Source organism: Callorhinchus milii, unplaced genomic scaffold (genome assembly GCF_018977255.1).
Source record: "Callorhinchus milii isolate IMCB2004 unplaced genomic scaffold, IMCB_Cmil_1.0 Scaffold3, whole genome shotgun sequence".
NCBI classification, from domain to species: domain Eukaryota; kingdom Metazoa; phylum Chordata; class Chondrichthyes; order Chimaeriformes; family Callorhinchidae; genus Callorhinchus; species Callorhinchus milii.
Genome location: NW_024704744.1, coordinates 54799055 through 54871143, shown reverse-complemented (window position 1 = coordinate 54871143; position 72089 = coordinate 54799055). Strand labels below are relative to the sequence as shown.

The 72089-nt window shown below is 40.6% G+C and overlaps 1 protein-coding gene across 1 annotated transcript; it reads left to right on the top strand.

Annotated features, from left to right (window-relative positions):
- Window positions 1–14020: 14020 nt before the first annotated feature.
- LOC103178967 (regulator of microtubule dynamics protein 2) lies at window positions 14021–63578 on the top strand. Its single transcript, XM_007893986.2, has 10 exons — window positions 14021–14521; window positions 39271–39484; window positions 42716–42818; window positions 43684–43744; window positions 56264–56339; window positions 57140–57217; window positions 59910–60008; window positions 60689–60742; window positions 60860–60940; window positions 62765–63578. Exons 1-10 carry the CDS (start codon window positions 14034–14036, stop codon window positions 62813–62815), a joined length of 1305 nt encoding a protein of 434 aa, XP_007892177.2. The 5' UTR covers window positions 14021–14033; the 3' UTR covers window positions 62816–63578.
- The last annotated feature ends 8511 nt before the right edge of the window (window positions 63579–72089 follow it).

Genomic DNA, 72089 nt, shown 5'->3' with positions numbered 1-72089 from the left:
ATAAGTAGGATATGTGGAGCACTTGAAGCCCACAAGTGGATATGGTTTTGAAAGGCTGGTAAAGTCTTATTCGGGCACAGTCTATATGGAGCAAGAAAAGTGAACATAACTGCTTGGAAAAATTTGAGGAGATCTGTATAGACAACAGTGGCAGAACTCAAAGTGTTTCTTTAATAAAGGTGCTGAAAAGTGATTTAACAAATGAATCCACACACATTTAGGCAACGGGTTCCATTAAAGAAACTGACAATCTGTCAGAGTGTTAGCAGGACATGGGTTCACCGTCGAATAAGTTGCTAATTTTAGTTAAGGAGTCCCAGACAGTTGCTTAGCGGAGGTGCCTTACTTCATCAATAGAGACCTAACATCTGAGCGTGAGCTAATTGGGGCAGCTGTTATGTACCACACAGCCTATACACACAAGAGTGGCATATGACCGTGGCAGAATCTTAGATTGTGTGTGTTTGTAATCATTTAGGGAATTTTACAGAGACCATGTAGAGACATTAAGGAAAATATAAAGAGCAAAAGATCAGTATTACAAACAATAATGCCTTGTTACTCAACCAGATTTAAGGAATTATAGTCGCCCTCTGTTGAGCTTAACGTAATCTCCTTTCTGGTTACAACAGCCAAGTTCACAATACAGGAGCTTTCCTATCACTGTTGTTGACTCCTATGTAAACAAATAAAGGGATTATATAATCTCAGCATGAATACAACCTTGTTCCCAAATTACGTGCTCAAAGCATTTTTTAATCAAATCACTTGAAAACCTCTAAGAACTGTCATTGCTTCTGGCAATTCGAGTTCTGGCAAAGATATCTTCTATGAATCAAGTTTTTTGTTCTTGGAATAACTGCATAAGTGAGTTCCTAAAAAAAAATCAAAAAGTAACAAAACAAAGCCAACAGAGTTTTACCCTGCCCTACGTTCTACTTAGTAAAAGCAGAGGACACAGCCTGCGATTGAAGGGGATGTAAATTCAGAATAAATCTACAGAAACACTCTTTCAGTGAACGAATAGTGAACCTGTGGAACAGAGTCCCTCGGGAGACAGTTGAAGCAGGAAGTGTTGATTCCTTCAAACACAGATTAGAACATAAGAAATGCTAGATGAAAAAAGACCAAGGGCCATCTAGTTCACCTTCCACCTTCCTGGCGGTCGCATGCGCATATGTCCCAAACTATCTATGTACTATATCCCATAATGTTATTTCCTAAAAGAAAACTATCTAATCTGTGGTTGAAAGATTCAACACTTCCTGCTTCAACCGTCTTCCTCGGGAGCCTGTTTCACAGGTTCACTATTCGCTCACTGAAATAGTGTTTGTATAGATTTGTTCTGAATTTACCCCCCTTCAATCGCAGGCCTTGTCCTCTGGTTCTATCATTCTGGAACAAGTTGAAACAGCCTGTCATGATATATATTGTCTAGCCCCGTTAGAATCTTAGAGACAGCAATCATGTCGCCTCTCAATCTTCTCTTTTCCAGTGTAAAAATGTCCAATTTACTTAGTTGCTCCTCATAGTCCAGTCCTTCCATTCCCTCAATTATTTTGGTTGCCCTCCTCTGTCTTCTCGATTTCTCCAATATCCTTTATGTACTGCGTCGGCCAGAATTGTACACAGTACTCTAAGTATGGTCTTACCAATTATTTATACAGATTAGATAGTTTTCTTTTAGGAAATAACATTATGGGATATAGTACATAGGTAGTTCTAGACCTTGGTCTTTTTTTCATCTAGCATTTTTTATGTTCTTATTTGGGACTTTTTACTAAAAAAATGAACTTCAACTGGAGAGCTGTTGTTAAATGATAGTTGTAACTTTTTTATTAGTAGGACATTCACGAACATTAAGAGAAAGTAGGCCAACTCAACTCACTGAGCCTTTTCTAACCTGTTTAGACGATTGTGAGGGGACCTGAGAGAGGTGTTTAAAAATATGAAAAGATTCGATAAGGTGGACCCAAAGTAGACTTGTGGGTGAGACGAAAAGAGGGAATAAATATAGGCCACTAACAGATCTAAAGGGGAGTTTAGGAGGAATTTCTTCACACAGAGTGTGGTGAGAATGTGGAACACTGCCGAAGATGTGATTGAAGCAGAAAGTATCAACACATTTAAGAGAAACACTCAATGCCTACATGAAAGAGAAAGAAAGAGGTTATTGGGGGGCATTAAGTAGGAGGGATTAGGGTGGGTTGCAGCTCATGTGGTGGATAAGCACTGGCAAGGACTAGTTAGGTCCAACAATCTGTTTTGGTGCTGTAGATTCTATGTCATTCTATGCAATTTTTTCAAATTTAATTTCCCTGATTTATTCTATATTCCTTAATATCCTTCCCAAATATTTACCCATTTATTTTTAAGCATTCCCCTCAATTCCACAACTATTGGATTTTGTAACTATAACTATGAAACACCTTATTTGTTCTTGAAAAACTGCATGAGTGAGAAGTTAGAAAAGATAATCAGAAAAATAATAAAACAAAATACAAAAGAGTTTTGTCTGCATGTTCAGGTGGACATTAAAAATCCCATGGCACTAATCAAAAGAGAAGGGAGTTTATCCTGATGTCCTGTCCGACAATCGTACAACTTGTCATTCACTCCATGGCTGGATGACGTTATTATTCACAAATTGACTGCCATGTTTGGCCATAAAATACACAGTCACACAACTTTTCAGGGAAGCAGCTTTAGCAAAGACGAGCATTGTCATTATAAACGTCTGTGAGAGAAGTTGGCTACCCCTGGCAGAATTTATTTATTATTTATGTACAATGTAATAATAATTCTTGCATTTGATATAATGCCTGTTACATCTCAAAGTGCTTTACAAAGTTTACAATAATTTTCACCTCCACAGTTTATGGTAATCAGCAAACATTGATATATTGTCCTCTGTTCCTATTTCCAACTCATTAATATGCTGTGTAACATAAAAAGCTGGTGTCCCAGACCAACCTCGCTTCACTGTGCAACATGCTGCATTGTGGAGCGAAAAAATTTGGGTTCACACTTTGTGACTTTCTATATAGTGACTCCAGATAAGAGATGTGTTACCACAGGGTCATTGAGTTAAGACCAGGTGCCTTTTGTTGAAGGCAGGAAAACACAGGTTATGTCATTCAAACCTGTTTGACATCCGGAGCCTTGAGAACCACATCTGTTCAGATAAATTAGAGGGTAAATGTCTGTCATAAAATAAATATATATGTTAAAATCAGACATGTTGGAGTTAACTGAGACACTGACATAATCAGACGATGCGTTTGCACTGCTCACATCTGGTTCCCACAGTTTATGATGTAATTTGAACTTCCTTCTTTGTGTAACTAACAATTAATTCATTTTCACAACCTTTTAGTACATCTCTTTGTAATTAAATTAAAGGTCAACCCAAAAGGTATACAGGGACCTGAAACTCAGTGTTCCGCAGACAAAACAATGAATAAATTTACATATGAATTGAAGTTGCGTATTTATAGAGATACAATTTACATATTTAAAAGCATGGTTCTTTGACATCTGGGAACGTAACTTAAATTCAAACCTAGTTACTAGGTACAGGTGATTCTTTTTCCTTGGCAGTCGAAAGGGTCTGAAACAAATCTTTTATTTCATTCCAGAGTGTCAGGCTTTGCAGGTCCCATATCTCAGAGACATATTCAGGATGTTTATCAGTCTCCTGCAGAAGCACTTTTGAGAACAGAGATGGGAATTTACACAGAAAATGAGTCTCAATTTCAAGAAAATTATTGCAAATGTTTGTTAAATTTGCCTACAAAAACAGTCACTGAACTGGAAAGTAATTCCTTGTGAAGTACTTCTGGATATTTTGTCATTATAGACCATATAATGACTGATGCAGGTAGGATGGTTGGAATAGTGAATTAGTATGTGACCTTGGTTTAACGTCTTGCTATCCAAAAGGTTGCACCTCCGAAAGTGCAATATCCACTCCTTGTGTTTCGGAGGAGGTGCCACATGTTCATAAAAGAAATGAGGCAGTAGTTGTATCATACTGTGCACTTGTAATAAACTGAGGAGACCAATGTCAGGCTTCAGGTAGTACAAACACTTTAGATTTCTATAGTGATTGACAAGCGCATTGGACCACCATCCTTCACCTGCACATAGTGAATTAAACAAGTCAGAACGTATCATTGGATCTTATCTTTTAATGAATTCATCCACAGACCTATTACGTTTCACAAGAAGGGTGTTCCTCAATGAGATTTGTATCATGCATCGCATAGTATTGGCAATGACCTGCTACATTGAAGTTCATGGATAGATGAAAATGAATTATCACCTATCTGGTGTCAAGAACTTTATGGTTACTGGGATTTAAGTAAAATGAATATTTTGAAATGCATATCCCATTTACATTCACTAAATGGTGGTAGATAGGGGCAAAACAATAACCCTTGTTACCTATGTTATGAACATAAAATGTGAAAACAGTGTTATATGTGAAAATGCACATACTTATGTAAACACATCTCTTCATTCATAGAGCATCTTATTTCACCTCTCAAAGCAAAACCCTTTGTTCTTATTAACTCGTGCAGTGTGAGGCTTACAAAAGCATATGCAATAATTTGCTTCATTCCAGAAAATCACTGTACTGTTGCCCCAAATATGTATATTAAGAGAAAGTAGATCTTAAAATATAACAACCTCATTAGGAATTGGATGCACATTTCTGTAAGAGAGCAACTTTGAATAATATCCATTAATATTACAATATATGCATGTTGCTTTCACATAAAACATTTTCTGATGTAAATCATAGTGAGGTTAGTTTCTGTTTATTTTAGATCATACAGTATCTAATAAGGTCAAGAATACCAGTAATTAACAACAGCTTCAATAGATAAATCTGAGATTCTATCCTTTACTATTTGGACTTCCCCGAGCCATTTATTCACCTACATTTGAGCATTTTTCTAAATTAACGTTGAATTTTATTTAAAGCAAGTTTTCTGTTGTGAAATTAACAACAAATATTGTGACTCTCACATAAGCAATATTAATCCTTACTTTTGATGTAGCGCCTTTCATGTTGGAAGGACCTCTCAAAGCTACTGCACAGGATTCACGGTAAAGTGTAATGACTGTATTTTTACCTTTCCCATCATCTCCACTTTGTATCTGCTAATGTTTTCACCTCCGAAGTTCCTCAGGGTTCTATCCTTGTTCCTCTCATCTTTAATATTTACATGCTACCGCTCAGTGAGATCATCGACAAGCATGGGGTTAACTTCCACGTGTATTTTGATGACACCCAACTCTATCTCTTTGCCTCCACCCTCAATTCCAGGCCCACTGCTGTCCTGATGGCTTGGCTGTCAGACATCAAGTCCTGGATGAGAGCCAACTTTCCCCAGTTGTATGTCGACAAGGCAGAGGCCCTCCAGCTTGTCTCCCATCAGCGCCTCCTCACCTCAGGCGCTGAGAGCATCACTATTCATGGATGCACTCTCCACCTCACCGAGACATTATGAAACCCACATCCGTGCCTTGACCCATTCAGCTTTCCCCCACGTTCATAACATTGCCTACCTCTGCCACTACTTCTCCCCTCAGGCCACCAATACCTTTATCCATGCTTTCATCATGTCCAGGCTTGACTAAGCTAACTCCCTGCTTACCAGACTTCCCAACCTTTCTGTCATAAACTACAGATTATTCAAATTCTGCAGCTCATGTCCTCTCCTATACCAAGCTCCATGAACCTAACACCCCCATCCTCACTTTTAAAACCCTCCATAGTCTTGTTCCTTCCTATCTCCAAAACCTTACCAGGCTGCCTGCTCCCTCCGCTCAGTGAGCACTGGTCTGCTCCATGTCCCCTGCCATGTCTACCACACCATCAGTGGGTGGGCTTTCTACCCCAACTCTCTGGAACTCCATCCCGGAGCCCCTCTGCCTCTCCCATTCCCTTGTGGAGTCCTGTAGCTTAGTGGTTAGAGCACTCGCCTCGCAAGCGAGAGAACCTGGGTTCGATTCCCAGGCAGGGTTAAATCTTGGGCAAGTTTCCTTACTCCTCACACCTCTGTTTACCTAGCAGTAAGTAGGAACCTGTTGTTAGTCGATTTGCAGATCGCTTCTACGGGGGTAATAATCCCTTCAAAAATAAATAAATAATAGTAATAATTTGGCCACTCAATCCACGACTGTTTGTGGAACACTGCCGTACACAATTGGCTGCCGTGTTTCACTCACAAAATATACAGTAAATTCACTTTATAGTAAGTTCTGTGAAGGGCTTTGAGACATCTTGAAGATGTGATAAGGGGTTATATCAAATGCAAGGATTATTATTATTGCCTCCTTTAAGGCCCATCTCAAGATTTTCCTTTTTGACCATGCTTCCCCTTTGACTCCCCTTGCCCTCCACGCCACTTGATTCCAACTCCCAGCTCAGGTGCAAACCATTGACTGTTCTCTCAGTGTACAAACCACTATATAAATGCAATTTATTGTTGTTATATTTTTGTAAACTGCATTTACCTGAGCATTTAAATAACTGAAGAGTACTAGAACCATAGAAGTGAATGAATAATTGGAAGTGTGGACAAAGAAGAGCCACAGTGGATCTTTCAGTTATTATCACTGTTGCAAGAGATACTGTACAATGAACTGTGCTCTCGAATTAGTGCTGTTATCAGTTATTCCTTCGCAATTATTCTCTATCGATAACATGTTCTGCATAACATTCATTGTGCTCATGGCATGTAGATTATCTTATCAAATATACACGTTCAGCATTCTTACATTTATAAATATATACTTGTTGCTGGGTGGCCTGGGTCTTCAAGTTCTGTTGAACCAAACTAACACATAATCTTTTTAGATTATTTGAAAGGCATTATATAAATGAGTTTTGTTGTTGTTAGTATCAACCAATTTCATGGTTTTGCTTTAATAGAAAAATCACAGTATTCATAGATTATGGTAAATATAGTACAATGTACATTTATATAGTGCCTTTTGCATTGGATGGATGTCTTATTACTGGAATGGGAGTCTACATGGAAATTGTTTTGACTCATGATGATCTTGCTGCTCTACATTATAAGTAGTAACAACCCAGAGGAATCAGCTTCCATTTTGAGCTTTTGCTTCCATGATCTAGCTCAGAATTTCACATGCGGACCCTTGGTTTTGCATTTGTCACATCAAAAAGCGTTGTAGCCTCTCTAAATGTCATTGCTTGTTCAGTGCTGTTTTGTGCTATGGTACTCTTGCCTGTTTCACAATGTTAAAACCGATTTAGCTCCATTTTCTTATGGCTGACCAAGAGACAAAGATTTTTCATCCTACAAAATTGATTGAAACAAAGCACCAGTCATGACAAAACAATGCTCTGCCTTAAAAATTCAGGCTGAATTTAAGAAATGTTTTGAAAAGTTACATTAACAAAGTAAATCTAAACCTAGGTGGAATTTCTCCCCAGCTTTGTGATGTATACTAAATCTTGGGAAAACCTAGCGAAGACATTGGTCAAACGTCAAATATTTTAATTGAATTAGCTGTGAGTAAAGGTAATCCCTACAATTGTCACAAGCGTATCATTCCCTGACAAACCATCAAAGTATCAAACTCATGTCCTTAAGATTCTGCTCATAGCTGATTGAGGCAGAATTAAAATTGTTCATTGAGCTTGCAGTTATGTATTGATATAATGGGCATGACACAACACTTGCATAAACCTGGAAACCGACAATTTAATATTGAAGTAAGCAAAGATATTACACATAACCTGCACTCAGTGCCACAAGGTGCCCTTGGAAACCAAGCTATGGCAATTCAGAATTGCTGCTCTATTTAAGGAGCATGTACGCACTGGGCTGCCTTCGACAGCAGAGCATTAGTGACCTCCTGAGTGCAGATTGTCATGATTGATTGACAGATCCCTGATTAATCCTTGAGTAGATCTTAAAAAGAAGCAGAAGTTCATGACTGGTGTCATCTTCACATCTGCTGTTAAAACTGCTGCAGTTACAGGTGGTGATTGTAAATAATGCTACAACTCTCCCATTCAGAACAATCACAATTTGTCTGTTAATCTCAACGTGTCTCAGCACTATATTTATTTATAAAGCCAGATAAATGTTGCTAGAATCTTCTCACTAACTAATACCCCACTTTTCTCTTCCACTCACTGCACTATTGTACCATTAGCTGTTACTGCATTGAGAAGAGAGAAAAAAATGTGTTTGAGCAGCCACTGCTTAACTCTACTTAATTTATTCTTAATACCTGCAGATGGTTGAATTTATTAAAAAAACGTAACTAAGTCTACAGCACTTTGTACCTAATATTTCTTTATTTGTTAATGATGTACTAGGATGCTAACTAGTCCAGAGTAACACAGACTGATTGCATTGCCCCACTCCTCTCAGTTCTCAATCTCAAAATCATTGTTACAGAAAAATGGTGATCAGAGACAGGCAACTTGCTGCACAGAAAAAGGACAATTGAATTGACATCTCTTAAATCTCAATGATGGATGGTTCTGTTTTTCAGAAGTTGCCAAGAATGACTTAAGAGGAGCTGTTCTCTAAATACAATCTGGAGACATTTAGAACCTACAAACAAGCTGTGATTTTTTTAAAACAATAAAGATACTTAAATGTTAGAGCAGGAATTTGCATGTACTGGGCTTGGCATCAATAGTTCGCTAGGTTAATAGCTGGAAATGAAAGATCTTAACTATGATGAGAGGCTGCGTAGACTGGCATTGTATTCCTTTGAGCAGGTTAAGGGGTAATTTGATTGGGGTATTTCAGATACTGAAAGGAATTGACTGGTTAAATCGTGGACAAATCTTCCCTCTTGTAGAGGGATTAGAGGGATCCGTTATCGGGATCAGGCACAGCCTTAAAATCAGAACAAAGAGGGTTACAACTGAGGGTTAGAATGTTCCGCCCCAGAAAAAGGTGTAATTAATAGGAATGCAGTATTTAAACAAGAAATAAGCTGATACTTGGGTAGCAGAGGTATGAAGAGGGTATTGTGGAAGGGTAGGGTATTGGGATTCAAAGCATTGCCGCTTGAAATCAGGTAACTGTACAAAGAATGATATACAAACTTCAGACCTTCCAAGTCATAAGGGCAATGTCATATTATTCAGTGCATTTATCCACTGAGATGAAGATATTTATAGTACGACAAAAAGAATATTTGAGAGTACAATCCAGGCTTTAACTCAAGACCTGTTGTCATGCTAAATAATGGCATCCAAACCCATGTAGCATGTTGCTGCCTTGTTTATTATCTGTTTCACTTATTTTACTTTTGCCATAGAGATGTTTAAATACAGAATCGCTTATTTATGGAAACTAGTGAACATTTACCTTGAGTCTGTTTTGATACATCTAGAAAATTCAAGGCTGTGGTTTTATCAAGGCAGAGCAAGTGACCTTTCATTGGGACAATTTGCCATGAACAATATTTCCCAGCTGCACTTCAAGGTTTCATGTTTTTTTCTAAAAAATGTACCTTACATGTTGTGGAGTCCTGTAGCTCAGTGGTTAGAGCACTCGCTTTGCAAGCGAGAGACCTGAGTTCAATTCCAGGCAGGGCGAACCCTTGGGCAAGTTTCCTTACTCCACACGCCTAATAATAATCCCTCCAAAACCAAAAACAATAATAAATTGGTCACTTTCAATCTACGACTGTTTGTGGGACATTGCTGTGCGCAATTGGCTGCCGCGTTCGCCCACAAATATACAGTCAATTCACTTTACAGTGTGTGTTCTGTGAAGCGCTTTGGGATGTCCTCCCGACGTGAAAAGCGCTATATCAAATGCAAGGATTATTATTATTATTATTAAAGTTGGAAAAAATAACTATCATTTTAGGAACATTATAATCCGTCTCTGCACTTTTGCATGAGCTGGGCAAGTAGTGTCCTAGTTTCAGCTGTAGTTTACTTTAAAATAATAATAATAATCCTTACATTTGATATAGCCTTTCACATCTGGTAGATGATGGTAAATGCAGCAAGGGTCCAGGACAAATAGCTAACAAGCAACATTCCACGTTCCTCAAAACATACAAGGTTAACACGGAGAAACACTTCTGATGAGGGAATGGCTATATGAACGAGGCGTAGCTACTACCAATTCAGTAACTCAAGAGAGAATCGGGGTCATTAGTGTAAAAATCAGTGATGAGTCTGATGAAGAAATAGAGTATTTAGCGTATAGAGATTCGTACAGGCAAAGCCTTCGAACTGAAGAAATTAAAATGTTAAAATTGGCCCAAAGAGGCAATTCTAACTGCAGTAGCAGAAGTAGAGGGTGCTTTGTTACAGCTGAGGGAATGCACGCGGTTCACCGACCCAAATAAGGAAAGCAAATTAAAACGTAGTACAACAACAACAAATTACACTTGTATAGCGCCCATCACGTCGGAAAGACATTCCCAGTGTGCTGGACAATCAGGGGATTGGGACCTGAGCTAGGAGTTGGGGTCAGAAGGGGAGGAGGCCAGTGGGAGTGGGGGGTGGCCAAAGGCACGGTCGAAAAGGAAAGTCTTCAAACGGGACTTGAAAGAGGCAAGAGAGGGGGTGAGGCGAAGGGTTTGCGGGATAGAGTTCCAGAGTGTGGGGGCAGAGATACTGAATGCCCGACCACCAATGATGGGGTGGGAAGTGCAGGGGGACCTGGAGCAGGCCGGTGTCCACCAAGCGGAGGGAGCAGACAGGCTGATATGGGGTTATGAGATCAGAGAGGTAGGGGGAAGCAAGACCATGGAGGGCCTTGAAGGTAAGAACGAGGCTTTTGGACTCGATTCTCTGAGGAATGGGGAGCTAGTGAAGCCGGGCAAGAATGGGGGTGATAGGTTCCCAGAGCCTAGTCCAGGAAAGGACACAAGCTGCAGAGTTCTGAATAATCTGCAGTTTGTGGAGGGAAGAGTTGGAAGTCCAATGAGTAGGCAGTTGGCATAATCAGGCCGGGACGTAATGAAAGCATGGATCAGGGTCTCAGTGGCCTGCGGTGGGAGACAGTGGTGGAGGCGGGCAATGTTGTGAAAGTGAGGAAAGGCAAAACGGGTCATGGCACGAATGTGGGATTTAAAGGATAGCTGAGGGTTGAAAAGGATACCGAGGTTTCGGATTGGCTCAGTGAGATGAAGAGTGCAGCCATAAATGGTAATAATGTCAGCGGCTGAGCTGAGGAGGCACTGCCGGGAGGGCCTCTGTCTTGCCAACATTGAGCTGGAGGAAGTTGGCTCTCATCCAGCATTTGATGTCAGACGACAATTAGCCATGACATCAATGGTCCTGAAGTCGAGGGTGGAGGCGGCGAGATAGAGGTGGGTGTCATCCGCATACATGTGGAAATTGACCCCATGCCTGGGGTTGATATTGCCGACCAGAAGCATGTATAGATTGAAGAGGAGGGGACCGAGGACAGAGCCCCGAGGGACACCACAAGTGACAATGCTAGAGGAGAAGCCATTGGTGGCCACAAAGTGCAGATGGTGGGAAAGGTAGGATTGGAACCAAGCAAGAACAGAACCATTGAGGTGGAGATGAGAGGAGAGGCTGGGGAGAATAGAGTGGTCAACAGTATATTGAAAGCAGAGAGGTCGAGAAGGACAAGGACACAGAGAGCCCTGATCGCAGGTGAACAGAATGTCATATGTCACTTTGACCAGGGCTCTCTGTGTTGTGAGCAACACAAAACCCAGATTGGAGGGGTTCATGGAGGGAATGCTGGGAGAGGAAAGAGCGAGGCTAGGAAGCCACAACTTGTTCCATTACCTTTGATAGTAAAGGAAGGTTTGAAATGGGGTTTGAAATGGGGCGGTAGCTCTCACCTCCTCCACCTACCCGACCTCCCCCTGAAACTCTCCGAACCCGTACACAACTTAGGCCTCAGGTTCGACCCCCAATTATCCTTCCTCCCCCACATCCGATCCCTCACCAGCACTGCCTTCTACCGCCTCCAACACATCGCCCATCTCCGCCAATACCTCTCCCCAAAAGCCGCTGAAACCTGCTCCATGCCTTGGTCACCTCTCGGCTGGACTACTCCAACGCCCTCCTCGCTGGTTTCCCATCCACTACCATCCATAAAATCCAAATCATTCAAAACTCTGCCGCCCGCATTCTCACCCGCACGAAACTTGGCTCCCCGATCACCGCAGTCCTTTCCAGACTGCACTGGCTGCCTATCCCAGAGAGGATCGATTTCAAGATCCTCATGCTTGTATTCAAGTCCCTGCACTCCTCTCCTCTCCTACCTCTCTGACCTCCTCTCCTCAAAACAGAACCCATTGCTTTCGTTCCTCCGGGTCTGGCCTCCTCCTCGTCCCCCGAGAACTCCGCTTCACCCTCGGCGCCGTGCCTTCAGCCACTATGCCCCGAGGCTCTGGAACTGCCTTCCTCAGGCCCTTCATTTCGCTCCCTCCCTTCCAATTTTCAGGTCGCTATTGAAGACCTTTCTTTTCAACCACGTCTTTGGTCACCTTCCTCCCTCTCCCCCTGGCTCGGCCCCGGGATCCGTTATTGTAAAGCACTCTGAGACGCCGTCCGGCGTGGAGGGCGCTATATAAATCCAAGTTGTTGTTGTTGTAGTTGGAGAACAGAGATGGGTCAAGGGAACGTTTAGGGGTTGGGGTGATGACGGCTCTCTTTAGGGGGATGGGTACAGTGGCAGGGGACAGTTAGTAGGGCGATTGAGGAGTTAAGGGAGATAAAATAGTGATCTAAAGTGTCTTTGTCAGTGATGGTGACATCAGAGATGGTACAGAGACAGTAAGGCCCCAGGTGATCACTAGTGGGTGGCCATGGATGTGAGTGGTGGAGTTGATGTGAAGGGAGAGGTTGTGAGAGGAAGGAGGAGAAGTCAACAGATGTGGAGCAAGAGGGGTGAAGTGGAGGTTAAAGTCGCCCAAGATGATGAGGCTTTTAGAACAGACATAGAGGGAAGGCAGGAGGGTGGAGATGTCAGAGAGGAAAGTGGAGAAGGGTTTGGGGGGAATGATAGATGAGGATTTTTAAGGAGAGATTGGAGGGATTGTAGAGAGTGAAGTGCTCAAATGAGGAGAAGGATCCAGAGGAGTAAGAGGATAGACTCAGTGAGGACCTGGAGATGAGGCCCACACCACCCTTGGTGGAAAATGAATCACTTGGTGGGATCAACATTTCCAAATGTGGCTGTTGCTCTTTGTATCTTCTGAACACGTAGCAGTCTGTAAAGATGAAGATTCATTCTCAAAGAATGAGTCTTATCAAAAGTTCACTCAGATCTACAAATGATCCAGGATAGGTTGAATGCATTCAAGGATTATTACTATTATTATTCGCAATCGTGTCTAACGAGCATGATTTGACATGTATACTAAGTTTTGATCATGTAGTTAACAAGTTTGCAACTATGAAGTCACGCAAAAAAAGTATTTTAAAAAGGTATTCTTGCGTATTTTGTGTGCATCATTCAAAAGCCCCCCCAAATGTTGTTGATCCCCCCTTATCCCTTAATCTGGTCTTGGCCTTCTTCATCCCAGACCAAATTTGTGACCTCGTGAAGTTTTGCCCACAAAGTATATTCTGTGAAGCGCTTTGAGACGTCTCAACGACACGATAAGGTGCTATACGAAATGCAAGTATTATTATTATCATTATTACCAGGTGCCGCGTTTCTCTAAAAAATTACAGAGCCCCCGCACTTTGCAGTAAAATCCCGCTGACGTGAAAGGTGCTATATCAGTGTCAGGATTATTGTTATTTTTACCTCCCTCCCCCCCAAAACTCCTCTTAACTCCGCCAACCCCGCGCCCCGCCCCGCCCCCGTGTTACCGCTGGGGTTCCGCGGGCACTAGGACCCAGAGGCTGGAGGGCGGGGTGTGTGACAGAAGAGCCTCTTTAAAGGGATCGGCCACCTCCCGCCCTCCCCTTTAACGCGGCCGAGCAGCCTTTTCGCCGGCGGCGGCTCTCCTCGCCTGTCCGGTGCCTGACTCCCGGGGCAGGGCCGGGGGTGGGGGGGGGGACAGCGGCCATGGCGCAGCTGGAGGGCCGGTTGGTGGGGCTCAGCTTGTTGGCGGGAGCGGGTGTGGGGGCGGCGGCCGGCCTCACGCTGGCGGTGCTCTGGTACCGGAGGGAGAGGCGCCGCGGCGGCTCCGAGCTTCACAACGACCGGAAGGCGGCCCCGGGCTGGAACTCGGGCCCCGCCGCCAGGCCCGAGAAGCAGCTCCAGCGCCAGGCCGAGATCCTGGCCAAGCTGGAGGCGCTGCTGGGCGGCGTGGAGGAGGTGAAGGGCGAGGTGCTGGGCCTGAGGGCCGCCCTGGCCGGTCTGCGCGGCCTCGAGAGCTCCCGAGCCAGGCGGCCCGGCCCGGCCCGCGGCACCAGGGGCCACGGCTCCAGCCCCAGCCGCGAGCTGCCGGCTGCCAGGAAGAGGCGGAGGAGGAGCGAGGCCGAGGATGGAGGCAGAGCCGCAGCAGGTGCCAGTCGGTCGGTCAGCTCCGAGGAGGCGGAGAGTGAGGGAGGGTGAGGTCTCATCGCTCTCTTCTGTCATTCCTGTGTATATGTGTGTGTGTATGTGTGTGTATGTATGTATATATATGTGTGTGTGTATATGTGTGTGTATATGTGTGTGTGTGTGTGTGTGTGTATATATGTGTGTGTGTATATATGTGTGTGTGTATATATGTGTGTGTATGTATATATATGTATGTGTGTGTGTGTATGTGTGTGTGTGTGTGTGTGTGTGTGTGTGTGTGTGTGTGTGTGTGTGTGTGTGTGTGTGTGTGGGTGTATGTGTGTATGTGTATATATATATGTGTATGTGTGTGTGTATATATGTATGTGTGTATATGTGTCTTTCTGTCTGTTCAATTAAGTGTGTGCAATATTTTAAATGGGATTGGGAAAAGTAACCCCCCACACACGCACACACACCTCATATCAACCATGTCAGCACTTCCAAGCGCTCCTGGACGCTATTCCGCCTGAAATGGGCTCTATACATGCAAGTTGTTGTCGTCGCCGCCGCCGCCGTAGGCGATGCAAACGCCAGTCACCTTTACACAGCGCCTTTCGCGTCGGGGGGGGGGGGCGTCCCGAGGCGCTTCACGTCCCTGAGCTGGTTAGAACAAGAGACCGTAGGTTAAGCGTTCTAAAGTAGCTCGGCCTCGTACATTCCCGATTTCCGTGGACAGTCGCCGGATGAGGTATTGTGTCCCTGGGGCCAAATTTGCGCCGTTTTGAGTTGGGCAACAAGGTGCGCAAGAACAATAAAACACTGCAACGGATACGCTCATCAGAGAAATACAGCCATTAATACAACAAGCTTCTCCAGTATTGCCAGCATCAGGGATGGTGGTGAGTTAAATTTTTTGCACATGTATCCTAGATTTGGTTTACAAAATGTGGTCATGCTATGGATGTCAAGGCCAGCACACTGACTCATTTGAAAAGCAGCTTGCTGCAGGGTTGGGGGATGAAGGATGGGTATTTTGGAAGGATGAAATTGGATGGGCCGAAGGGCCTTATCCTTGTGATCCCAATCTTGTGATCTTAGTGCAGCGATCTGGGCTATTTTTGTCAAATAGTGAAATAACATACAGATTTCCTCCCTCCGCCCACACACACACACTCCTCATAAGTCAGCACATTCTTGGTAAACTTGAGTATCGACTCAGTACAGTTGCTATTGTGCCTCAGCAAAATATCCTAACTCTGATGAGAAATGCTTAGAAATGGTTAAGACCACCCCCTGGAATTACCTTGAATGATTTAAAGGATGTCGTCTTGTTTTACTGTTTGGCTGGGGTACACCTGACATTTACAGATTTGACAGCTATTTGTTTATTCCGTAGTGGTTCACACGTATACATTATTTAATAGGGGGTGATGGGGTTGGTGCGTGAAGTACAGCATCAATTATCTAGAGTCTTCAATACACATCAAAGGTGCTTATGACATAAGGTACTGTTGCTCTCAGGGTCCTGATTGTTGCTGTAAAGTGATGCCCTGTCAGAAAGAAAACCTCATGCTAGCTTTATTGTTGCATACAACACTAAATCCTCTTATTCCAAATCACTGTAATTCATGTCTCACTGAAAAGGAAAACCCATATGTTTTGAGAATTTATAGGGGATGGAAACTGAGCATTACATTCACTTGGGATTCAGGCAAATTTTAAAGGACCTGGAAAACTGCTGCAATCCTAAGATGCCATTGACTTCTTAGATGCACCTGTGTGCCCTGGATATGGTTCACACAGTTCGTTCAGTAACGTATCCACAACCAGCAGGTCTGGAGGCTCATTTGAGCACTTCCTCAAAGTGCATTAAATAAGTGAGGAGATGTGCATGTTCATCACCTGCCATAGAGTTTTTATTGTCGAAATAACTTATATGTATACAGTGCTTTACACATAATAAATGGCTCAATGTGCCTTCAGAGTACAATTGATTTAGAATTAAATGGATGTTAAAAACATAAGAAATGCTAGACGAAAAAAGACCAAGGTCCATCTAGTTCACCTTCCACCTTCCTGGCGGTCGCATGCACTTATGTCCCAAACTACCTATGTACAACATCCCATTACGTTATTCCCTAAAACAGAACTATCTAATCTATGTTTGAAAGAACCAACACTTCCTGCCTCAACCGTCTCCCTAGGGAGCCAGTTCACAGGTTCGCTATTCGTTCACAGGTATTATTGTATGTTCAGTCACCCAAAACTATCCAGGTGTTATTGTATGTTCAATTCGATCAACCAAAAGTATCCAGGTATTGTTATACGTTGACTGTTGTTTAAATCGTAGTCTTGGTCTTTCTTCCTTGGATGCTGGAATATGGTTCACAACGCCAATATGGTTCCCCAATTCTTTCTTCTAATTCTCTTTCCGTCTTGCTCTCCATTTATACAGTTGGTTAGGTGACCTATCACCTGTTCTCTTTTGCAAGATGGTTCCTTTGTGGAACACAAATACAACTCCAGCTGTAGACCATTTTTCCATGAGAAAATGACTGATAAGGACTGAAAACAGTTTGTTTATAAACAGTCTTGTTTCTTCTGTGAAGCTAATCACAACCAGCTCCTATCATATGAGATTGATCATATGTCTCAAAAATAGTTTGTGGTATTATTTAACACATTAATTACAGAATCTTACAGAGGCAGGGTTAAAAGAAGGTGAGGAAGAGAAGAAAGAAATGGCCCCTTTGTGCCCACCTGACTCATAAGGCAGACAGGACCTGATTTTAGTATGGTTTTAATATTGGAAGAATAATCTTGAATTGCTTCGCAGGTGAATTTGGTGCATTCAAAGTGACAATACAAAAATTGTATCCAGTAGGTCCTCAGATGCTTGTGGTTTTGGTTATACAGTGGGTGCCAAATGCAAATCGTTTAAATTTTCAGAGAACAGGAATAAAAGTCACTTGTTAATTTCTAAGTAATGCAGCAAATACTAATGGCAGAATGTTTGTTCATCCGTTTAAAATGTTTCTTGTAAGAGACGGATGAAAGAGAACATACTGTTACAGTTAAAATGTCAAATCCTATGCTGGTAAAAGTAACACAAATAGTTCTGTACAAAATTTGTGATTTGGTTGTTATCTGAACACAAGGCTGAACACAGCCTTTGTATGAAAGGCTACTTAACAACAATTGGAAGTCAGTTTTATAAATTTATAATTTAATAATTTACTAACAATATTAACAGCATCTCTCTGATACCATTGTTCTTAAAATCTGTACATGTGGTAGTAACACAAATAATTATTCAAAACGCCATATATAGTTAAAGTAGGTATAATACAATTTGATCCTAAAGTGCCAGACTGCACTCATCTATAAAAAGCCTCTCATAGTTGTCATTAACATAAAAAATATTAAATTCAATGACAAACTGGATGCTTAAAGATGAATTGATTGGGAAGTGGATGATAATAATAATTTGTATTTGGCGAAATGCCTCAAAGCGCTTCACAGGATACACTGTAAAGTGGTATGACTGTATTATGTGGGTGAAATTCATTGCTGTATTTTGAAGCATGGAAATCACCTGGAATTGGTCAAAAGCAATGAGTTGTAAGGAGACTTAAGTTTGTTATTTTGCAATATCAGTTCAGTATTGGCATTTCTAAGTCATTTAAATGTAGAGAATATTAAATGAGTTGTAAATGGCATGGATTAATGGAGATGAACCCTACAGATTGGATCTTTGTAGTTGGCATGGCATCTCTGTGGGTAGTGTAGTACAAATTTAAATAATGAAACTTCATACAATGAAATGTTTGACAGGACCAAAATCCTGCCTGAGACACTGGTGGCCATGCAGTCAGATGTTACACCCTAACCTCTGGAACTCCCTGCGTCTTGCCTTCTCTATCTGATTTTAAGTCCTGCCTTAAAACTGACTTTTCGATCAAGCCTGTGGTCACATATCTCCTCTTCCCCCACTCACTTGCTCAGTATCTGACCCTGTCTTTATGCTCTGAGACATTGTCCTATATGAAGGATCCTGTATAAATGCAAGTTGCTGTTTTTTTCTTGTGAAGAGATGTGATAAAGGCCTTTTGAGTTTGCCCCATTGCAGAGCATCTCATCTCCAATTTAAGTTCTCAGGGCCTCAGATTATTTAACACCACAAATTCACGATGCAGAACAAAGTCAAAAAAAGGACTAGATTTCAATTTGTGTAGATTTGCTGATAAACTTTGTGTGACATGGTGTGTCTTTTCCACAACTGATTGTTGACATATTTACAATAATTATGAATATTTCATTAGTTGTCATCTTCTTAGTTTCCAAGTTCTGTTCATCTTTGAGCCTTCTTTCAGCTTTTACACTTTTTGTTTTATTGACTATTGTTCCTCAAAGCTTTCTTGCTTTTCTTAAATTTCATAAAGACTGCTCTATCACCTTTTCTGCATCCTTGCTGTGTTGTAAACACTGTTTTCAAATTAATAACTCATTCTCTTTCAGGATCTCAAAACTCTGCAATTCCTAAGTCTTTCCTTCCTCCTACAATTGGCTGTTTTGTAAGCTTAGGATCATCTAACAACTACATCTACACTTGCCTTGTTCTCTTGCCTGCTTTCTTCAGTTACTGACCTTGACCCTTTGCCTGTTTCTCAATTTAAAATGGGAGAATTGAGTGTAATCTGTCACTTACTCAGATTGAACTGCAACATTTCAATCAACACGTTACATTCAAGTGCTTTATTGGCTTCACTGCAGCAGCTGAAATGAAATGGCTTTATGCATTGGAACTTGTAGGTGGATGCCGAAGGAATGTTGATCCAGCATATGGAATGGAAAAGGGAAATCGTTGCTTTTTATTTACCAGGAAAGCACAAATGAGAATTAAAACCATAATTTAGCCATCAAAGACATGATGAAACAATAATACTGTGCTTTATTTTCCAGTGCAGAATATACATTCCAATGACTATTTGAGAAGCATGGGTCCTTGATGCAGAGGTTGCATGTGTTATGTGTTGATTTATGTGATTGCAGTTTCAAAGTTGGGAAACCTGCTTTGCTAATGTTTTGACAGATAATAAATTGTACAAAGTCAATAGTTAAATACTTAAATCCATTTAAACTTAATTACATTATCCAGTTTGACGCATCATTCCCTAATCCATGTGTGTATAAAAGTAGCAGCTGAACCAGTACGTTTTGTGAGCCATCAATCTTATAATGTTTGTATTTTTTGTGTGTTCTCAGCAACCTTGTATCTACCCCAGAAAATAAACATGGAATATCCACCTGCCAATCGTGTAGCATTATTTGTAATGTATGTTTGCTTATGTCAAAATTTTCAGAGTAGTTTTGAGCAAAGAACTCATTTTTGCATCCCATGTATTTGCTCAGCAAGATTAACAAAGTTCATGCCATGGTGTCATGAACTGAGAGTACTGTATGGCAGTTCTAGAGCATACAGTAGTTAACAGATTTTATCTACTTTCCCTGGTTAATGGACACTTTAATTCAACGTGAGTTTAATTGTCTTTGATTTGGAGTGCCTTTTCTGAAACTTTCCTCCCCCCGCACAACCTCCCCAACCTCCCCCCCCCCCGGTTCACGGGAGAGGTGTGACACCCATGGGTGGCTAGAACCTCTTTACCTATCTTTACCTCTTTAAGGCAAGCTGATCCCTGAGGATGATCACAGACAGTCCTCCTAGCATTCCCAACCCGCGACCTCCCGACTTGCCCCACTCCCAATTCAGTAGCCACCTTCGGTCTCACATGCTACTAATCAGGATGTCTTCATCTCTGATTGGCCTATGGACCTGTCAGTCAAGGCAACAACAACTTGTATAGCGTTTATATAGCGCCCTTCACGCTGGGTAGCGTCCCAGAGCCCTTTTACGGCTATATAGCACACTTTGCCATAGTTTTTTCCATATCATTTTGAAGGAAAGATTTTTTTTTGCTGCCACTATCACTAGTTTGTATTGTCATAATCTAAAATGATGCATCTTTCCCCTTACTTAAAAAAATGTTACTAACTAATTGTCACAAGTCCTAATAATATCTATACAATGTATCCTAAACCACCTGAGAAATACATTACACTTGAATTTGGTGCATTTTAGTGCCTATTAATGTCAACATCTCAGATGCTTCATGGGAAATTGCTGTTGTGTAGTGACTATTTGTAGGTAAACCTGGGAGCCAATTTGTGCACAGTGAGGTCCCATGAGTAATGCTGGAGGATTGGGAGAAACTCCCTCTTTGTAGTTTCATGGGATCTTTAACATCAGGGTGAACAAAACAAATGACGAAATGGTCAAATGCTCCAATATGATGCTATTTGACAATGAATAGCTAGAGTATTTATTTCCTGTAAGTTAACTAATGTTTGTAAACCTAGACTGGAAGTGCATTCCACAATACCTGTGAAGCACTTTTCTGACTACATCAATATTCATAATGTAGATATTGTTATTGTTTGTGACATATGATAAGTAATTTCTCTTAAATGCAAGAACTATTATAAAAAGCTACAATATTTTATCACTCATCCACAGGGATTATACGTGACAATCAGTGAATAAAATATTTGCAAATCGCTGTTGTATGACTTTGGGTCCTGACGTCTCTGTATACTGTGAATAATGTGTTGCATACAGGACTTGTACAATTCAGCCACTCTGTAGGATGTATAATTGTAGTATAGCTTCTGTTTGTATACTGATTCAAATAAATCATTTACAAGCTTGGTTCGCATGAAGACTGTTCGGCCCATTTGATCTCATATTTGCAGAATACCCATCCTACTGTCCTTCCAATTGCAGGATTAAGCTGTTGCCTAGTTAACCCACTCCAGTCATTAATAATGTTCTGAGTAAAGAAATATTCCCCGGTGCCTGTTTTGACTTTGCCCTTGAAACTGAACCTGTGCCCTCTAGTTCTCCTGCTGTAGCAATTTGAAAGCATAGTTTTGAATTTATTTTGTGAATCCCATTTAAATCTTTTAGACTGTGCCTCTATAAGGTCTTTCCTCACGATCTCTTTTCAAGCTTGAAGAGCATTGGCTTGTCTAATTGTTGTTCATACCTCATTCCTCTATTCCTGGGAGGCGTTACCAGTTAAATTGCTTTTAATTAATATTCTGCTGAATGAAATCAACCTAGACTTAACACATTTCATCATTTTAATCCAATTTGATCAGGTTAATTCCTCATTATTCCCCCTAACTCTCTGGAATCTCCTTCCAATATCCCTTCTGTCTTATGCCCTCTCTCCCTGTTTTTGAAAACCCACCTTAAAAAAATTCTCTTTGATCATGCTTATACATTCATTTTATCTTTTCCCCTTCATCCCTCAAATATCACACTTTTCTTAGGTTTCCTCATGATTTCTGTAAACCACTTTGAGACATTATCCTATGTGAAAGGTGTAAATTGTTGTTGAGTGCACCATTTGTTTGCAAATAATTGCTTTCTACTAGCTAACTTACTACAGTACTGTTAAAGTGTCTTCCAGCTAATGTTCAGTTCATGATGGTGCGTTTGACACAGTAATAACAAATAATGATAATCCTCGCACCCCAAGATTTGCACACACATTGATAAGAAGTAGATGTGCTGTTTTCGCCAAATATCCGAATGCTCAAGAGTAATCCTGGTTTATGTTTGGCAACTCCAGTGACTGTATCCTAAATTTGTAGACATTACATTATAATTGAACTTAATTTTTAAGAATTTCACTAAAACTTGCTTTTGTGTTTTTTATTGAACTGACTATTATATGACATATGGTAGGTAACATTTGCTGCTTAAAAATGCAATCTCTGGATTGCTTTTTGCTCTATTTCTCTTAAAAATACAAAATAAAGCAGAGTGATTGTTACATTTGGGGAGCTAACACCAACAAACACACATGATGGACTGAATGGTCTCCTGTGCCGTAAACATTCTATGTTTGTAGTCGGGGTCATTTGAAAATCAATTGTTTTAATATGTGAAATTCACTGGCAATTTTTTGCTTCTGAATGTGTTTTATCATCAGCGATATAAGCTGATAACCATCTTGTGTAACCAATCCCTCCCTCCTCTCCCTCCCCCCGCCTCGCACACACACACACGCCACAAACTCACGCAGTTATTCTCTTGAGTTCAGATAGCCAGTTCAGCTAGCTGGTTCACTTCTGCAGTAGCAATTCAAATATTGTCTTTAGCTTGCAGGGTTAAAAGGAGCTTGCAGGGTTGGGAAGAATCCTTGCCTACAGTGCCCTTCCAAGTTCTACCAATGAGCCAGGTTAGATGGCCTGGCATCAGCAGTGCTCTGGAGTACTATGCATCCTTAAACCAGGCACAAGACTATTGAAAATGCCACATTTTGATTTTACATTGCCAAGCATACCATCTTAGAGACAGTTCAGTTTCAAGGAGACCTTGATTCAATCCCCAACATCCTCTCTCCTCATAGCACTACCCGCTGTCTCCACTCCACTGACTCCAGCCTCCTCCTTATCACTTGAATCTTCTGCTCCACCATCAGTGGCCGTGCCTTCAGCCACTATGCCCCAAAGCTATGGAACTCCCTCAATCCCTTCGCCTTGCCCCCTTTTTCCCCATTTTCAGGGTGCACCTGAAGACCTTCCTCTTTGACTGTGCCTATGGTAACCTTCCCCCTCCCCCTGGCCTTAGCATTGGACTCAGCCATTGCTAAGCTCTCTGGGACGCCACCTGGCGTGGAGGGAGCTATATATATATATATGCATGTTGTTGTTGTTGTTTGGAACTAATCAAATTGACCACAAGCATAACTAATCCATCAAGATATCTACAGAAGGAAAGAGAACTATTAGGCAAATGCAGCCCTAAAAACCTTACTGGAGCTAGCTAGTACTGTTGCAAAGATCGTTTAGCCACTACCGCCCTATCTCAAACCTGCCCTTCCTTGCCAAAGCTCTGGAATGCGTTGTTGCCAACCAACTTTGCGCACACCTCTCCCTCCACAACTTACTCAAACCCCTCCAGTCCGGTTTCCGCCGTGCCCACAGTACAGAGACAGCGCTCATGAAAGTCACAAACGATACCTTCTCTATCTGTGACCAGGGCTCCCTCTGCCTCCTCATTCTGCTGGACCTCTCCGCCGCGTTCGACACAGTCAATCATGCCATCCTCCTCTACTGCCTTTCCTCCATCATCCACCTAAGTGGGACCGCACTCACTTGGTTCGAGTCCTACCTTACACACCGCCAGCAATACATTTCTGCAAATTGCTTTTCTTCTCACTTCCACCCGGTACTTTTGGGGTACCCTAAGGATCCATCCTTGGCCCCTTGTCTCATCTATATGCCCAGACACGGGGTTAACTTCAACATGTTTGCGGATGACACTCAACGTTACTTTTCCACCTCCAGCTGTGAACCCCACTCCCCTGATGTTCTGTCAGCTTGTCTGTCAGACATCAGAAGCTGGATGAGTACAAATTTCCTGCAGTTAAACGTCAACAAGAAAGAAGCCATACTCTTTGACTCCCGCCCACGTCTTCTGTCCCACAGTTCTGGCCTCCTCAACCTACCCAACCTATCCTTAAAACTCTCTGAACCCGTGCACAACTTAGGCATCAGGTTCAATCCCCAGTTATCCGTCCTCCCACACATCTGGTCCCTGACCAGAACCGCTTTCTTCCACTTCCGCCATATTGCCCGTCTCTGACAATACCTCACCCCAAAAACTGCCGAAACCCTTGTGGATGACTTTGTCACCTCTCGGCTGGTCTACTCTAACGCCCTCCTCGCCGGTCTCCCCCCTCCACTGTTCACATAATTCAGCTCATTCAAAACTCGCCGCCCGTATTCTCACCCGCACCAAACTCCGCACCCCAATTACCCCATTCTTTGCCAAACTCCACTGGCTCCCTGTCACAGAGCGGATCGACTTCAAGATCCTCACTCTAGTGTTTAAATCCCTCCATTCCTTGGCACTCCCCTATCTCTCTAACCTCCTCTCTTCCACAGTAGTATTCACTGCCTCTGCTCCACTGGGTCTCGCCTCCTCCATGTCCCCCAAATCCTCCGCTCCACCATCGGCGGCCGTGCCTTCAGCCACTACGCTCCGAAACTTTGGAACTCTCCCTCAACCGCTTTGCCTTGCCCCCTCCTTCCCCATCTTCAGGTCGCGCCTGAAGGCTTTCCTCTTCGACCGTGCCTACCCCTGGCTCGGCCTCAGGCTCCACCATTGTTAAGCGCTCTGAGACATCGTCTGGCGTGGAGGGTGCTATATAAATGCAAGTTGTTGTTGTTTACAATTGCTCATTAGCATTCCCCCCAAAAATTCTATGGCTGAAGTCCCCTTATCAGTTGGTCAGAGGGGCTCCTCTGAGTGGGTACCATGTTGGACAAGTCTGGTGTTCTGCAACAGACCTAAGAGCATGTCTGGGTTCCAGAGGGAGCATTATGCAGAGCAGCATGAGATCCAAACAGGCAATGGCAGAGATTTATTTGATTGGAGGGTGGAAGAACTTCCGGGACGTGTTGAGCAGATTGAAGGCTTTAAAGATCTAGTCCACTCTACTTTCCAGAATTGGGTAAGCAGAGCACCTTCCTGCGGAGAGAGAGTATGAATTTATACCAGACGTACATGTTGTGCATTTATGGGGTTCTATCTGTTTTGGATACACTTAAGCACCTGGCTGACCCCAAAACATATCTACTCTTATACGTTCCTATTGCTCGGCATGCAGTAGCCTGACAATGGGACTTGAGTTCGTAGTCTCAGCTGTTAACACCAGTTCAATACTATGTTGTCAGAGATGCTGTCATGATGGTAACTGCCTGTTAACCATTTTGAGTTGAATATAAGGAACTGTAAAATTGCGCGTTCTTTTTCTCTGTCAGTGTAGTTTACTTGGCATTCTGTGGATTGATTTGCATTTACAGTAAGATTCTTTTTTGCACACTAAATAATCCTAGCATGTAAGATGTAATATTTTTTGAAACATATGTTTTTCATTAATTGGGGTTTATTGTACTACCTACATTTCTTTTATTTTATGCCAATTTCAAACAGAAGCCACAAGTCAAAAGATCTTGTTTTTGGTCTGCGATTAGTTATCTTGTGGTTTTGTTTTAATTTCTGGTATAAATGTTATCCCAATAGCAAAATGAGCCTGGAGTATGATGATGCATGCATGTTTATGTGACAGGGCCAGGAAGCTAGAAAGAAACCTTGTGTGCTGTTTGAATATTTTCTTCAGAGGTCAATACTTGGACTTCATCTCCTTGTGGAAATAAAATACCTTGTGACTGATCAGCACTTTCTTGCATCTTTCATCCACCTAATTCACTGAAAGCAATGCACAACAATCATTTAGGGCAAGCAGTTTTCCTTCTACACTTTAGCTGAATAAGCAGATTAAAGGTTCATCAGTAGGACAGATACATTTCTTCTAATTTTGGAAGAGAGGGGCTGAACACCTTTTGGCATGATGCTGCCATACTCTCATTTGTTGTTTAAAACATTTTGAATCATTTCAAACTTCAGTAATTAGAGCATCTGATTTTCGGTTGTAACTGATAAAATACACTTTAATTTTTAAAAAAATGAAAATGGTGTTTATCCAATAAATACCAGAAAAACGACAAAAATAGTTACTAAATTCTAAGGTAAACTGCTCGCTCTTGGCAGCACCTTACTGTGCCAAGTGTGCATGTGTTACTCTCGCTCTCCACCTTTCCTCCGAGTGCACACGCGTGTCTGGTGAAGCATTTGTGAGAGCAGGGGGCACTGCGCAATCGTGAGAGAGTCTCTCTCCCTACTGTTAATTACAGGCGCGTTTGAAGGATGCAGCGCTTTCCCAGCACTGTGAGAATATACATGCATTAGCAGAGGATGGTTTTGATCCATCGACCTCTGGGTTATGGGTCCAACACGCTTCCACTCCGCCACTCCCAACACTGTATCAGAGGTCAAAGGACCACCTATTAATCCACATTACTTAAATGCTATTAGGGACATTTCAACGTCTCTTTTAGTTTTCACTATCCAGCAGTGCGTTGTGAACCTGACGTTTGATTTAGACAGTTTAGATAGCCTTTGAAGGCCTAGTTCAAGTTTGTCTTTCTGACTACAATAAACATAGGTGAGTGAATTACCAAATTTGGATAACTTGTCAGTAATTCCACTAATTGCATTCACTTGTCTTTTGGCTTCTTCAAAAACTGCACAAATTCTGCTATTCACAAGGAAAATTTCAAGTATACTGTTTTGCAATTGGGCATTACTCAGCCAGCTTAGTTGTCTCAAAGAAATCTGGTAGATGTGCAAGATATGAGATGTTGATTTTAAAACTATACATGCTCTTTATAATTCTGTAACTGGGCTCTTTAGCATCTCACACAGTGGTCTTGATGTTACGCTAGCCGGCCTCTCATAATAGGTTTGTTCCTTGATTCCCTTTGGATTGTCGGAGTAACATTCACTAACCTCTAATATCTAAAGAGCTACTAAAATATATATATATAAATTAAGCACTTATTTCTTCCTTCAGTTCCAACAGAGCTATATCTATGTTGCTATCAAGTTTGTTTTCCAGCAAAAATTGTGATAAACATCCAAAGTTAACATGAAGGTGATCTTTGAAACTCCTTTTTAACGTGCAGTTAAGTCATGGGGAGGGAAGGAGGATGATTAAAGGCACAGTCAAAGAGGAGGGTCTTGAGACGGGTCTGAAGAAGGCAAGGGAGGGGGCGAGTCGGAAGGACTTCCAGACGGTGGGGGTAGAGTGGCTGAAGGCCCGCCTGCCAATGGTTGGGCGGGGAAGGCAGGAACACGAAGCAAGCCGGAGCCCGTTGAACGGAGGGTACGGGCAGGTTGATAGAGGATTAGGAGGTCATAGAGGTAGGAGGGGAGCAAGGCCATGATGGGTTTGGAAGTTGAGGACCAGGATCTTGAACTGAATCCTCTGTGTGATGGGAAGCCAGTGGAGTCAGGCAAAGACGGTGACCCTGCCTGGTGCAGGAGAGGACATGGACTGCAGAGTTCTGGATGATTTGCAGCCTATGGAGGGAAGGAGGAGTTGGGGAGGCCGACAAGCAGGGAGTTTGCATAGTCGAGCCTGATGTTACGAATACGTGTATGAGGGTCTCAGTGTGAGATAGTGGCAGAGCGATGTTGCGGAGGTGGGGGAAGACAGAGCAGGTCATGGCACGGATGTGAGGTAGAAAGGATAGTTGAGAGTCAAAGTTCCAGACTGGCTCAGTGAAGTGTGCATCCGTGGATGGTGATGCTGTCAGTGCCTGAGGTGTGGACGCTGACGGGAGCCAGTCAGGAGGGACTCAGGTCTTGTTGATGTTCAAATGTAGAAAGTTAGCTCTCATCCAGGACTTGACGTCTGACAGACATTCTGTCAGGACAGCAGTGGTCCTGGAGTCGAAGGTGGAGGCAGAGAGGTAGAGTTGATTGTCATCCGCATACATGTGGAAGTTGACCCCATGTCTGCGGATGATGTCGCCAAGAGGGACCCTTTTTGTTTGGATTCCCCCCCATTACCATGGTAAACTCAACATAATGTAAAATGACAAATCTTATGATTTAATTCTGAAAACACTGCTAATTGCTTTGATAATATTGGAATTAAAATGGAAAACCACAAAGGATAACTGGATTCATTCTTGCACCCTGCAATTAACATCATGCAAGCTTGTTCACGTCCTCATCCTGTTTACAAAGTGGACCGTTTCAGATATACTGAAGAGACCATTTGATTGCTTTTTTCCTTAAGTTAGATTGGAAACCTGCCAGAATGTAATAAAATTTATCAAAGCACATTGTTGCCATTTCTGGCTATGTTAAATTGAGATTCCTTCCGGCAACCTACCGGCAACTCCCTCAGAACATTTACAAAACAGACCAGCACTTTGATGGTTTGGGGCTGGAAACACACCTGCCTCCTGGTAGTATGCAGCTTGCAGAATAGGCCTTCCTGACTGAAAGATTAGGGATGAAAGATATCATAATAATAATAATTATTATTATGATTATCCTTGCATTTGATACAGCGCCTTATCACGAGATGTCTCAAAGCGCTTCACAGAAGATAATGTAAAGTGAATTGATTTTTGATAATTAAAATGTTTAATTAGTTTAATTATTTTAATAATTAAAATAATTAGAGAAATTAAGCTTGATGCAAGCTCAAATATGTTGGCGCTATAACTGAGGTTTTACTGATGTTGGGAATATAGCAAATGTGCTTTCCGGGTGGGGGGGGATCATTGTACAGTGTATTTGCACAATTAACTATACTTGTTAAAGCTTTCGAGATGTACATAAATAAGTACAAAAGCAATTGTTACACAATTTCCTCATGAGAAGTGAAATATAGTGCGTCAGCACTACAAGCAAAGGTTAATAATTGGCTGGTATTGAATTTGATTTAAAAATATACAGACTAATCATTCTGACCTGGATGTGAATCTTGTTTCAAAATGTTCATATCCAGCTTTGCTTGATGATTGATGATTGTTGGATCTTGAACAAGCCAGTAGATGAAACACCTGATTATTTAGCACCTATCACAATGTAAAATAAATTCCATCAGACCTGTGCCATTGGTGACAGTTGTCAAGAAGCCAACAATCAAAATTGTTTAGTGATAATGGACAATGGAAAGCAAGCAGCAATGGGGATCATGGAGCGAAACAGCTGAATATTTTGAATACATTTCTGCAATATTATCATTAAAATGGGCACTGATTTACACTCTTTTTTAAAATTCTTGCGCCTTTCCATTTGTCCCAATGGGAGTCTGGAGTTTTATTTAGTAATACAATCTGTGTGGCTGTTCTGCTGGGTTCAGTTAGGTGCTTAACATGTTTAATGGTGAGAGACTCATTTACCTTATTTTTCCCCCTATATTTCTGTCACCTACATCTTATTTTAAATTGATGTAGCCACTTTATTTTAGTTCAGATCTGAGTTTCTAATGTAACTTAATTTTCACTCCACCAGAAGGCATGCTTGCACAAAGTGCAAATATCTCTCCCCCCACACTCCGTCCAGGTTTTTCCCTTTCCCCTGATCGGCTCGCGCCAGCGCTTCTGCACCTCGGGCGCTGGCAGCATCAACCAACAACAACAAGATTCCATTTATAAAGTGCCTTTCACGTCAGGAGGACGTCCCAAGGCGCTGGGTAGCCTCCACGGCTACAAACTCAACCTCACTAAGCCAGGCAGGAACCTGGGTGTCTTGTTTGACACCCGAACTGTCCTTTCTCCCCCACATCCGCGCCATGACCGGCATGACTTTCTTCTGATGTGTTGATATTCATCCTCATAATTAGGGTTTATAACCACTGCATCAATAGAATTCATTCTTGTTGTCGAAGAAGATGGGAACGTACAAGAGCGGAAAAGACTTTTGGAATCTGAGAGTGGCAGGTCGCAAAGCAAAAAAAAAATTACATTCTTCTGGGTGTCATTATGGCTCAGTTAGTAGCATTTATGCCTCTGAGTCAGAAGGTTTGTGGGTTCAAGCTCCACATTGGGACTTGAACTTATAGTCGAAGATGGCACTTCAATACAGTGCCAGGGGTGCACTGCATAGTTGGATTTGCTATGCTTTGGATAAGATGTTAAACCGAGGTCCAATCTGCCTGTACAGATGGATGTTAAAGATCCCATGATTATTACTCAATAAAGAGAAGTGTCCTGGCCAACAATTCTCCAAATAAAATTGGTCATTCACTTCATGACTGGGAAATTGGTGTAAAAAATTGTCTGCTGTGTTTGCCTACAAATATAGTCACTGAACTTGACAGTAAATGGTATGAAGCACTTTGAGATATTTCGGTGACATGATAAGGTCTATACCAAATGTAAGTATTATTATTACTTTTTTTGATATATTTTCAACTCCACATGAAAAGAGTAGATGTTTGCTACCGAATACATTGACTTTGCTTTGTAGTAAATCCTGTGAAACTCTGTAAGGTGGTGCAGGGTAGATTCACCAGAATGATAATAATAATCCTAGCATTTGATATAGCGCCTTTTCATGTCTTTGAGATTTCTCAAAGCACTTCACAGAATACAGTGTGAAGTGAATTGATTGTATATTTTTTGGCAAAACACAGCAGCCAATTGCGTACAGCAGTGTCCCACAAACAGTCGAGGATTGAAGTGACCAATTTTTTTTTGAAAGAATTATTACCCCTGGAAAGTGATCCGCCAACCGACTAATAACCGGGTTCCTAGTTACTGCTAGGTAAACAGAAGCGTGTGAAGTAAGGAAACTTAAGGAAGTGTAAGGTTTCTCCCTTCCGGGAATTGAAGCTAGGTCTCTTGTTTTGAGGTGAGAGTGATCTAACAACTGAGCTACAGGACTCCACAAGGCTTAAAGGGTTAGATTATGAGGACAAGTTGCATAAACTATGCCCTTGAGTTTAGAAGGTTGAGGGGTGATCTGATTGAGGTTTTTAAAATAATAAAGGGATTCAATAGGGTAGATGCAAAGAAACTATTTCTTCTGGTGGAGGAATCCAGAACAAGGGGGCATAATTTTAAAATTGAAGTTAGGCCATTTAGAAGTTAAATTAGGAAGCAGTTTTTCACCCAAAGGGTAGTGAAAATCTAGAATTCACTCCCCCAAAATGCTGTGCATGCTGAATCCATTATCATTTTCAAGACTGAGGTGGATAGTTATTTGTTAAATCAGGGTATCAAGGGATATGGGGCAAAGGCGGGTAATTGGAGTTGAGGTACAGACTAGCCATGATCTTATAGAATGGCAGAACAGTCTTGAGGGTTTCAACAGTTACATGCATAAAAAGATGGGCCCTAGCATTATCCTATCGCAATGTAACATACAGTTTTGAAACTCGATGAAATATTAACCAATGTCTTTGTTATTACTTGCAAATTTCTTGCATTCTGATGTTTGAACTGCAGCCAGTTGGGAGAAGGACAAAGTAACATTCATTGATCTCCTGGAATTGTTCCAAAGAACTTATGCCCGTGGTAAATTTAGACAAGTTCTATTTTGTCAACAAACTTTTTGTTAATGGGGAGGGTGAAAACCTACTTCATTTCAAATGTAATTTATTTTAAGCAGTGACATTTTTATTCTGAACATTCATGCTCTTCATGCATATATCTTATGATGCGATGATTGCTTAAATTAAATCACAAGTGCCTCAACTTATAGTAATTTTACTCAAATCATTGCATCAACTGCAGATTATTAATTGTACTGATGTGAACTTGAATGCAAGAACGCTTTAGCTGCATAGCTGTGGTACTGGTATAATGTTTATTATATTGGGTCATTGAGACCCTCATTCACGCTTTTATCACATCCGTGATAGACTACACCATGCTCTGCTCACCGGACTCCCCAGCTCTTCCTTACACAAGTTCCTGACTATCCAGAGCTCTTCAGCCCCTGTCCTCTCCCTCAGCAGACTCCTTGAGCCTATCACTCTCATGAGACAACAATAATAACAAATTGCATTCATATTGTGCCTTATATGTCGGAAGGACATCCAAAGTTCCTGAACAGGTGAGCATGCTGAAGAAGAAGGCGGGACGTGGCCGAAGGTACATGTCAAAGAGGGCAGATTAGCTGAAGGCTCATCCAGCAATCATGAAATACAGCCAGGGAGTAGGACAGGAGCAGATCAGGGGGTCCTTATTGGGTGTTAAGTTAACTGCCTATGTACAAATTAACCATGTGCCCATAATTATTTGATTTAACCAATGAAGTATTATTGTGGAGTCCTGTAGCTCAGTGGTTAGAGCGCTCGCCTCGCAAGCGAGAGACCTGGGTTTGATTCCCAGCAAGGTGAAAAGTTTCCTTATTCCACACGCCTGTTTATTTAGCAGTAAATAGGAACCCGGCTGTTAGTCGATTGGCGGTTCACTTTTCCGGGGTTAATAATTCTTTTTTAAAAAATTAGTCACTCAGTCCATGACTGTTTGTGGGACACTGCTGTGCGCAATTGGCTGCTGCGTTTCGCCCACAAAATATACAGTCAATTCACTTTACAGTGTATTCTGTGAAGCGCTTTGAGATGTCTCGAAGATGTGATAAGGCGCTATATCAAATGCAAGGATCGGTATTATTAATAATCCTTATATTTTGCCTTTCACATCAGGAGGATGTCGCCAAGCCCTTCCAGGATCTACTATTAAGTGAAGCGACTGTGTTTTGTGGGTGAACGAGAACACAGAGGCCTCTGGTCTGTTGGAGGGTCGTGCCATGCCCTGCCACCCTGTTGTGTCACAGTATACGGTGGGAGGCAGGGCGGGAATCCACAGCACTGCCCTCCAATAGACAAGAGGCTTTGGCGATGTATCTCAGCACGCAAGCCCACTTCCACTGAGCGCCCGCACCACTCACATAGGGCCTCTGTGATGAACAATGCCATCTTATAGCACCAATTATCTGATCAATTTTACGTTATTTTAGTAGATATAAGAATTCCTAGAATGTGACTAGTTACATGTTAAGTGGAGTGACAAGTAAAGCGGAATGCCTTATTAACATTTTGTATGAGAAGTGGCCAAGTGTGAGTGTGTGTGCACTTGCGCTAGGGCTAACACTTGAACTTCAACAAGTCCCATTTTCCTTTAACATTTCATGTGTACTCATTCATTGCAGTTTTGATACAATACATTTAACATCGCGAATGGATTACTGACCTGATAGAGAAGGTTAATGTTGTAATGCAATCCATCCATCAATGTGTGATCCTCAAGTGTGATTTTGCCTCCATTTCAACAAGTGTCCTATTTCTATACCTAGAAGAAGCAACCATAACCATAATTTTTGCTAAATTTGAAAAATTATTTCCTCATCATCCAAGTTTTTTATATAATGGATGTTGTGAATTGGTGAATTGGGTCTTGTCTATAAATTTGAATGCTATCTTGTCATGTCAATGATTACAGAATGTCAGTCTTAATCGGCTTATTATTTGACTGCAGGCTCTGTTTTTGGTATGGAGTTGAGCTGGAAACTGCATATGCTTCAATGTGTGTGCTCAATTACTGACTTGGGATACCACAAAGCTTAAAAACTTAATTATTTTTTAACTCAAATCTGAAGTGAATATTGCTCCTTACAGTCCCTTCGCCTCGCTTCCTCCCTTGCCTCCTTCAAGGGCAGTCTCAAGACCCTCCTCTTCGATCGTGCCTTCAGTCGCCCTCCCACCTCTCTGCCTTCCCTCAATCCTACCCCACCCCACCCCCATGCTCAGGTCCTGACCCTGACTGTACAGCACCTTGGGACGTCCTCCCAATGTGAAAGACGCTCTATAAATGTAATTTTGTTGTCGTTTTTAGTAACTAAAGAATTAAACTTAATTTTATAAATGTGATTACTAGAGAAGTTCAGAATTACATAGAACACTGAATTACAGAAACAGAATATATAGCAAAACTAATCCATGGTGATGTTTAATCTCCATATGAGTTTCCATCTTTCCCATACCCTTCTCTCTCATGTAGCCATTAAAAAAGGCTCTTTAGCCCATTTAATTTCATTGATCTAGAATATCTAAATTACCATCTTTCCATTACGGTATCAAGCTGTTTTAAAAAGCAGTCCAGCATCCTGACCCCCTATCACCCTTACTGTTACTTGGCTCAGTTGTTAACACAAATAAATCGTCATTGTAGCATTTTGTGGGAAGGGTGAGCATGACACCAATACGTATTTCATAGTTGAAATGGTTCACTTAAATCTGAATTTCCAAGCTGCTTTCAAAAATGCTGTTCACTTTTTAATCTCCAGTTAGAATCTCATTTCCTAAGTAAGACTTTTATTTATAGTATTCAACGTTACAGGTAACTTGGAACAGTTGCTCATCTGCTGTTGTAAATTGCAGTAAATTAAGCTTACCTTTAATCCTTTGACAACTGAAGGAAGATTTGAATGCTAATTTTTTTAGCATACACTCATTGTCTGAATTACATTAATTTTCCATGCATTGCTGTAATCTTTGTGTCTTTTTATAAACTGGAATTGAAATGTGCAGAAAATCATTAGCCCAAAACAGCAGCAATTGGTGCAACAATGAATTACATTTCTTTTAAAATATCTTGGTTGAATTACGAAGTTTCAAGTGAATTATTTGACAAGTTTGGAATTTTTTTTAAAGTAAAATGCAGTTGTGAATCCTCCAGTGCAACTTCAAATATCTGCTCTTTCTGCGGTATACTTCAATATTCACATTTGACCATAAGACTTAGGAGCAGGAGTAGGCCATTTGGCCCCTCAAGCCTGCCCCGCCATTTAATATCATGGCTGAACTTCTAACCTAATTCCATTTAACCGCCCTATTCCCATATCCCTTAATCCATCTATCATTTAGAAATCTATCAACCTCAGTCTTGAATACGTTCAAGGACTGAGCATCCACAGCCTTCTGGGGTAGAGAATTCCACAAATGAAGATATGTTTCCTCAACTCAGTTCGAAAAGGCTGACCCTTAATCTTGAGACTATGACCTCTAGTTTTAGATTCTCCAACCAGGGAAACAGTCTCACAGCATCTACATTGTCAAGATCCTTAAGAATCTTATAGGTTTCTATAAGATCACCTCTAATTCTTCTATATTCTAGAGAATATAAGCCTAGTTTACTCAACCTATCCTCATAGGTCAACCCCCTCATTCCAGGAACAAACCTAGTGAATCTACTCTGCACCCCCTCTAAGGCAACATGTATTTTCTTAAATAAGGAGACCAAAACTGCACACAATATTCTAGGTGCGTCTCACCAAGGCCTTATACAACTGCAGCAAAACTTCCCTTCTCTTGTACTCTAACCCTTTTGCAACGATCGCTAACATGGCATTAGCTTTCCTAGTTCCTTGGTGTACCTGCATACTAAGTTTTTGTGATTGGTGTACAAGGACATCCAAATCCCTCTGAACACTAACACTACCTAATCTCTTCCCCCTCTAAAAAATAATCCGCTTTTCTATTTTTACTATCTAGGTGAATAACTTCACACTTCCTCACATTACATCAAGCTTTTGATTTTTTGGCCACACTTGCCTTCAGTAATATCTTTCATTAGCACATTGGGCTTGTTTCCAGTTTTACTGTTATGTCCTCAGTGAAATTGTTTTCAGATTTATGAGAGAGAGAGAGAGAGAGAGAGAATTCCACTTGCAACAAAGGTATTGTAATTTTGTTCCAAGTTTTGTTTTGCCAGCCCACCACAGCGTGAGACAAATCATGAGGAAATGATTGTTTCAAATCTTAGTTGAGTGTGAAACTGAGTCAAAGTTCTGACGAAAGGTCAACGACCTGAAACGTTAACTCACTATCCTCTCTCCATAGATGTTGCCTGACCTGCTGCGTGTTCCCAGTGACTTCTGTGTTGTTATTGTTGGTTCAATTTGCGGTGTTTGCAAATGTGGATTTACATTATACTGAGTAACAATTTATCATTGCTGCACATTTTTCATCTGCTTGGCCATTCCCATTCCCTGGTTTTATTTTTACAGTACTTAGGGGTGTTTCGCCATTAATTTATTTTAGAACTATTTTGCTGCAGTCATAGAAGGGCGGTTGAATGGGTATTTTGGAATAATGAAAACCTGTGCACCAAAGGTCCTTCATCCAAACCTCTTTGTGCATTCCTACAACCTAGTTTAATTTTTTGCAGACTTGATGGTGTGCAGTATTGTCCAACATATGTTCCCATTGCTGATCAGGATGTTACCTGAGAAACAAAGGAATTCAGTTTATTTAAATGGGAATTAGCCAACCACCACCACAAAAACACTGTGTCATCAGTTTGATACAGAGAGAGATCACTTAACCAAGACTTTTTGCTGCAGGCAGAATACTGAAATTGGAATGATTCAGTGGATTAAGTATCAATGTAGTACTGTATTTGTCTCAGTGACCTCTGTAAATTCCACTCTTCTCCCCAAAAGGTCAAATTTAAAGCAATGTGTTTCAACATTTATTAAACAGATGGATGATTCCACATTTGACCTGAATTTTGGTAAATTGCATTGATGTGTTGGTGGCTATCTCTGTTGAAAACATTACACAAAAATTTCTTAAAGTCTTCTGTGTTGGCATCTTTTTTAAAAAAATGATATATTTTGACTTTCATACAGAATTAAATTTGACTTCCTATATTGTAATAATAATAATAGTGTTTCCTTACTTGACACACCTCTGTTTACCTGGCAGTAAGTAGGAACCTGGTTGTTAGTCAATTGGAGGATCACTTTTCCAGGAATAATCAATTTTAAAAAAATAATAATTTGGTCACTCAATTGACGACTGTTTGTGGGACACTGCTGTCCGCAATTGGCTGCTGCGTTTCACCCACAAAATATGCAGTCAATTCACTTTACGGTATATTCTGTGACGCGTTTTGAGATGTCTCAAGACGTGATAAGGCACTATATCAATTATTGTTACTATAGGGTGACCTCTTGTTTGACCCTGAACTGTCCTTTCTCCTCCTCCACTGGCTCACCCCTCAGGATGCCGAAACCCTCACCCACGCATTCGTCACATCAAGGCTCGATTATGGAAATTCCCTCATCGGCCTTCCCACCTATTCCCTTCACAGGCTGCAGATCATCCAAAACTCTGCAGCTCGTGTACTCTCGCGCATCAGCCTCCACGACCCCATCACTCCCACCCTCGCCTGACTCCACTGGCTCCCCATCCCCCAGAGGATCGAATTCGAGATCCTCATCCTTACTTTTAAGGCCAACCATGGCCTTGCCCCCTCTTACCTCTCTGATCTGCTGACTCCCTACCAACCTGCCCGCTCCCTCCGTTCAGCGGGTTCCGGTCTGTTCCATATCACCCACCCTAACATCGGTGGCCGGGCTTTTAGCTTCTCTGCCCTCACACTCTGGAACTCCATCCCACATTCCCTTCGCCTCGCTTCCTCCCTTGCCTCCTTCAAGACCGGTCTCAAGACCCTCCTCTTCGATCGTGCCTTCGGTCTCCCTCCCACCTCTGTGCCTTCCCTCACCCCTACCCCACCATCCCCCACGCTCGGGTCGTGACCCCTGACTGTCCAGCGACTTGGGACGTCCTCCCAACATGAAAGGTGCTCTATAAATGTAATTTTGTTGTTGTTGTTGTAGGGCACATTGTATATCCTGCAGCACTGTCAGTGAACCGAAATTCTCAAGAGAGACTACTGAGACAGCTGATTTCTTCCTTTCCTTTCAAATTTAGACGTTCCTCTATTCCATCCCATGATTGAATCGCATGATTCAGCGCCCCACTACGCCGCCACACACAGAAACATAATGTGCCTTACAGTGTCCGCCACACTCTCCCTCTTTTTTATACTTCCCGCACATCTCCAAACAGATGTAACGAGGACTTCAAAGGCAATATCTTATTCGTCCTCTAGGAACTCTTCAGCTGCTGGTCCTTTGACACCATATCATCCATACTTTTGAATGAGAAAAACTACTTTTGATTGTCTTCCCCTATTCCCCTTTCCCTTTCCTCTTTTTCCCCTTCCCGTGTATCTGGTTACCTTTCTCATCTTTCACCTTCTTTTGCCTTCCAGCGTTTGCATGTCTTGCTGCTCCTGAGCTCATCCTTCTATAATGCACAGGCTTTATCATCACTTTCCAGCCTTTGGGCAGTCTGTTTTTGTCCCTGTCTCTGCTCCTCTGTGAATGTAGCAAACAGGTTTGACTTTTTTTGCGATGTGGTCTGGGCACGCCAGGGTCCTGACTACAGAAAAAGAATAAGAAACTGTCAGTATGCGCCTGCAATCTCCTTGATTTGTAATCCAGAACATTGTGCAGAACTAAATGAAGAATAGCTCCTTGGTGGAAGTGCCAAACAAAAACTCCTGACAAAACACAACTATGTAAATTTTACTGTTACCATAACATTAACAGACCTGCTCCTGTGAGCAGTCTTCTGTATGAAAAATCATTTTCACAAAATGGAAGAGGCATGTGAATCTTTCACCAGTTTTAAAAATCTGGCTTCCATGAAAGAAAGACTTGAAGTCTTATCAAATTCCTGTGGCTTTCAAAACCCAGACTGTTGTCAGTCCTTGTTTGCCAGAATTATGTCTCAAAGGAATTTCTTTTAAAGATTAGCAACTCATTGTATTCCACCGCAATACCATTTTAATTTGTCTTCCTCCTTTTCGGCAGTTATTATCCCTTCTTATTGAATATGACTTTCTAGTATCTTCTCACCACAGTTTTGATTGAAAACAAATGCAATCAGTGATGCACAAGAACAAACTAGTTTCTCAAGACTGAAATCTCAGATTCTCGGTTAATGTTATGAGGCAGTAAATACAAACTAAAGTATTGTATAAGTAAAGTAATTCAAATTTGTCAATCTTTTGAGCAGTACAATGGAAGGGGTAAAGTTAATTGGCCATTAATTGTAAGGCAGAGTCTGGAAAAATTGGTCACTGGAATGGTTATACTGAACACAGGACAGGCCCAGACATCTGTTGTTGTACACAAATGGGTCATTGTTTTGTTTCCCAAGGAGGGAACGTGTTAACTCCCTGGTTGATATTGATATCAAAGTTGGAGGTGTATGAAATATAAAATCCTAATTTACAGTGAACTTATGCTTAGTGGTACAATATAGCACATTTCAATTTTATTATCATTTTGCTGCATGATTTGCTGCATTGCAATATATGTTACATTTAATACATGTTAATTTTTTTAAAGGAGTCTGTAATAGCATGATACATGATTTGTCACCATCATATGCAGTCCTTTTTATCACTTTTGTTGCTGGAATCTGAAGTACCCACATTTTTTTAATTGCAGCTATATCACAGCATTCACAGACACAGAAGATGAATCTGAAGAGGAAACCGTGATCCCTTCTGCAGTAAACCCTGCATTTGAAAGTCCAGTGAGCAATGTGCATGAAGACCTCAGTGAATTTGATTCCATAATTCAGAGAGCACATGATCTACACAGTGGGACCGTTGAGGAAAAGGAGGAGGGGTTCTGGCTGCTGCTCGAAAAGAAAGATCAGGTCAATATACACTATAGTACATCAAGCAGTGACTTTTTTTTAACTGAATTGTAACTATCAGGCACCTCCAAAACAGAGTTTGCTGTGCCAGATATTTTGCTTTGGAGCATTCTAACATGTCTCATAACACAGAATAAAAACAAATGAAAATATTGGGAGATGAGTTTGAGGCTTGTAATAATAATAATAATAATAATAATAATAATCCTTGCACTTGATATAGCACTTTTCACGTCAGGAGGACGTCCCAAAGCGCTTCACAGAACACACTGTAAAGTGAATTGACTGTATATTTGTGGGCGAACGCGGCAGCCAATTGCGCACAGCAATGTCCCACAAACAGTCGTAGATTGAAAATGACCAATTTAATTATTGTTTTTGATTTTTTTTGGGGGGGTTATTATTAGGTGTGTGGAGTAAGGAAACTTGCCCAAGGTTTTGCCCTGCCTGGAATTGAACTCAGGTCTCTCACTTGCAAAGCGAGTGCTCTAACCGCTGAGCTACAGGACTCCACAGGACTTGACTTGTATCCAAGACCATTAGTTCTGATATGGGTCCATTGCTCTAATGGTAATCCTAAACAAGGGATCTGAGTGAGGCTTTCTGCAAGTCAGAGGAACGGCAAATCCATCACATCAAGCTGCGGTAAATGATTTCTGAAATTACATTGTGTCAGAACAAGACACATTTCACTTTGCTTGTTAAGAAATTTCATTGGCAATAGCCATATCATCAGACTCCAATGTTAGTATCATGAGCTATGTATTCCTTGTGGTAGTATTAGTCACTGCAATTTAATGTATCTTGTAAGCAGTAGTCCCTTCAAGATGGCCCAGAAGCTGCCTCCACTTTATTTTTCAGAAGCCACAGATGGGCCCCAAGTTTAGAGGCACACTGTTATGTATTTTATCTTATTACCAAATTATCTTTCTGTCTGCCTCCCCTTCATGAGGGTTGCATTATGAATGGAGTTCTTTTTTATTTCAGTATCAAATAATGTGGTGGAATTATAGCATGCAGCAGATGTTGTGAGTGTAATAATCCTTGCATTTGATATAGCGCCTTTCATGTCTGGAGGATATCTATTAAGCACCTCACAGGATATACTGTAAATTCCAGTGACTGTATTTTGTAGACCATTTTATTAGTACTGAGTACTTTGCTCCTACAGCTGGGGTGTAGAGGTTTGAATGAAGATTTTGATGAAGACACTGATTTAAACACTCACATCCTATTTGGCCATATTTTCTTGTATTGTACTTCTGGAGCTACCCCACACAAATGGCTCCCTTTCAAAGTATTTTAAAATAAAACACCAAATAACTTCTCCATTTCATGCAAAAATGAAATTCCTAACTCATATAACTCATATATCATCCAAGTGACTGTTGTGCTTTGGTAATCCATTTTGGTGAGTGATTGAGCATACTCAACAATGAGGACAACCCCAGTTAAGCCTTTCTTCAACTGATATCCACACAATGTGCATTGTCAAGCAAGTTTCGGTACATAATGATCTGAAGTATATTTCCTCTTTCTTTCCATTCCCCTTTCTTGTGCTCTGGACAATAATACCCTTGTGGTGCCAGCCTGGTAGAAATTGACTCAACATATCGTATTGTACCTGGAAATGTGTTGGGCTGCATTGTTCAATGCATTTACCCATTGAGGTCAGACCAATGTCACTGCTACTGTGTACAGTATTAACAACAATATTTTACCACAGTGGTTAACCGTTCCTATCAGATAGACTTCATAGCATTTTCACAGAATAAATTGGCAATTGTTTGAAACTGACATGTACATTCCAACCTCCTTTGTGTTTTTTTTGTTAGAGTACAGTGCTTTTTTTGTTAGGGTACATTGGCTTCAATATATGCTATGTTCCCAGCAGTTTGTAGTATAAATATCCATGAAACTTGATAAGATTTCTGCATTATGGCAGGAACAAAACGAGGACCGTCAATGTTGCTTTATGAAGGTTAATTTCTAATTGAGGACCTGGCTGTAATTCAGATTACAATGTTGGCTTGAATGAAGTAAGCTCTTTGGACTATTTGATATTTGCCTTTCAGAATATACACCCTATCGTCCTGGCAACCTGTTCCAGTTGTTAATTACCACCCTCCGATACCAGAAGTGCTTCCTGGTGTCTGTGCTGAAATTGCCCTTTGCAACCCTAAGCCTATGTCCTCTTGTCCTACTGTCTTGGTGAATACAAAAATATCATTTTGGTCTTACTTTTTAATCCCATTCAAAATTTTCTATACTTTGTCTCCTTTCAAGATTGAATAGTCCAAGATTTTCTAGCATAAGTGTAAGTGACCAGTGTGCTGTATTATTTTAATTGCCTGCAATATCAAAGTTCTATCCTTGTGTTGATGTCTTGTTTTACTCACTGGAATGTCCCTGCCTGTGTTTGAATTTTGAAAGTGTACTTGTCCATTCATGAAAAAATGTTTGGAAATGTTATGTTTTGGGTCGGGCAAGAGCTTCTATTATCATGGTTACTTTTTCAATGCAATTTGTATTTAGTATTTTTATTTCCTTTTGATGACACTTTTGATTTACAAGGTGTACCTTAGTGGTTATTAAGCTTTTGATGTGAAACTAGAATAAAGTAGGTCACGAACCGATGTGAGGTGCATTAGGAAAATTCCAGTGACATCAGTGTGGTAACGTTAGAAGATGCTTGTTAAAAAAAAAATTGATTGGCATTTTAGTGATCCTTATTACAACATACAGAAGATCTGATGGGGCTTTCATCAAGGCTTTATTTCCATGAAACCTCAGGCTGGGTGGTCCTATAACAGAAAGATAATGTAAAACCCCAGGCTGGGTGGTTTCATATCGGAGATATGACGTTAAATCCCAGACCGGGTGGTCCTGTATCAAACAGATGACATGAAACCCCAAATTGGTTGGTACTGTATCAGAGAAATGCTGTTATTAAATTCCTGTTTATCTCCTTTGAGATGACTAAAACAAAATAATATTGAGGACTCTCCTGCATTTGAACATGGTTACTCGCCAATTTTAGGCCCCAACTTAGAACTCAAGAGTAAATGTACATGGTATATTTTAGTTTGTTGGCCCTTATATGTAATATGCTGAAACAGTATTGCAATTATTTATAGGAAACTACATTTCTCAGATTATTCTGTGTAATATTTAATGGTAATTTGTAAGGAATATAGTAAATTTACCATGGATTTTTTTCTATTATTTTAGTATGGAGACCAAGTAGAATTTTTATGGAGATTGGCACGGGCATATGGTGATATGCATGACATGACTTCAGATAAAGAAGACAAGAAAAACTATGCTTCAACTGGTGAGCATTGATTTTCCCCTCAATACTCCCTAGAACTTTGCATATCTAAAATACAATGTGATGCTGTGTTAAATAAATCCCTTCTAGGCCATGTTAGCTTGGCTCAGTTGGTGGTAATTTCACCTATAATAATAATATTAAGAATTGCATTTGATAGTGCCTCATCATATCATCAAGATGTCTCAAAGTGCTTCACAGGATTTTACTGTGTAGTGACTGTATTTGTAGGCAAACACAGTTTTAAATCAATGCCAGTGTTTTACTTGTAGACAAGCAAAGCGGCATTGATTTAAAGAAAGCTTCAACTTGAAAAAATGTGTTTGGCAGAGGTGCTAAATGTACAACCTGGATAATATATAACCTGGCTAAGAAGCACTTTGTGACGTCTGAACAACGTGATAAGGGGCTTTATCAAATGCAATCAAATAATGTTATTTTTTATTATGCAGCCAATATGTGGAATTGTGAGCACAAGCCTGCATTTTACATCAGTTAATTAGCTTGGGTTGACAGTTATGTATTTATTTTACATTTATTATTTACTGGGTGATTGTTACTGTAGCTAAAACATGTAAGTATTTTTTTCTTTTGTTAAGATAGATAAACTATACTTGGAAAATATTTTACTTCGCTGCCACAAAGCAAGCTGCTTGTTCGTTTGAACAGATAGAGGTAGTCATCTAATGTCATTTTTTTTTAAAAACTTGAACCATTGGTCCTTTAAATTTCTGAAGAGATATGTGGAATCTGGACTTGTTTTTACATGCATGAGTCAATATTAATCTGGTTAAATGCTGAATGCTGCTGGTATTAACACTCACAAACATGGAATGGTCAAATAAGTGTTTGTAATTTCCTTTTTAAGGTAAGCAAGTAGCTGAGGAGGCAATTAATGTGGACCCTAACAGTGCTGATAGCCACTTGTGGTAAGTCTGAGCAGCCACAAGACCAAGTGTCAAATGAATAGTCAACAGTTTCTGGTGTATCATGCACTTGTTAAGTCAATTACCACAAATTTCAAACGCATTAAACTATTTCCTTTCTGTTTCAATACATTGCACAACCTCTCAGACCTAGAATATAAAGGTGATATCTTTTGGTGAGATCAAATTGTTGACGGTAAAAATTGTCAATACAACAATTAGTGAATACAATTTGTTAAACAAAAAACTTTCAATCTGTTATTTTGTGCAATAATCTGATTTAATATTCTTCGGGATATACCTATGTGTGGGATTGCTCCTGTGCTCTTTATTTCATTACTACCTGGTTCAATTTCTAGGTACCACGGTGTCCGTACACCTATCCAATCGATTGACCCTACCTCTGTACTTTGTCATTAGGGAGGTGGGGAAGAGAGGAAAAAGCAGAAGTGGTTAAATGGAGCATTCAATGTGATTGGGTTAGTGAAATATGCTTAGCAATTGAGTCAGGCTTGATTCATATTCAGGGAAAAGTCTTGTACATGGGTATGGGGAAAGACCAAATTACCCATCAATCTGTTCTAGCATTTTATTTAATTATGGCAAATATGTTAATCCCATTTCCCCTCGTTCCACATTCTCCCAGCTCTTTATATAATTTCACTTCTAGCTCTTATTTTAAGCTCTTATTTTAAAACCATGCTTCCTCCTTCTGGATCTCTAACATCAATTCAACTTCTACTCCTTTGTTCCTCATCTGTAAAAATATGTTCCAATGGTAGTCCTTCGTCTATACAAACAAATAGTTACTCACTAAGGAAGGGTGCTAATGCAAATTATTGTGCAAAGAAGGAAAGGGAAGTCCAAATAAAATAACTTGAAAAAAACAATGCAATTGACATAAACCACAACATTAGGTTAGAAGGGATATTGATGCAAATATGATGTGATATAGTGTATTTCAAGTAGAACTTTTCACATCAGGAGGACATCTCAAAGCACTTCAGAGGATATATTGTAAAGTGTAGTGACTTGTGTGTTTTGGTTTCCGGTTGCACTTTTTCTCTGCACTCAATTTGTGACCATTCAATTTTCTGACCTTCTGTCTTAATCCTCCAAGTTCACAAACTGAGTTTACCCTTTTGGCTTAAGGCACATAATTGGCAACACAAGGCTACATTTATGAAGCCATAAGCTACCAGGGAAAAACATGCTTACTTATGTAGTCTTCTGCCAATTCATGTGCTTCGTTGATCTCTGCTTGTGGCACATTTCGTTGTCAGCTTGTTGAAACTGTTGAACAAGGTCAAACACCAATTTATTTTGAATGGGAAGAATCCTAGTGATTGGCCTACCCTCCCAAGTCCTGCTGATGAGCCAGGGTCAAACAACAATTCATTTTGTCTGCTATCTCATTGCCTACAGCAGGAGAGATATGTAGCCCATATTTGATAAATTCATCCAACTCCTTTGTACTGCTCACAGTGTTCAATATAAAGGTCTTTTTATGGTCAACCGGGTGTCTAACACATGTGTAAACCCATTGCTATGATTCAGTATCCAGACATGTATGCCACTTATACATGGTAATTTCCCTGTGTCTGAAATGGAATGTGCACTCTCCCTGGAGGGATCCACCCACTTATATAATTCCTGATAGCATTAAGTGTGGGTTGGCAAGAGCTAAGGCTTGTGGACCATCTGAAAACTGTCAATGGGCCAGGCTGGCTGGTCTATCATTGGTAGTGTGCTGGAGTACTGTTGACCCGCTTGGCTCAGGAACCAGACGACTGAGATCACCGCATAGGATTGACTCGATTCTGACATTCCGTTGCCAAGCATATCACTTTGGAGCTCAGCTGATATTTATCCAAAACAAGTTTTGTAGCTAATGGACAACTATAATAGTAACTATAAAGAAATGCAGGTTAATAAAACATTGCTTGATGGTTTTGTAAAATGACTGGTTTTGAATTGAAGTGGAAATTTTAATTAATGGTGCTTTCCTTTTGCCACCATTTATTTTATTGTAGCTTTAACTCATCAAAAGTAATGGAAGTGCTTCTTAATCATCTTGATTGACATGAACGAGACATCCACCATATGGCCCTGTTTGATTGTTCTGTTAACTTTTCTCTTCCCCATCCCCCCCAGGCAAGACGTTTATACAGATCTGTTCTTGTCTTGTTCATACAAGTACCAATGTGTTAGCAGTCTGCTGCAATGACAAGTAACTTCCAGAACAAATGCAACATGATTAATAACATTCAGTGATATAAAATTACATTACTACCACATTTATATTATTTGAGGGCTTCCAACATATTAAAGCAGCAGTGAATTATTCTTAATTTGCACAGGCGTTTAATTTCATAGCACTGAGACCTTAATTTTCCAGTTTATCTAGCTAAAATGTACTTTTAATTTGTTTACATTTGTTACTGAGTAAACAAAACGTGCCATCCAAAATACACAGTTACTGCACTTTATAGTATATCCTGTGAAGTGCTTTGAGATGTCCACCTGACATGAAAGGATTATATTAAATACACTGTATAAGGATTTGTGAGGATTTAAATGTGGGATTCCTATGTCTGGCTTGGATCTAACCATGACATTAGGTGGATGGAAAAGCCTCTTGAAACTCCACACTTCTAATCATTCAAAAGTTGATTTGGGAGCAATAAATGAGATGCACACAGCATATTTTGTAGGTAAGTAATGAGCTGCTTAAAATTCAGTTACAGGGCACTTTATCTCGTACCTCAATGTTTGTCATTGACATGTCTCAGTAAGATTGTGCAATGCTAATACTGGTTTGTACTTGATGCAGCTTCTTGAGCCTTAAAATAAAACTGAGAAACATTTATCGTTGAAACAAGATGATGTCATTATAATCTTTCAGCTCCATCCATCCATCTAAGCTTAACATTTTTAAGCCAACACTCATGCTACAACAGGACTCTTTTGAGTACTTGCAAATTAATGTTTGTCTTGCAGCCATTCCCAGCTTCCTGATGCACTGTTTATTAAGTTGCATTTGGTCATAGAAATTATTGATTTTAATTGAGTACAAAAGAATCCTCTGGGATGACTTGCAGCAGCCTTAGAGGTACCAAGAAAGTAAAAGTTCATTCCTGGTCTATGCTGGGTCACCTTGTAGATAAGAAGAGCTGCCAACTGTAAGGTGGTCCGTGGAGACATCCTAAAATGTTCACTACAACAACAAATTAAATTTGTATAGTGCTTTTCATGTTGGGATGCTTCATTCAACGTTGTTTTGGTTTATCTTCCTGTGAAGATCCTATATCTGGCACATAATAAAGTTTTAAGGTCAAATCCCAAAGATTTTTGGGGGCATTTAACTAATCAGTAATGAACCAGTAGAGGAGGAAGTTGGCAACTTCTATGAGGTTCTTCCTTAATGTCATTTATTTTTAACATGTGTGGCACCCATTCTGTTTGCACATGATTTTGTGTTTTGAATATTTCCATATATGTTTCTATCTTTTTTTGAGTTAGCTCATATAAACTCTAGTGGGAGTAAGAATGCTCCAATAAGGGAAAAGAGAATTTAATCAGGATTGCTGCTTCTAATCAGTATCGAGCAACTTTGCTGTGTGGAGAATACATGATCACAGGATGGAGTTTGCTTCTTCCCCCCACCCTCCCTCCTGCATTGTGGAACAGGATTCCAACACTCACTGGCAAGACTATTTATGTGAGGGAGTGGAGGATACTTGACTCCTGTAACTGGTAAAAAGAGAAAATGAACACAATGCCCTCAGGTGGGAAAGGAAGAAAATTGACATGTAAAAAATAAATCTGATTAATGAGGTTATTGTTTAAAAGTTATATATTTTACGTTATATAATTTAAAACGTTTATAAAGGATGAAGTGTTTTTATTTAATACTGGTTCCTGTGCTGCTTGGAGCAGACTTCAGTCATCTGTGGAATGTAAGTGGTCAACGTTCAATAGTAAAATTAGAATGCAAGTGGTCTGGTGTTTTGCTACATTCTTTGAGAGTTGGAGAAACATGAGAGCTGCACCTTCAATTTTTCAAGTTTTTCATCACCCAAGAAGCTTGACATAATGCAGGAGAGAACAGTTTGCTTGATTGGCACCCTGGCCACTCAAGTCACAATCGACTCCCTCTTCCCACAGTTTGTACCATTTTACTGTATGCTCTGCCGGCCTGGCAACCTCCACCATCAAGAAGAAGAGTATACTTGTTTACAGCATAGAGGAAGGTCATTTTGACTGATTGTGTCTGTGCTGGCTTTTTTAAAAAGCAACCCATTCAGTCCCAGAGCCTTTTCCTCAATAATTGGATTTTACTCACCCAATTTTCTGCCTCCTTACCTGAGGCATTGTGTTCATTTTCTCTTTTTAATGGAGTTTTTGTTATACAGGCTTCACGTTGCCTTTAGTTGCGTAATTGCCAGAAGACTGCATCTAGAGAACTGTGCACAATGTTGGTGGTCGCAGTGTAAGGGAAATGTCCAGGCCCCAGAGGTAGTGCAGAGGAGAGCAATGAGGATGACTCCATGTTAGAGGAATGACCTATCTTATGAAAAACAATTAAACAAGCTACTAGTCTTGAAGAGAGGAATCTCAGAGGGGACCTTATAGGGGTTTATAACATTTTAAATAGGATTGAGAAATTAAACCAAGAACAATATTTTTAAATGCACCAGATCAAGAGGACACAGAATCGGGGTTACAAAAGGCAATTTCAGGTCAGACACAAGGAAGTTTTTCTTATCCAGTGGGTAATTAACGACTGGAACAGATTATCAGGAAGTGTGGTTGAGGCCTCAACACTGGACTAATTTTTTTTAAAAAAACTTGATGCTATAATGGGAGGATGGTAGTGTGGGTATTCTAGAAATATGAGATCAAATGGAGGGAAAGGGTTTTTTTCAGCTAAAGCTCCCTTTAATCTTGTGACCCCCACACCCCCCCACCCCCTCCAAGTTGATTCTGCCCTGGACGTAAATCATAACTCCCTAGGTTACACTCCTCGAATCCACGCCATACCCCCAAGGAATACAGTAGTTTGAAGAGAAGCCTATATCCATCCTCTCAAGGCAACTAGAGTGGACAATAAATTCTCGACACAGATTACCCACATTCCAAGACCTCCCTCAGCGAGTTTGTTAGCTAGAGACATGGCGGTGAAATTTGTACAAGGAGTACTTAAAAAAGTTGGCTTGTCTGTGGTACAATTTCTGATAGCATTCTTAGTGCCGCAATATTGTTGAGGGATTTTTAAAAAATTGGACTGATTTGGCTATCATTAACATACTTGTGATTATTATTGTAAAGTATTTGACCCTTTAGGCAAGGGAGGAGTAGGGAAAGTTGTTGAGTAGGCAATGCAAGTTGTTGTACCAGTGGTTTTCAGTTACCAGTTTATGACCAGGGACTTGAGAACAGGCTGACTGTTCTTACTGTTATTGATGCTCAACCTGTTCATTCCAGTCACAAAATCTGGAACAATTGTGGCACATACTCCAACTCAAACTCAGAAGAGGGAAAGCAGTCAGAATACTTTAATAAATAATCCTTGCATTAGATAAAATGCCTTTCGTATCGTGAGGATGTCTCTAAAGTTCCTCATGGGATTTCCTCTAGTGTTGACTGTACTTTGTACCAATCAACCAATTTTGATTGGATTGTTTGTCAAGGCACTGGGAGGAACTCACTTTGGAAGATAGAGTGAGTTTGTGGAATGAAGCGGAGGCAGATGTGTTGTCAAATCCAAAAGGAAATTAGACCATTATTTGTGAAAGAAATAGATTTAAGGATTTGGAGCCAAACAGGTTCTCATTTCCAATACTAAATGCTCATATCGGTCTCGTTGGTCCCACACAGTTAATCGCTAATTATACTAAGTTAGTCAACTGTTCCCTCTTAGCACAAGAGCTAGATGAAGAATTTTTTTTTAACAGTTATTCTTGTATGAGGTTGTATTGGTAGGCATTAAACTACACCTGGATTTGAGTCCTCCTTAAACATCCACATTCCTTTCTGATTCTCCCTCCCACCTCTCTGCCTTCCCTCACCCCTGCACCACCCCTCCCCCATGCTCGGGCCCCAACATCTGGCAGTTCAGCGCTTTGGGACGTGCTCCCGACGTGAAGGGCACTCTATAAATGTAATTTTGTTGTTGTTGTTGATTCACAGGATAAGAAATCTGAACTGTCCCAAATTATCTCCTTGCACAATATTCATCTATCTCAGTGTTGTGCAACTGGCAGCTCGAGGGCCGCATCCGGCCTGGCTGGTGATTTTATCTGACCTGAGACCATTTCCAACTTTCGCTCCCTCCCTCAGCGCTTTGGGACGTCTTCCCAACGTGAAAGGCACTCTATAAATGTAATTTTGTTGTTATTGTTAATGAAGGTTGACCCAGGGCAGTGACAGGAGCCGGCAGTTGGGAGGACGCAGCGTGGAGAGTGAAAATTATACCGTCCGTGACTGCAGTCTGTCAGGAAGGCAAGCGGGTCTCCTACTAACTGCTTCCTTAGCAACTGATGGCTCCTGTTGCTGCAGATAGTGAACCACACAACTGACTGGGAGAGGGGATGTGGGGGGGAGAGTAATTTACAGAGATAGGGAGAGAGAATGATTGAGAGAGAGAGAGATTGACAGAGAGTGGGAGAGTGGGAGGAGTGGAGAGGGTGATTGAGAGAGTGTGCGTGTGTGTGAGAGAGTGAGAATGTGAGGGAGAGGGGGGAGGAAGAGGGTGATGGGGGAGAGAGAATGATTAAGAGAGAGAGGAGAGTGGGTGTGTCAGAGAGAGGTGAGAAGAGGGAATGTATTGACTGAGAGGGGGAGAGAAAGAGTGATTGAGAGGGAGAGAGCAGAGAGAGAGATTGAGAAGTGGGAGAGAGAGTGAGAAGGCAGCGAGAGAGTGTGTGTGATTGAGAGGGGGAGATTGAGAGAGAAAGAGTAATTAAGAGAGTATGAGAGGGAATAGAGAGAGTATGTGGGGGAGAAAAGTGGAGTAAGAGAGTAATTGAGAGTGTGTGAGAGAGAGAGTGATTGAGAGGGGGGAATAGAGAGACGGAGAGGGTGTGAGAGAGTAATTAGCAAGAGAAAAAGAGTGAGAGAGGGGAGAATTGAGGGCAGCGTTCCGTAGTTCACTATTAAAACAGACGATCGTAGTCTCCCTCAGTCGCCGCGATGGTGGGTGTGTGGGACCGAGCATACACACTGAGATATGTGCCTTGCAGTTTCCTAACCGAAAGCTCGCTGTTTCTCCAGTAAACAACATATCTATGTCCTTCATTCCACCCCCTCCCCCCCCCCCCCCCACCCTCCTTCTGCGACCTCCCAACCTGGCTGTTTTCTTTGCAGAGCAAACACCAGCTAGCTTCATGCCATCTGCCCCCACCATCGCCATTTTGCTCCCGCTCTCAGGAGTCCCATTCCTGGAGTCCCTCCTAATTGCTCCCTCCCCTCTTTCAAGGCACATCAAGACCTAACGCTTTCGGTCATCTTTTTCCCTTACCTTCCTACCTCTCTTAGCTCCCACCCACAGCTCAGGTGCTCAGCCGACAGTGTTGTGCACTTTGAGATGTCCTTTCAACATGAAAAAGGTGCTGTGTGAACGTTGTTATGTTTCTGGAAGGGAAACACAAAATATTGCTCATGCAGCCCGCGGACCTTTCTCAAATAGAGAATGTGGCCCATGGCAACCAAAAGGTTGGACCACCCTGATCTATCTCAACACTTTCTGATATATATTGGTTACTTAAATCTGATTTCAGAATGTTATTCTAATATGAGATTAAATGGCTCCAAAAGGACGCATCCCCTCCATTGGGAGCCTCATTTTATAAGCGTACGGGAGCTGTTAGTATGCCTTGCAATCACTTGAAATCAACCAATCCTCCTGCTCTTATAGCTATCTATTAAACATTCACACCATGGACGTGTTTACGGGTCCAGGAATGCTTTCGCTGTGAGCTGCCAACAAGCTTTACTTAGCTGTCAAGATCTTTTCCTGTTTTGATGCAGTTATAAACGTCAGATAGACCAGGTCACATCTGTGATCAAATCTTCATGCATTTGGCTTTATAATAGCTATCAGTCCAAATCCAGGAGTTGTTTTCAGCCAATTAAACATTTTTGAAAACAAAATTGCATGTATCTAGCAAGATAGACAGTGGGAACCAGGAGAAAGAAGAATGAAGGTTGAAAATTAGCTCAGTTTTAAAACTAGGCTTTTTTAAGTAAGTAAGACACAGTGAAGTGTGTTTGTCTACAAATTACAAAATACACAATCATTACACTACAACAAATCCTATGAAATCTATTGAGATGCCCTCCTGATATGAAAGGCGCAATATCAAAAACTAGGATTACAGAGGTAAATGAAACGAGATCAGACGTAGGGAAATGGAACAACCGAACAATCAATGTTGTTATTCAGTTTAATTTAAAATTGTTCTTACTGTAATGTAATAAATGTATTTTATAACACTGCTATACAATATGGAAAAATGGAAAAATGCTTCATGCATGGGTATTGCTGCCTTGTGCGTGTATATCTGAGACTGCGTGGAACCCCTGCTGAGATCAGCTGATTCAGTACAGGCCAGGAATTAAACCAGGAAAATTCAGACTCCATATACTTATTTGAACCCTAGCTGTACCTTTACCACTGAGCACTCCAGGAGATTATTCCATTGAATTAAAATATCACGGCCAAATATTTCTCACACTAAACCAATATAAATTAATTAAACCAATATAAATAACCTTTAGGTTTTTTATCTTCTAAATCTAGAAAGATAAGTGTGTTTCACTTAAGTCAAATTACTGACCACAAGCAGAAAAGTAGCTCTTGTCCGCTTGGGACAATAATGTAATATTAGAGGCATTTGAAACACATCACCATTGTGTTTCAACAGTTCACCTATAAATAATCATTAAACAAAATAGTCACTAAACAGTCACTACAGTATATCCTGTGTAGCACTTTGAGAAATCGCAACAGCGTGATAAGGCTCTATACAAATTCTAGGATTATTATAAACTTTTTTAGATTCTTCAATTGTACCAATGCTTCGAAGCCTGGCAGAAATCCAAAGCATTGCATATTTTTAACAGCAAGCTTGTAAACAGGTCAGAACAGAGCTTGTTCTATTATTTTTCAAAAAGAGTGATACTTCGAGGAAAACTTCTAAAGTTATTGCTGAGTCCCACCTTCTCCCCTCCTTCCAGAAACCCCACAGGCAACTTTTACCTCCACTTGAAGATCCATCGAGGTTGGTAAAACTCTCCCTCTGCTGGTGCAAGTGTGACACTGCAGGCAAGAAACCTAGAAAACTGCTTGAGAGCTGGAGTGGCAATGCTGAAGATTCAATTCTATTTACTTTATATGGAAAACACAAACACTGTATGAAACTAAGCACATAAATATGTGACTTATTCTAAATTTATTCTATAATGCAACCAACATTCCTCACTGAGAAAGCCATGCATCTCACCTAAATTCATTTTTACTGACCACAAGTTTTATATAAGTAAAGCATTTTGAATGGCCGGTAAACAGTGAAGATGACTGCCCAGTTTATTCTTTTGTGTGGAAATTAAATTCTCTTTTAATGAGTGTGGGATAGTGACCACAATAGCTCAACAACAATCATTTTGTCTTGGAAAACGACACAATCATGTAACTAATCTCTAGTACAACTTTAGACAGGCAAACGTCAGGGGTATGTGGAGAATGAGTAATATTTCTAGCTAGGAACATTAAGGCAGATTGTAAGAGTTTTTATAAATGCATTAAATGGAATAGGCCAGCAAAGAAAATGTGAGCCCATTATAGGCAGAGACATGGGGGATAAGGATATGGCAGAGTCCCTAAATAAATGGAGGTCTCAAGACCTTTCTTCAACCATGCCTTCACCTCCCCTCTCGACTCTCTACCCCCTCCTCGCTCCCTCCCTTCCCTCCCCCTGACCATTTCCCCCCTGCTCGGGTCCTGACCTAACTGTCCAGTTGGGACATGGGCCTTGGCACGTCCTCCCGACGTGAAAGACGCTCTATAAATGCCATCTTGTTGTTGTTGTAAATACTTTGCTTCTGTCTTCACGTTAGAAGACACAAGAAGTTTACCAGATATAGAGATGAACCAAGGGGCTAATGACAGGGAGCAACTTAGGGAAATTTACATTAGCAAAGAATTGGTGCTAGGGAAATTGTTGGCATTAAAAAGTGACAAATCCCCTGTACCTGATGGTTTGCCTCCTAGGGTTTTAAAAGAGGTAGCTCATGAGATAGTGGAGGCCTTGTGTCTAATCTTCCAAAATTCTTTGGATTCTGGAACGGTTCCCATTGATTGGAAGAACGCAAACATCACACCACTATTTAAGAAGGGTGGGAGAGAAAAGATGGGGAACTATAGACCAGTTAGTCTGACATCGGTGGTAGGGAAAATTCTAGAATCCTTAATTAAGGATGTTGTAGTGGGATACTTAGAGGATCACAATATGATTAGACAGGCATTTGATAAGGTGCCGCATAAAAGGTTGATCCACAAGATTAGGGCCCATGGAATTAAGGGGAATATATTAGCATGGATTGAAGAATGGCTAACAGGAAGAAAATAAAGAGTAGGGGTAAACGGGTCCTTCTCAAATTGGCGGGATGTGACCAGTGGAGTGCCACAAGGATCAGTGCTTGGGCCTCAACTATTTACAATCTACATCAACGATCTAGATGAGGACATCGAACTTAATATATCCAAATTTGCGGATGACACTAAACTAAGAGGGAGAGTAAACACAGAGGATGACATTAAAAAAAATGCAACGAGATATAGATAGGATAGGTGAGTGGGCAAATAGGTGGCAGATGAAGTATAATGTAGGGAAGTGTGAGGTCATCCACCTAAGTGGCAAAACCAGTAGAGCAGATTATTTTTTAGAAGGGGAGAGACTAGATAGTGTTAGCGTTCAGAAGGAATTGGGTGTCCTTGTACACCAGTCACAAAAAGTTAGTTTTCAGGTAAAGCAAGCAGTTAGGAAGGCTAACGGTATGTTGGCATTTGTTGCAAAAGGGTTAGAATATAAGAATAGGAAAGTCTTACTGCAAATCTTCTTCACTCAGAGGGTAGTAAATTTATGGAATTCTCTACCTCAAAGGGCTGTAGATGCTCAGTCCTTGAACATATTCAAGACTGAGATTGATAGATTTCTTGTGGATAAAAGGATATGAGGATAAGGCGGGTAGGTGGAGTTAGAATAGATCAGCCATGATCTTATTGAATGGCGGGGCAGGCTCGAGGGGCCGAATGGTATATTTCTGCTCCTATTTCTTATGTTCTTAATGTTCTTATGTCAGCTAAGTGACATGGATTATGATGGGCTACTCGAGGACAAATCAGTTGAGGATAACATAAGAGGAAGAATCCCAATAAATGGGTATCGGCATCAATTCAAATTATGTACAGAGAAGATGGCAATCGCTGACGGATGAATGGGAGAAAGGGAAGTGCATTTTTTTAAAAAAAGGTGGATTCACAAGTTCTAATGAATTGCATGATTCTACTTAAGATCAACAGATATCTTTCAAAAACATTCTGCAGTCCATGCTGGACTAGCACCTACCGCATTGTGGCAGGGCAAAAACACTCAAAATAGATCAACAGGAAAATAAAGAAATTAAGTCGAAAAGGGAAGATTTACAAGGAGAAAGGAAGGGCCTGAATACAAGACAGTACAGAACAAGGTCTAACAGAGATCAAGGGAGCTAAGAAAGACCTGAAAAGAGATATAGTCCAAATGCAAAACATAACACCCCCCACCTCCCCCGAAAAATAAGAGGGTAGTTGGGGAAGGTGGGATGACGTTAATCCTAAAGGAGAGGGTTAAAAAAGAGAATGAATGGGAGATAGCAAACTTATTACAGGCTGTTGTGGCTGTTTTGTCACCAAGGAGCACACCCCCCCCCACCCCCATTATTCGATAACTTCAGTGCTCATAGTAGGAATGTGTAATTGCTGTCTTTTGGGACTGAGACAAAATGTGGGATGGACCAGGAAGGGTCTTTTCATTGACTAGAATTTGGGTGGTTTCTCTCACAATGTCTGATGTAGAATTTTTATCCAATATTGTGTAAGTACTTACAAAATAAGCTCTGGTTCTGTAAGTTTTGACCTAACTTTGTTAACATAAATGGGTGTCGGCATCAATTGAAATTATGTACAGAGAAGATTGCAACTGCTGACGGGTGAATGGGATAAAGGGAATTGCAATTTTTAAAAAAAAACGTAGATTCACGAGTTCTAATGAATTGCATGATTCAATTTAGATCAATAGACAATTCAGATTAAATATATTGCTTGGGAGGTGCTGCAGAGGTTTGAATTGTCATTACTTTAATTTTTTTTCAATATTCTCTGTATCCAATTACCAAAGCATTAACGTGTCTGTGCTTTTCTGCCAACAGCCCTTGGTCGAACATGTACGAATGTTTCACTTCTGTTTGGCTTATTTGTAGGTTTGCAGTTCTCTGCGGCTATCTTTCAATGAGTGAAAGTATTCAAAACAAAATCAAGAATGGCTATCTATTCAAGGTAAATTGGGCAGTCTTGCTAATCAGCTGCACTGCTATAATACTCACTACTTAAATATTCTCTTTGCTAAGCTCTGAGTTTCCGATTGGTGAACAGCCTGAGGGAACTTCTTGGATTTACGCCTATGTTTCCATCATGAGATGAATTGTACTTGTTCATACAGAAATGTTCTCATAGTTTTCTCATATTTGTTTCAATCTGCAGTGATACTGTATAACAACAAATGGTTTTGTACCGTATGCAGTATGTATTCTAAGCTTCAACTTGGCTACTTGAATTTATAGAGCCCTCTTTTTGATTTTTGTCTGATTCACTTAATGCTACTGTCAGTTGGTAAATCGACAGTTGCCATTTCCAGTAGTTCTTTACAAATGTAGAATAATGTTCAGACGAATTACAAGCACAAATATGAAGTGTGTTGATTCTGAGCTGTATTATGACCACAATAGGTGCAAATATAAAGCCGTCAAATATGAAATCAGAATTACAAAGTCAAATCCCCCCAAAAAAGTGGGTTGCATTCCTGGTCGGATAAATTACTGTCTTGAAATGCGAGAACCCAAATAGGCCACTGGGAATGGATTGAAAAGAAATACAATACAATTTGCTGTACATATTTTAAAACCCCAGGGTTAAAGGTTGTCCAGAAATGTTGCATTCAGAAAATGGAGTAGCACAGTGTTTTCTGAAATAGTGCATGTCTTTATTTTTACCCTTGTTAGATTTCCATTACACATTGTGGTATTCTATACTAATAAGCTCACATTTGCTAAATTCATTCTTGACATTTCAATCCATAGGAACATATAGACAAAGCAATTGAACTGAGGCCACAAGATCCTCAGCTATACTACCTGCTGGGAAGATGGTGCTATGAAGTAAGTTGATGAATTTGAGTTACCTTTTTTCAACAAAAGTTGTTTCTCTGATCACTGGGGAAAGATAGTGAAATGATTTCTCTCACTTTCTACCCCCCCCTCCCCATTTTGGCAGGCACTGGCCTGTTCCATGTCCTCCCCCCGCACCTTTTCCCCCATAGCAAGTCTTCCCAATGTTTCCTTTCCTTTCCAAAGTTCTTTCTAGCCTACAGCCCTGCACTCTATTCTGTTCAACAAGGTATGCACCTGGGCTGATTGCTGCCAAATGAAGTTCAATGGTGATGTACATAGGAAGTACAAAGTGGAGACTCATGGCTGGGATAGAACTTGCCTCGGGGTATATTGAAAGCGAGGTAGTTTCACTCATCTTTCACCATGTCCAAACAGTGTGAGGCATCAATAAGCATTGAAGCTAGGCTGCCAGAGTACATTACCAAATCAGTTACATTCAGATGCCCAGAAGTCATGCTGAAGCTATACAGTGGATGGTGATCTTCTCTAACTGAGATCTTTCCTGACAGTTTCTCCAATCTTAACATGGGCTGGTCATCTTAGCTGAGTTGGTAATACTTTCACCTCCAGCCCCATGTTGAAATCTGAGCTCACAGTCTCAGTTCAGACTTCAGTGCAATCTTGGAGGAGCGCTGAATTGATGGAGATGTCCTTCAGATGAGACGCTGAACTGACACCAGCAACAACAAATTGCATTTATATTACGTTGGGAGGACATCCTAAGGAGCTAGGCAGTCAAGAGTGGTCTGCACCGAAGCTGGGTATTGGAGTTGAGACAGGTGGAGGGCAAGGGGGGTGGGGGTGAGAGGATGACCAAAGATGCGGTTAAAGAGGAAGGTATTGAGATGGGCCTTGAAAGAGGCAAGGGAGGGGGCGAGGCGAATGGACTCCAGGATTGCGTTCCAGAGGGTGGGAACAAAAAGCTGAAGGCCCAACTGCCAATGGTGGAGCAGGCAGGACGTGGAACATGGAGCAGGAAAGCGCCGGTGAGCGGTGGAAGCGGGCAGAATGGTAAGGTTTTTGCAGGTTACAGATATAAGGAGGGACAAGAGCATGAGGGCTTTAAAAGTGAGGACAAGAGTTTAAACTCTACCCTCTGGGGAGTGACAAGCCAGGCAGCCTGTTCTTCAGGTAGCTGTCAGATTCCATGATGTGATTTAATTCTGTTCTGTTCGACCCTGAGCTGTTCTTTCTTCCTCGTATCCGCGCCACAACTGGCACCGCCTTCCATCACCTCTGGAATATCGCCAGACTACGGCACTACCTCACCCCTCACGCTGCTGAAACTCTGGTCCACGCCTTTATCACCTCAAGGCTGGACTATGGGAACTCTCTCCTCGCCGGCCTTCCCGGCACCTCCCTCCACAAGCTGCAGGTCATTCAGAACTCTGCAGCTCGTGTACTGTCCCGCACCAGGCTTCGCGACCACATCATTCCCACCCTCGCTCACCTCCACTGGCTCCCCATCCCCCAGAGGATCGAATTCAAGATCCTCATTCTCACCTACAAGGCCATTCACGGCCTTGCTCCCTCCTACCTCTCCAACCTACTATCCCCCAACCTACCTGCCCATATCCTCCGTTCCTCTGGCTCCGGTCTGCTCTACATCTCCCGCCCTAACCGCCCTACCATCGGTGGCCGGGCCTTCAGCCTCTCAGCCCCGAGGCTCTGGAACTCTATCCCCCAGTGCCTTCGCCGCTTCCTCCCTTTCCTCCTTCAAGGCCGGTCTCAAAACCTTTCTCTTTGACCGTGCCTTCAGCTCCCCTCTCGACTCTCTACCCCCTCCTCGTTCCCTCCCTTCCCTCCCCTCACCCTGACCATTTCCCCCCTGCTCGGATCCCGACCCAACTGTCCAGCGCCTTGGGACGTCCTCCCGACGTGAAAGGTGCTCTATAAATTAAATCTAGTTGTTGTTGTTAATGATGGTATTCACAAAGAGAGGGCAGTTTCTCCCGGTGACTTGGTGAGCAATCCTCCAGATAAGGTTGGCCGTTTGCTTCATGTCAGTTTGTGGGTCCTTTCTGTGTGCAAAATGGCTGCTGTGTCTACCTACAAAAACTGTCCCTACACTTGACGGTATTCACTGTAAAGAGTATAAATAATTACTGTAATTATGTGATAAGGCTGCTCTGCAGCCCTCCCATCTAGTGGCCCAGCTGAGATTTGCCTGGTGAGTCCACAAAGTTAATAGAATTAAAAAAATAACTTGAGCTATTGAATTAGTCACGGAGTACAAAGCATCTTGCACTAAACCTGTGGGGCACTGTTGCATACAAAGAAGATGTGGCAAACGTAATGTTGGAACAAAAAGGAAGGGGGCAAAAAAGATCAGAGCGAAATGTAAAGAAAACATAGTTTTTAATGAAACTACCTTTACAAAGAATTACATAGAATTATTTTGGTCAACCAGGTGTCCCAACATGTGGAAGTCCATCACCATGCTTAAAGCAAATGAGATGCAGTACTTTGAAAGCATTTAAAACAACAGTTGTAAAATAGAACTCAATTCCTCTTTATAAATATAGTTTTCCTGAATGTTATTGTATAAGAAATGTACCTCTCTTTTTCCAAAATTGACACTTTTCTGTGCATTGTAATGGTATGACATTCGTTGAGATTTGCCCCACTGAATTGAGGCATCGCTGTACTTGCTGAAGACATTTGACACATTTGCTTTCAGGTCTCTCAGTTGTCATGGTTTGAAAGAAATATAGCTGCTACACTCTTCGGAGACCCACCAAATTCATCCATAGGGGAAGCTTTGAGATGTTTCCTCAAGGTAATGCAATTCAGCTTGTGCCAAATGCAATTCAGGTTGTGTGGAATGCAATTCAGGGTTATTTATAGTCTAAATATCTTGCTTGGTCTCCAGTTCAGTTACTCAACCAGGGGAAGAATTTGATTGATATAGTTGGCGGTTTATATATTTATGCAGAGCTGAATATCTGCATGAACTGAGACCAGCCTCTCAGTGGATATCAAAACAGTTTGGATAATTTGTGTTTGTGTGATATGTGCTTGTGTGACTGTCCATCTGTAATCTGCACCTACTTGTACAGTTCCAGTTCATTAACATTACAATCCAGAACACCATGCATACAGCTAAACTAAATTCCTGACATTGCAGCCTGACTTGACTTCTGTCTCAGAGCCACTGCAGATATTGGCCATGTACAGTTCTGGTGCCTTCCATTATTGCATCTTTATTGCCAAGAAACCAATGAGATAGGGGATCCAAATTGTACAATCAGTAACACATTTTCATCACACACAAATTGAAAATGTTATACAATTACTATAAAAGTTTTCCTGGATTAGTTCTGTAAAATATTTATGTAGAATTAACAGACGTTAATGTAGATTGAGCACTGTTAATTGCACGATATGGCAAGTTGCTTATATTCTGGAATAGAAATGAATATTCCTTGCTATATATTAAATTTGCCTCTGATGTTCCAGGTTGAGGAACTACAGCCACATTACTCCATGTATAATTGCATCTGTTTAGCAAAGGTAAGCTATATATATTACACTTTAGAAATATTATCACTATTTTAAGAACAAGTCATGTGTGCTGTGATTTTTCAAGCTGTTCAATAAAATATGTAGAAATGCCTTTTCACTTTTTAGTGTTACAGAGAACAAGGACAGAACATCAAAGCAAAACAATGGTGTGATAATGCAGCAACATTTCCTGTAGTTTCTGCTGAGGTACCAAAACGATACTTGCATTTAATGTTGACCCCTTTGATGCAATGCCTTCACACAATACTTTGTTTTGAAATGTTGTTGGGACTCTTACATAGGCAAACACATCAGCCCTTCTTTGCCACCACATCCCACAAACAGCAATGAGATAAATGACAAGCACTCTAGAGATTTATTTTAATTGTTCTCTTCCACCTCCCAGACAGAAACTGAATGCAACAGATTATAGGTATTTCTGGCTCAGTCATGCATGTGATATACGAGGACATCCATCATTAAGAGTATCCAAACCAAAGTACTGAATTTCACATATGCATGGAAATTGCTTTTTGTCTGGTATGGGAGGTGCACTCTCTCCACAGAGGATGCATCTTTCTTATCTAATCCCAGAGAATGTATGGTATAGTTGTGGAGAATGTGCATTAGAGTACTGCTGCAATTACCCAGCTGAATCCACATACATTGCTCTATTCCTCCTTTTCTGGGATAACAAGATATATTCAACCATATTTCCATCCTCTCTGCTGATACATCAGTGAGTAAAACAAATGAACTATCAAAAGGCACAATATTCTCTAACCCATGATTTTTTGATTCCGTATTTTTTCCTCTTCCTTGAAACCTGGATAGTCCCATGTTTCAGTCACCTCACATTTTCGTTTCAGAGTGTGCTCCTGTTTGGAAAGTGCCACTCATCCACTTACCAGGGGAAGTTCTCTTCCAGACTTAGTGATCTGAAAATCAAGTCACTTCAACAGTTTGCAAGCAGTATCAGTCTTCTTTTCATTCGCCAATGCACAAGTGACTGATTCCCACGGGGAAAATGAGAGTGGGTGGTGACTTGCCCCTTTGGGAGAGTTACTTTTGATACCTGTGATATTAGGATGTCTCTAATCATGCTCTCATTCCGCCAGCTCAGATATTATTCGCCTGGTGTGTGTCTGTGTGCCTTAAACAGTTAGCATAATGTCCATCTGGGATGATACACAGGTTTAAGAATTGCACGAAGAGGAGGCTCAGCTTCACCCCCACCAACCAACAACATTTTGTTAATGGCTCATTTTGTTACCTCCTTGTGGAAAGATGTGAAGTTTGGCCTCTTCCCATTCTTGTTTTCTGGAGCAGGTTCTCTTTGCTTTACTCAATCCTATTTTTTTAAAAGTTTTTCACACCCAAATATTCCACGTCTGATGAGGGATCAGGCCTGATGAGCTGATCTTGATCTGATAGTCCTCCAGGCCTATTTCAGATTTCCAACATTCCAGTATCCTATTTTTTTTGCAAGACTGAGGCAGAAAATCAGGAGATCAAGGAGTTATGAAGAGTTTATTATTTTAATTTTTATTTGGTCAGCCAGGTTACTGATGCATATATGTTCTATGGTGGCAACTTGATGGTCTGATGACCCTTTTGTTCCAAATTCTATTACAATTTTTCAGGGAATTATTAGTAACAGCAGCAATTATAATCTTGACAAAGCTCTAAAATACTTGCATTATATTGTCAAACCAAGTACCATCCATAAGGTTACAGGTGAATCTCAGAGATCTGGACTGATATATGTATATCAAAAGTACAAAACTAATGGGTAATGCTCCTAATAAAACTATTAGGAGCAGATGAATGATGAGTAAAATTCAGACAATTTACTTGCATGCTTTTTACTCTTTGGCTAGTTTTACTATTTCACAGTGGCTTCCTTTTTTGAAATTTGCTAAATTTGTAAGGTCTTGTGTGAATGACCAATCCAAGCTTGAAGAGAGGTTTTGTAAAATAATTTGTGCAATCTTTATTCCCCCCCCCCACTCCACCTGATGCTCTTTGCAGGACCAGAAAGCTCAGAAAGAATTGGAAAGACTGCTGAATCAGCTGGAGTAAATAACATAGAACTTCTTCAGTTTTAATTATGCGAGAAAAATTAAATGTTTCGACTTTGCTGATTTAATGTATTGTAAATTTCAAAGTGCAGAGTAATTCAATTAAAGTACATGGAGCAATACAAGCAGAAAGGACTCTTGTGGGACTTGATAGAAATAATTGCAGCAAAAAATCACTGAATCATGGTAGAAAAAATCTTTTACTATACCTCAGGGGGATCTGGTCCACGGCCTTTGTAACTGATCTCACTAACATTCTTAGCACCTTGAAAATATCTGTGGTACCAAAGATCTAATTCTTAAAACAATTGTTTGTGGGTTATTTGTTGCTGTTCTGTAGAATTGTGATTGCTGGAACAGCAAAAGAAGTTTTGGACAATTGATGTTTCTTAGTAACTTATAAGACACTACTTCACATTTATACCAAAAACTTCATTCCCTAAATGTGACTCAAAGCACTGGCATTCTTAACCATCCAAAAGCATAAATATCCACTTGTATTATAGATTTTAAAAAGAGTTCTATAAAGTATATTTGGTTACAATGATGCATTTACATGATATAACTATATTTTATAAATTTTCAGATTAACAACTGACGAATGTAGCTGAATGTGATCACGCTTAAATTTGCACTAGCTTTTAACAGAGAAAGGGAATTCTTCTTTCACAGTGAAGTTTGCGTTTTGTGATTTCCTTTGTAAAATGTAATTTGTGTGCAGCATTTTGTTCTCTGAATTGAGTGCAATAAAACTGAAAAATCTTCATAGTGTTTTAAGATTTTCTGGAGAAGAACTACAGATAGGGCACTCCATTCCCAAGGCATAATCTTCCCTCGCAAACAGATTTGCTTTCAAAGATTTACAAAGAATGTACACCATGGAAACAGGCCACTCACCCAACCAGTCTATGCCAGTGTTTATACTCCACATGTGTCTTCGCCCATTCCTTTCTCCCTCCTATCACCCTGCTATTCCCCTCTCCCTCATGTGAAGAAAAGACTCTTTACAGAGGGGATTGACTTACTGGTGAAGAGTACACACGGCATTCTAAAATTGATGGGCCGATAATAAATGACTCAAAAGATGACTTGCGAGTCAGTTTAACATCTGAGAGCTGACACTTCCAACAATTACTGCATTATAGTGTGCCTCAACTGTGAGTTCAAAGTCCCAACATGAGGCTTGAATCCTAATCCCTAATCCCTGACTGTTCAGCGCCTTGGAACGTCCTCCTGACACAAAAGGTGCTTTACTAATGTAATTTTGGATTGCATTTTGTATTGTATTGAACCCAGAAACTTCTGACTCAGAGACAAGAGTGCTACTAATAGAGCCAATGTGCCATATTTTATGTGGTGTGAGGGATAAGATTTAACCTCCACCTAACCTGGCCTGTTACGTCTTTTGCTCAAATTTCAAATCATTGCTTTATAGTCTTAACGGCAAATTATAATCTTAAACCAACACCCTTACCACCTATAGTTTATATTGAAGAAAGCCTTAAAGGGGGATTACTAATGGATGGTAATAGTTTAGGGAGGCAAGTATGGAAAAATGACATCCTGTAAAACAAATTTAAAATGATTAATGGCCATTTAAAACATGGCCATATTTTCACTTCTTTTAAATATGCTTTAATTGTTACTCCAATTGGTTGCATTGACCATTCATTTTTACAGGCAACCAGGCCCTCGCTTTGTCATTTCAAGAGTTTCACGGCAGCTGATTCATTCTTTACACAGTGGATTAGCTCAATGTTAACTCTTTACACAGCAATGTGATGATCAAAGCACAAAACGTTAAGTCTCGTTTACACAACAAGTTCAATTCGTGTGGAGCAATGCAATCCACAATTAAAGCAACTTTTTTTCACAATAGCTATCCAGTGAGGTAACCTAGGATGTGAGGCACATGCCGCATGACGTGAATTTACGGGTGTTAATTGTGAAAACATAATCCTTTCCAAAATGTCACAAGGGATCAGATCAAATGGGTCATTAAGGATCTAACTACTGCAGCAAATATAGAAATTCACCCACAAAATACAGTCAATTCACTTTACAGTATATTCTGTGAATCGCTTTGAGATATCTCAATGACGTGATAAGACACTATATCAAATGAAAGGATTATTATTATAAATTGAGATTGATTGATTAAAGGTTTTTTTTGTATGTAACACAGTGCATACGATGTATTAGTTTTGGGCTTTGAAATGTTTCTTCCCAATGGTTGTTTTTAATGAGTAAATAATGAGGAAGTCAATACTTTTATGACAAAAAAAAATTCTCGTAGCTGGCTTAAGTCATGTGCCTGTTGAAGTGTTCACAAGATTATAAGAAAGGTTTGGATGAAGGCCCTTTGGCCCATTTGATCTCATCTTTTCAGGAGACCCATCATCCCATCACAGCATCAAGTTGTTTTTAATGAGTTCTGACGAAAGGTCATCGACCTGAAACATTAGCTCACTTTCCACTCTCCATAGATGCTGCCTGACCTGCTGAGTGTTCTCAGTGACTTCTGTTTTTATTTCAGGTTTCCAGCAACTGTAGTATTTTGCCTTTCATATCTATATATAGCAATATCTGGATGGAGTATGACCCTCTCACCATACAGCACCCTGTAAATCTGAAGAGTAAAGACCAATGCTTGGGACCCCAGAGTGCGTGTGACCCAGCTGCTTATCTGGGTAGGGCTTTGGCTTGCAAGGTTAACAGGAGCTGAGTGGCAATAACCCATGCCTCCAGTTTGCCCTTCTAAGTGTTAACAATAAGCTCGGCAGGCTGGTCTGTCACCAGCATTGCCCTAGAAAACTGCTCAGGAACCAGACTACTCAGATCAGCCTGTTGAGGATTGACTTATTCTAAAGTGCTGTTGCCAGTTCAAGGAGACTCCAGTTCCCTCCTCCCTCCTTCCAGGAGAATAGACTACATAGATTTGGCAATATAACACAGCATCATGTTTGTCTTGTTTATTGGTGTTCACACTGTTTTGATTTAGTGAGCGATAAGTCAACTAATCGCCCTAGAACTTTTTCAGCTTGCAACTTAAATTACAAAGGCATGAGTGGTGGGAGAGAAATTCAGAGGATGAAATCCAGACTGCTTATGTACAAGTAGCACAAGTATAAATATGTCTCATCATGAGTTACTGGAAGTGTTCCAGCTGCAATCAGTCTGCTTCTGAAAGTGGCACAGGTGTGGTAGATGTATTACTGGATCCTACCTACAGTGTTCACAACAACGACGACAAATTGCAGTTATAAAGCGCCTTTTACATTGGGAGGACATTCACAATGCAGGAGAAAAGAGAACGCAAAAGGACAGTAAAACGTAACACACAAGGTGTTGTGTAAAAATACATTTTTACCAGTTTGATTTTGTTTTAAAATGTTTGGTTCAGAAATAATAGCACCATACAAGATCAATAATTGTACTGCTTTTATTAATGGGTTGTGTTGTGTGCTCCACACCCACACACGTAGCAAACCTGTTACTATGATACATTGTGCACAAACAAAGTTTGTTCTTAACAACAGGAGAGACTTGGATTAATTTCTGCTGCCATAGTTCGCATTTCATGAATAAACTAGTTAATATTGCATAATTAATATCCTATATATAATTTGTATGTTAATCAAAGCAAAAACTGCCCCCTTGTTATTTGCTCCTTTACTGAAAGCAGAACTTACATTTTGTGACCAATTCACTTCAAATTCTTCCAACCCCGACCCTTATTTTGCATCAATTATGGATATTGTGTTCACCCATAAAATAATAATAATCGTTTGCATTTGATATAGCGCCTTATCACGTCTTCGAGACGTCTCAAAACGCTTCACAGAATATACTGTAAAGTGAATTTACTTTATTTTGTCGGTGAAACGCGGCAGCCAATTGTGCACAGCGGTTCCCACAAGCAGTCATGGATTCAATGACCAATTTATTATATTATTTTGAACAGATTATTACCCCCAGAAAAGCGATCCCCTATTCGACTAACAACTAAGTTCATACGTACCGCTAGGTAAACAGGCAAGTGGAATAAGGAAACTTGCCTAACGTTTCGCCCTGCCCAGGAATTGAACCCAGGTCCTCTCGCTTGTGAGTTGAGTGCTCTGACCACTAATCTACAGGAATCCTGTATACGCAGTCACTACACTAAACTACAGTAAATCCTGTGAAGTGCTCAGATGTGTTTTCCAATGTAAAAGGCGCTATATCAAATGCAAGGATTATTATTATTGAGAACAAAGGAATGAAACAAAATTGAAAAGAAAGAAACTAAAAACGAATCATAGATTTCTTGTTGCTACTGTGCTAATGATACTTTTTGACCAATAAGCAAAGGGTCTATCTTGGCATAACAGTACTAATGAAAGAGGAGGAGAGTTGCCAAACTCCAAAGTCAGGTCTTAACTGCGTTAGTAACATGAGCAGCAGATGTAACACATTTTTTTCTAGCAGTTTGCAATTGTAAATCACAAACCTGTAGTGATCTGAATTTGCATAATTCACTTTCATTAAGTAAATCATGTGGCAAAAAAAATGTCCAGTACAATGACTACCCTTCCTTTGTCTAAGTAGTATTTCTGTATTTATTCTCAGCAAAGGATTTGTTTTTATAATCAAAGTATTTAGTAGTGTCATTATCCCTCTGAATGTTTCCTACTGAAATAAAACAGAATGAAAGCTTGTCCGACGCACCCAATTGGCTGCGTGAAAATCCAGTTGGCTCCACTTCATTCCAGTTTAATTTGGAGTGAATCATGTGTCGTGAGAGCTTATAACAAATGTCACAATACAAAACACTGCCTGAGGAACAGGACTAGGCTGTAGGTGGTGGAAATGCTTAGCTCTCGTCGGCTCAGACACGACTCCTGATTCCCTGACTCTGTATCTCGGCCACTGTGGAAGACGCACCCAATTTTAACATCACTACCTTGATAGATTTCTTTTAAATCTCCACAATGTAAGTAGGATGAGGTGTCAGATTTAAAATGCAAGGATTGTTATTATTATTTAACACTTCAATGGGGTGCTGGTGGAGCCTGATGTTATCAGAGGAGCCATATTTTGGATGAGATATTAAACCACAGTTCCATATGCCTGGTCTGCCATTAACAATATAATGACACCATTCAAAAAGAGAAGAGTTTTTTTGGTGTCTTGAGCAATAATCTTACACATAATTGATTATTCTCCCACTGGCTATTTGGGCGACTTCTCTGCATTGGTTCCCATGTTTACCTAACCAAACTATGCAATCACTTTACTTGACAGCAATTATTTGTAAAGTACTTTGAGATATTTAACATTAAAGGTATCGTACTATTGTTGATATTACGAGATGTTAGTAAGACAGGTAATCGGTGAACATTGCAATTGCATTACCTTCGGCACTTGATCTTCCAAACTCAATCCCCCAAATAAAGGCAATAAAATGAATATGTGGATATAGCACTCCAGGGCAGAATAAGTCAACAATGAAGGAGAGGGGGTTATAAATGCAATATTTTGCAAAACAAATTTGTTCCATTAATTATGACTTCTGATTTGCAAAGATCACCGAGTGCAACATTTGCAGCTGGTAAATCTCAGATCAGTTATGTCTAAGAAAAGTTCAGTGAGTAAACTGCCAGTAGGATACAGACAATATAGCTATTCAGGGATAGCTTTTTCTTCTGATTTTTTCAACTCGGCATCCACAATTGACCAGCCGCAAATATTGATCATATATTTGCAAAACAGCACATCGGGAGGACCTGAACTGAGGGTGAAATATTGAGTTTAAACCCAAAAATGCATAGAGCAACAAACAGCATCAAGCACAAATATGCTTCTGAAAATTCACAAGATTTGTTTGGATGACGAAGGCCTTTCAGCCCATTCGATCTCATCACTCCAGAACATCCATCCTCCCACGTCCCCCCCAGTACTGCCTCAAGCTGCTTTTTAAACAAGTCCCGGTGTTGTGGCCTCCACCACTTTTGATGGCAATCTTTTCCAGTCAGTGTTTATCCTCTGTAAAGAAAAAGGTCTTGGTTTCTGTCCTGAAAATTGCCCTTTAGAATTCTAAACCTATGTCCCCTTCTTCTACTGTCATCACATATCCTAAATTAATGGTCTGGGTAGTTCTCAAAGGGACGTGCAGTAGGCTACACCAGAAACATCCACAAAGGTTACATGAGAAAAATATACTGCTCAAAATCCTGGTCCAAAGGCCCACTTGCACAAACAAGAACAATAAACCAGCGTTATATAGCCCCTTCACTCAAGGTAGCATCTCGGAGCAATGACATAGTTTGATGCCAAGCTGGGGAGAAAGGGGAGGTGAACATAGGCATGATCAAAGAGTAAAGTCTTCAAGTGTAATCTCAAGATGGGTAAATACAGTTCTTGTGCGTGTGCTTTAGATAACCAAGGCACTGAGCTTCATTTCTTAGTACAATCAGACACTCAGCTTCGGAATGTAGCAAAGCTATTGAAATGCATCAGTAAATATTGAATAAGATAGTAGATGCAGCAATCATAATCAAATATTGATAAACCACAAAATATGCACAGTAAATCAAGAGTGAATACTAGATCTTTTAATTGTGACTGTTTTTAAAAGGAGCTGTTGCCACTGGCAATGTCACATTCTAAAACTCAACTGTGGGAATTGACTTCCGTTGTCGTTCTCACCTATTTAATTATATTTAAATGTTCCTAATGAACAAGTTACCATTATTTCATGAAAGCAAAATTAGAGTTAGCTCTTTATATTCACAAAAATAGATTCATCTTTTCCCCTCTGATTTGTGCTTTGATTTTTCCTCTTACATTTTATAAATACAATTTCAAAATGTAATTCATTACAGTAATTTAAAACAGATAATGAAATATTGTGTTGCACCAAGATATTTGTCCAAGAGTTTCCATAATACGACATATAACAAAGGCAAGGGTTTTGTTTTGTTTTATTTGCTAAATTTCTGTTTAAGCTGATCCACAAAGACGGCAGACAAACATATGCAAAGCTTCTATTACTGCTGCATTGTAGGATGTTTTCCATATTTTCTACCAAAATATAGGGTCTTTTAAGTAATAAAATTTTGAAGGTATCTCAAGAGGTCAAACTGTAAAGTGGACTAGATGTTTAACCACTAGAATGAACAAAGCTATTGATTGTATGAGCAAGCAGCTTTGTTCTTACAATACAGTACCTACCTGCATACTTCCAAATTTGTAATAATGTTTATTGCTCTCAAAGCTATTCACAATGGCAATTCTGATTTTAAAAATCTTATCATAATTTGTTTTTATCTGGTCTCACGCACGCAATTGCTAGTTGATTGGCTTAGAGTTCTGTGCTGATAATGGACAGGATGTCCAGAATAAAAAAANGATAATGAATTATAAAAACCACGTTATCTCAAACACTTCCATTTGTTGCTGTGCCACTTCAAAAGACATCCAAAAATAAATCCTTGCTGGGTACACTTGCTGAAGGGCAAGTATGTGAGGCAGAGCAGAATTCAGGGGGTTCATGTTCTCTTTTATAGCATTTGAGACTTTCAACTGCTGGCTGGCAGATAGTGGCTCTTGACTGCTATTAGTGGGGTGGCAGATTTACTGCGAATATTTTGTTTAGCAGAGAAAAGGCTGCCATCCCACTCACCAAGTGAAACAGCAGTCAAACCTAGCTTTAAACTGAAATTAAAAGCCTGCAATTGAATGTGTGATCATCATAGACTTTGTCTGAGAACTGTTGTTCACATCAACTCCAGTAGATCCCAGCTGATGCCTTGGGACATCCTCCTGACATGAAAGACGCTATACAAATGTAATTTTGTTGTTGTTGTAATTCCATGGTTTAGTCCCAAGGTTTAGTCTCCTGTTTGTCCCTCGCCCCCTCCGCTCCACCATTGTTGCTCGTGCTTTTAGCCGCTATGCCTCGAAGCACTGAAACTCCCTCCCTCAATCCAGCACAAATCTCCCTATCATAGAATCACAGAATTATATAGCACATAAGGAGGCCATTTGGCCCATCTGTGCCAGCACTTTGAAAAAAGCTATCCAATTCAATCCCATTCTGCTGCTCTTTCCCCCGCGCTCTCCCCATAGCCCTGCAAACTTGCCTCCCCAAATAATTATCTATTTCTCTCTTAAAAGTTGTTATCGAATCGGCTTCCACCATCCTTTCAGGCAGTGCATTCCAGATCCGAACAACTCGCTGTGTGAAAAAAATTCTCCTGACCTCCCCTCTGTTTCTTCTAACAACTATTTTAAATCGGTGCCCTCAGGTTACCAACCCACCCACCAGTGGAAATAGTTTCTCCTTGTTCACCCTATCGAATCCCCTCATAATTTTAAAAACTTCTATTAAGTCCTTTCTTAATCTTCTCTGTTCCAAGGAGGATAATCCTAGCTTTTCTAGCCTCTCCTGATAACTGAACTATTTTGGCAATCTCATTAGCAAGTCATGTTGACAGGGTAAAGCATTATAAGGCTAGAAATTCCAATTTTATCCGATTGAGATTAATCTGCTTTCATTCAAATTATGCAGCAGCAAAACCACACGTTGATCAGAACTGTTTTTTATTTAAACATTGGATTGCAAACTAAATTAACATACAACATTTTCAAAGTGCATCTTCCTGCTTTTCATTTTGCAAATCACAGCAGTGATGTAGCAACCCACTGCAACTGGAATTAATTCCAGACAAGAATGATTAAACACTAAATGATATCAAATAGTTAGTCACTTTATAAAATTCTGTAATTGTAATGACTTTTGACAACCACTGGTTTTGATTATTCTACATTCGGTTAATATATAAAATACGCAATCAAATCACAGCATTTGTGATGTGCAAGTTAAATTAGAGAACAATAAACAAGGAAATTAAAGAATCAATAGCAGCCATCTAAATGCGTTAAACTTATGGAACAATACAAAAATACAAACAGATCTTAAATAAGGCTTTATCATATGATCCTTATGTAATACAATACAAATGTAATAATGTATAATTACAACTCCTATTTAGAGGACATGTTAATCACATTCAAAATGATTATAAAAAGAAATAATGTATAATACGCTGTCTTGATGGCAACTCAGTCTAAAATAAGAGGAATTAACTGTTCAGGATTTTATAGATGTTCACAGATGTAAGCTAAGTTTGGGGATTCCACATTAAGGACAATCACCTGAGAAAATTACCATTCTTATACAACTGCACTCTTGAGGAGCAAAGCTGGAACAAGTATGCATAACAATGGGACTC

Coding starts and splice junctions, on each gene's coding strand:
- LOC103178967 (XM_007893986.2), top strand. CDS start 14,034: ATGGCGCAGCTGGAGGGCCGGTTGGTGGGGCTCAGCTTGTTGGCGGGA. Junction 14,522..39,270: donor GAGGCGGAGAGTGAGGGAGG/GTGAGGTCTCAT, acceptor TTTTAATTGCAG/CTATATCACAGCATTCACAG. Junction 57,218..59,909: donor TGGGAAGATGGTGCTATGAA/GTAAGTTGATGA, acceptor ATTTGCTTTCAG/GTCTCTCAGTTGTCATGGTT.